Consider the following 69302-nt stretch of genomic DNA (forward strand, 5'->3'; position numbering starts at 1 on the left):
CGCAGTCGGGGAAGAGGCATTTTTCCCCTCCCAGGGAGAAATCGTGCGGCGGCGAGTGCGCATGCTCGCAGAGGTCGGGCATATACCATAATATTACAGTAATAGGAATAAACATTCCTGTGAAGGCCCTAATTGTAATAATAATAATAATAATAATAATAATAATAATAATAATAATAATAATAATAATAATAATTAAACAAACATTGTAATGATAATAAAAATAGGAATAAACATTAATGTCAATGCCTTAATTGTAATAATAATAATAATAATAGTAGTAATAATAATAATTTATTTGTACCCCAGCCACTCTGGGCTGCTTCCATCAAATATTAAAATACATTTAAAATATCACAGTTTTAAAGCTTCCCTAAATAATAAACTTTAATGTCAAGGCCTTACTTGTAATAATAATAATAGTAGTAATAATAATAATTTATTTGTACCCCAGCCACTCTGGGCTGCTTCCATCAAATATTACAATACATTTAAAATATCACAGTTTTAAAGCTTCCCTAAATAATAAATTTTAATGTCAAGGCCTTACTTGTAATAATAATAATAATAGTAGTAATAATAATAATTTATTTGTACCCCAGCCACTCTGGGCGGCTTCCATCAAATATTAAAATACATTTAAAATATCACAGTTTTAAAGCTTCCCTAAATAATAAACTTTAATGTCAAGGCCTTACTTGTAATGATAATAGTAATAATAAACTTTAATGTCAAGGCCTTAATTGTTACTTAACAAGGAAAATAGACTTCTTATCAAGAGGAATAATATCCTTCCCTTAAATGTCCCTCACTTAAAACAGCTCTTAGGGAAGGAGAGTAAATTCACTGTCAAGTAATTGCAGAGCCTCCATTGCTTCTTCCTGAAAGGCCACCCTCTGCACAGTCCCGCAGGGCCATGCCCCAAGGAGCTTACAATCCAGGCTGTGGGAAGAATTAAGAAATGGAAGTAAAGGCAGTGAGAGGAGGGGGAATGCTGGGCCTTAATAACTGTTGTTGTAAGAATTTCAAGGTCTTTCATATATATAATAATAATAATTGTTATTAATTTACCAAACAAATAAGGCCACGTGTCTGAAAACAGCACAGAAAGACAGGCCTCGCTCCATTTTGACTCCTAGCTGGCCAAGTGTTCTCATCTGCAGGAAGGAGGTGAAAAGTCTCTGCCTGAGGGCCAGTTGATGGGCCATTTCCCTGGCCAGGGCAGGAAACCTTTTGTTTTGCAGAAATGTGTGTCTGGGAGGGGTCAAGGAAAGATGGCACAGGTGTGGTGGAAAATTCCCGAGTTACCTGCTCTGACCCTCCCATTTTGTGATGTAGCTCTGATGTATCTGGGGTGGTGGTGGTCTTGGGTTACACCTCTTCTGCGATTGGATGCTGTTTCTGGGGGTGGGCTAGACTCCAGGAGGGATTTTGAAATGTCTTTATAAGAGCATGCCTGCATTGTTCTGGGTCTTTTCCCCTGAGAAATACCGTGGTTGCGACAGCTTCAATAAAGATCAAGCTTTCTAGCTGCTTTGCTTCTCAATCTTCTCTGGTTGGCCTCTGTTTTTTTACTCCTACCAATGGAGAACCTGCAAAGGACTTTGCAAAGGCTCTTGTGTACCCCATAAGGGAATAAGGGCAGATTTTTTTCTTATTACACTGTAGAGTGGGAAGGGACCCCCAGGGGTCCTCTAGTCCACACCCCCTGCAAGGCAGGAATCTCAGCTAAAGCGTCCCTGACAGCTGGCCACCCAACCTCTCCTTAAAAACCTCCAAGGAAGGAGAGTCCACCGCTCCCAAGGTAGACCGCAGGATGGAGTGTATAAAGTGCATGATTCTTTGAGTGCCTTTAGCTTCAGGATCTGTCCTTCCAGTGTGCACTCAGGACTGATTTCCTTAAGAATTGATAGGTTTGATATCTTGCAGTCCATGGGACTCTCAAGAGTCTCCTCCAGCACCAGAATTCAAAAGCATCAATTCTTCGGTGATCAGTCTTCTTTTATGGTCCAGCTCTCACTTCCATACATCACTACTGGGAAAACCATAGCTTTAACTATACGGATCTTTGTCGGCAAGGTGATGTCTCAGCTTTTTAAGATGCTGTCTAGGTTTGTCATTGCTTTCCTCCCAAGAAGCAGGCGTCTTTTAATTTCGTGACTGCTGTCACCATCTGCAGTGATCATGGAACCCAAGAAAGTGAAATCTCTCAATGCCTCCATTTCTTCCCCTTCTATTTGCCAGGAGGTGATGGGACCAAGAATTAAGTAGTTATAATAACAAAAGTTAAAGGGACGCAGGTGGCGCTGTGGGTTAAACCACAGAGCCTAGGGCTTGCCAATCGGAAGGTCGGTGGTTATAATCCACGCGACGGGGTGAGCTCCCGTTGTTCGGTCCCTGCTCCTGCCCACCTAGCAGTTCGAAAGCACGTCAAAGTGCAAGTAGATAAATAGGTAACGCTCCGGCAGGAAGTGAAACGGCGTTTCCGTGTACTGCTCTGGTTCGCCAGAAGTGGCTTAGTCATGCTGCCCACATGACCCAGAAGCTGTCTGCGGACAAACGCCGGCTCCCTTGGCCAAAGAGAGAGATGAGCGCCGCAACCCCAGAGTCGTCCGCGACTGGTCCTAACGGTCAGGGGTACCTTTACCTTTAATAACAAAAGAGTGGCCAAAACCCAGATAATGCAATCAGGTAATTTGCCACACATGAGATAAACAACACACTCAGGTTTCTGTTGTATTCCGCCTTTTCTGTGATGTAGGTATGATGTATCTGGGGGTGGTCTTGGACTCCAGGGCGGGCAATTTAAAATGTCTATAAAAGGCTCCAGTACTTTGGCCACCTCATGAGAAGAGAAGACTCCCTGGAAAAGACCCTGATGTTGGGAAAGATGGAGGGCACAAGGAGAAGGGGACGACAGAGGATGGGATGGTTGGACAGTGTTCTCGAAGTGACTAGCATGAGTTTGGCCAAACCGCGGGAGGCAGTGGAGGATAGGGGTGCCTGGCGTGCTCTGGTCCATGGGGTCACGAAGAGTCGGACACGACTGAACGACTGAACAACAAAAATATAAGGGAGGGCACACCTTTGTTCTGGGTCCCCCTCCTCTCTCCTGCGTGTGGGGGAGCACCCTGTGGCAACAGTTAATAAAGATCAGGCTTACTAGCTGCTTTGCTTCTCAATATTCTCTGGTCGGTTTCTGTTATTTTCTCCTACTGATAGAGAACCTACAAAAGGACTTTATATGGGCTCTTGGGTACCCCATAAGGGAAAATGAGCAGGTTTTTTTTTCTTTTATTATGTGAGAGAGTGTGGAAGGCTGGAAGCTGCAGGACAGAACAAGATGTATTGTGCTGTACTAGAATTTGGGGCTCCCCTGGAAAACCAAGGGGAAACCTATGGGAGTGCTAGCACTGTGAGCCCCTCCATCCTATGCTCAGGTTGTATATTGTTGTTGTTGTTGTCCGACTCTTCGTGACCCCATGGACCAGAGCACGCCAGGCACGCCTATCCTTCACTGCCTCTCGCAGTTTGGCCAAACTCATGTTAGTAGCTTCGAGAACACTGTCCAACCATCTCATCCTCTGTCGTCCCCTTCTCCTTGTGCCCTCCATCTTTCCCAACATCAGGGTCTTTTCTAGGGAGTCTTCTCTTCTCATGAGGTGGCCAAAGTACTGGAGCCTCAACTTCAGGATCTGTCCTTCTAGTGAGCACTCAGGGCTGATTTCTTTGAGAATGGATCGGTTTGATCTTCTTGCAGTCCATGGGACTCTCAAGAGTCTCCTCCAGCACCATAATTCAAAAGCATCAATTCTATGGCGATCAGCCTTCTTGATGGTCCAGCTCTCACTTCCATACATCACCACTGGGAAAACCATAGCTTTAACTATACGGACCTTTGTCGGCAAGGTGATGTCTTTGCTTTTTAAGATGCTGTCTAGGTTTGTCATTGCTTTTCTCCCAAGAAGCAGGCATCTTCTAATTTCGTGACTGCTGTCACCATCTGCAGTGATCATGGAACCCAAGAAAGTGAAATCTCTCACTGCCTCCATTTCTTCCCCTTCTATTTGCCAAGAGGTGATGGGACCAGTGGCCATGATCTTAGTTTTTTTGATGTTGAGCTTCAGACCATATTTTGCGCTCTCCTCTTTCACCCTCATTAAAAGGTTCTTTAATTCCTCCTCACTTTCTGCCATCAAGGTTGTGTCATCAGCATATCTGAGGTTGTTGATATTTTTTCCGGCAATCTTAATTCCGGTTGGGGATTCATCCAGCCCAGCCTTTCGCATGATGAATTCTGCATATAAGTTAAATAAGCAGGGAGACAATATACAGCCTTGTCGTACTCCTTTCCCAATTTTGAACCAATCAGTTGTTCCATATCCAGTTCTAACTGCAGTTTCTTGTCCCACATAGAGATTTCTCAGTAGACGGATGAGGTGATCCGGCACTCCCATTTCTTTAAGAACTTGCCATAGTTTGCTGTGGTCGACACAGTCAAATGCTTTTGCGTAGTCAATGAAGCAGAAGTAGATGTTTTTCAGGTTGTATATATGTAACAGTTAAACCACACACCCTAAAGACACGGAGGTCTCCACTGACCTCTTCCAAAGGAAACAGAACCCTGGAGTCCCTTCCCCCTTGGAGACAGGGGCAGCGTGCGATGTTCTTATAGTGTTGTAAGAATTTTAAGGTCTTTCATTTATATATAATAATAGTTATTAATGTACCAAACAAATATGTCTGAAAACAGCACAGAAAGACAGGCCTCACTCCATTTTGACTCCTAGCTGGCCAAGTGTTCTCATCTGCAGGGAGGAGGTGAGAAGTCTCTGCCCGAGTGCCAGATATGGGCCATTTCCCTCACAAAGGACAGCCATTAGGCCAGGGCAGAAAACCTTTGTTTTGCAGAAATGTGTGTCTGGAAGGGGTCAAGGATGGATGGCACAGGTGTGAGAATTCTCAGGTTACCTCCTCTGGCCCTCTCAATTTGTGATGTAATTCTGATGTATGTATGATGTATGGAGGGATGGTCTTGAGCTGGACGGGGGGGGGGGGGGGCAATTTCAAAGTCTATATAGGAGCTTGCAAAAGTGGAAAGGACCTAACAGAAGCAGAAGACATCAAGAAGAGGTGGCAAGAATACACAGAGGAATTATACCAGAAAGATATGGAGGTCTCATACACCCCAGGAAATGTGGTTGCTGACCTTGAGCCAGACATCCTGGAGAGTGAAGTCAAATGGGCCTTAGAAAGCCTTGCTAACAACAAGGCCAGTGGAAGTGATGATATTCCAGCTGAACTATTTAAAATTTTAAAAGAGGATGCTGTTAAGGTGCTGCACTCAATATGCCAGCAAGTTTGGAAAACTCAGCAGTGGCCAGAGGATTGGAGAAGATCAGTCTACATCCCAATCCCAAAGAAGGGCAGTGCCAAAGAATGCTCCAACTACCGCACAATTGCACTCATTTCACACGCTAGCAAGGTTATGCTTAAAATTCTACAAGGCAGGCTTAAGCAGTATGTGGACCGAGAACTCCCAGAAGTGCAAGCTGGATTTCGAAGGGGCAGAGGAACCAGAGACCAAATTGCAAACATGCGCTGGATTATGGAGAAAGCCAGAGAGTTCCAGAAAAACATCTACTTCTGCTTCATTGATTATGCAAAAGCATTTGACTGTGTCGACCACAGCAAACTATGGCAAGTTCTTAAAGAAATGGGAGTGCCGGATCACCTCATTTGCCTCCTGAGAAATCTCTATGTGGGACAAGAAGCTACAGTTAGAACTGGATATGGAACAACTGATTGGTTCAAAATTGGGAAAGGAGTACGACAAGGCTGTATATTGTCTCCCTGCTTATTTAACTTATATGCAGAATTCATCATGCGAAAGGCTGGACTGGATGAATCCCCAACCGGAATTAAGATTGCCGGAAAAAATATCAACAACCTCAGATATGCTGATGATACTACCTTGATGGCAGAAAGTGAGGAAGAATTGAAGAACCTTTTAATGAGGGTGAAAGAAGAGAGCGCAAAATATGGTCTGAAGCTCAACATCAAAAAAACTAAGATCATGGCCACTGGTCCCATCACCTCCTGGCAAATAGAAGGGGAAGAAATGGAGGCAGTGAGAGATTTCACTTTCTTGGGTTCCATGATCACTGCAGATGGTGACAGCAGTCACGAAATCAGAAGACGCCTGCTTCTTGGGAGAAAAGCAATGACAAACCTAGACAGCATCTTAAAAAGCAAAGACATCACCTTGCCGACAAAAGTCCGTATAGTTAAAGCTATGGTTTTCCCAGTAGTAATGTACGGAAGTGAGAGCTGGACCATAAAGAAGGCTGATCGCCGTAGAATTGATGCTTTTGAATTATGGTGCTGGAGGAGACTCTTGAGAGTCCCGTGGACTGCAAGAAGATCAAACCTATCCATTCTCAAAGAAATCAGCCCTGAGTACTCACTAGAAGGACAGATCCTGAAGTTGAGGCTCCAGTACTTTGGCCACCTCATGAGAAGAGAAGAATCCCTAGAAAAGACCCTGATGTTGGGAAAGATGGAGGGCACAAGGAGAAGGGGACGACAGAGGATGAGATGGTTGGACAGTGTTCTTGAAGCTACTAACATGAGTTTGGCCAAACTGCGAGAGGCAGTGAAGGATAGGCGTGCCTGGCGTACTCTGGTCCATGGGGTCACGAAGAGTCGGACACGACTGAACGACTGAACAACAACAACAATAGGAGCTTGTGCTCCATTGTTTTAGGTTTTTTGCTTGCAAAACACCCTGCTGCAACAGTTTCTAATAAACAAGGCCTTGCTTTGGGAGACTCGGTATTGTCTTTGTCTTTGTGCTGTGTTGTCCGGAAGGGGCTCTTAAATTATAGCGCTCTTCCCGGGGTTATGGAGTCCCTTCTGGAGACGGACCCAGTTACAGTTATTTTTATAACAATAGCATAAGCTTTTGTGGACTACAGTCCATGTCAGACGTGCTTCAATTGTCCACAGAGGTGTTTGCCACCAAAAGAACATAAGGAGAAGAAGGAGAGTTTGGATTTGATATCCCACTTTATCACTTCCCAAAGGAGTCTCAAAGCGGCTCACATTCTCCTTTCCCTTCCTCCCCCACAAGAAACACTCTGTGAGGTGAGTGGGGCTGAGAGACTTCAGAGAAGTGTGACTAGCCCAAGGTCACCCAGCAGCTGCATGTGGAGGAGCGGAGACGCGAACCCGGTTCCCCAGATTACGAGTCGACCGCTCTTAACCACTACACCTGGAGAGCCTGTTGGATCAGGCCAACGGCCCACCTAGTCCAGCATCCTGTGCTCACAGTGGCCAACCAGATGCCTCAGTGCGAAGCCTGCAAGCAAGATCTAAGCACAAGAGCAATACAATATTCTCCCCTCCTGTGGTTTCCTTAAGCATTTATGTGCCGCCATCTCATAAAATATCAGAGCTGTGTACAGCACTGTGTAAACGATGCCAACGAAAAACCTTTAAAAACAGTGCAGAATGTTTATGAAAATGGCTGGCAGGAGACGTGTCAAAAGACTCTTTGCTGTTTTAGTCTTGAATGCTTAGAAGGAGAGAGCTGCCTCCAGCTCTGGAAAGGCTTAGGATGGAATGTGGGAGGGGGCAGCAGCCTTGAGAGATTGCTCTCTGCCAGGTGATGTTTGGGTTTCTTCCTCCCGGGAAGAAATGCCCCAGTGAGATCACCCAGTGAAACTTCAGGGCAGACCAAAGGAAGCAAACACTCCAAGTGTCCCTTTTTTTCCAGGGACAGTCCCGGTTTTGCAGAAGCCGTCCCACTTTCTTATTTGATCCGGGAATATTCATTCATTCATTCATTTTATAAACAAACAAACAAACCACCCTATACCCAGAGGTTTCAGGTTGGTTCACTTTTCCTTAAAGGTAAAAGTAAAGGGACCCCTGACCATCAGGTCCAGTCGTGTCCAACTCTGTGGTTGCGGCGCTCATCTCGCTCTATAGGCCGAGGGAGCCGGCGTTTGTCCACAGACAGCTTCCGGGTCATGTGGCCAGCATGACTAAGCCGCTTCTGGCGAACCAGAGCAGTACACGGAAACACCGTTTACCTTCCCGCTGGAGCGGTCCCTATTTATCTGCTTGCACTCTGACGTGCTTTCGAACTGCTAGGTGGGCAGGAGCTGGGACTGAGCAACCTGTGGCAGGGATTCAAACCGCCAACCTTCTGATCGGCAAGCCCTAGACTCTGTGGTTTAACCCACAGTGCCACTTTTTCATCAGAGAAATGTTGGCAGGTATAGAGTTATGTAAACCTCGAACCAAGGAGATAAGTAACTATAGAACATTTAGAAGACACTTGAAGGCAGCCCTGCATTGGGAAGTTTTTAAAAATTTTAATGGGTGACATAGACATAATAAAAACAAAATAAAAAATTCCTTCCAGTAGCACCTTAGAGACCAACTAAGTTTGTTCTTGGTATGAGCTTTCGTGCGCATGCACACTTCTTCAGATAATTAAATTACGGTTATGGTTAAATAGGATGTCCCTATTTTCATCGGAGGACGCGGGTGGCGCTGTGGTCTAAACCACTGAGCCTCTTAGGCTTGCCGATCAGAAGGTCAGAGGTTCGAATCCCCACAACGGGGTGACCTCCCGTTGTTCAGTCCCAGCTCCTGCCCACCTAGCAGTTCAAAAGCACGTCAAAGTGCAACTTGATAAATAGGTACCGCTCCGATGGGAAGGTAAACGGCGTTTCCGTGCGCTGCTCTGGTTCTCCAGAAGTGGCTTACTCATGCTGGCCACATGACCCGGAAGCTGTCTGTGGACAAACACCGGCTCCCTTGGCCAATAAAGTGAGATGAGTGCCACAACCCCAGAGCGGTCCACGACTGGACCTAACGGCCAGGGGGCCCTTTACCTTTACCTTTACTTTCATTGGAGAAATGTTGTAGGGTTTGAGGTAGTACTTCCACTCTAGCAAACCACCATAAGTGCTCAGCCAAGTCCCCAGAGCTTTATCTCCAAACCGGACTGGAGAGAAAACTCCTCTGCCTGCTCTCTTGAGTTCTTCTGTAGACCCCCTTGGGGGGGGGTCTTTCTTTTCTTAGATCTTAGCACTGAGTGCCACATTGGTAAGATCAGGGATAAAGTCACCAACTTGTGTGCATTCAGCTTTATGTGCTGGGGGGGGGGTGAAAAATTGAAAGGGTGGGGGGGGGAAATACATTGGAAATCCCACCCACCATTGCACCCAACGTGTTTTGACTATATGTGATTTTGGTTTGGGCAGGATCTCTGGAACATTTGTTGTTGTTGTTCAGTCGTGTCCGACTCTTCGTGACCCCATGGACCAGAGCACACCAGGCACGCCTATCCTTCACTGCCTCTCGCAGTTTGGCCAAACTCATGCCAGTCGCTTCGAGAACACTGTCCAACCATCTCGTCCTCTGTCGTCCCCTTCTCCTTGTGCCCTCCATCTTTCCCAACATCAGGGTCTTTTCCAGGGAGTCTTCTCTTCTCATGAGGAGGCCAAAGTACTGGAGCCTCAACTTCAGGATCTGCCCTTCTAGTGAGCACTCAGGGCTGATTTCTTTAAGGATGGATATGTTTGATCTTCTTGCAGTCCGTGGGACTCTCAAGAGTCTCCTCCAGCACCAGAATTCAAAAGCATCAATTCTTCGGCGATCAGCCTTCTTGATGGTCCAGCTCTCACTTCTGTACATAAGTCGAGGGCTTCCTGTACATTGGTCCCTTGGTTCTCAAGCTTAATCTGTTCTGGAAGTCCGTTCCAAAACCAAAGCGTTCCAAAACCAAGGCGCACTTTCCCATAGAAAGTAATGCAAAACGGATTAATCTGTTACAGACTTTTAAAAACAACCCTTAAAACAGCAATTTAACATGAATTTTACTAATGAGACCATTGATCCATAAAATGAATAATCAATGTTATGTACTATAAAATAAATAAGACAGTATTGTAGATGATGAGGATTAAAATTATTATTTTTCCTTACCTGCACTGATGATAGACATTGTTTGGATGGAGGGCTTTTATCCATTTCCACAGTCACACAATCAATCAGAAGCTGAACTGAAAAGCACAAAATAAACCGCAAAAATGAAAGCGCCAAACCTAACCCGTTCCGGAAGTCCATTTGACTTCCAAAATGTTCAAAAACCAAGGCGCAGCTTCTGATTGGTGCAGGTGCCCCGGAAACAATAGCCAATAGTGCATCAGACGTTCGGCTTCCAAAAAACATTCAAAAACCGGAACACTTACTTCTGGGTTTTCGGTGTTTGGGAACCAAGGCATTTGAGAACCAAGGCACCACTGTATATAGTTTGGAAAAGGGCAGCAGCATTCTTTGAGGTTGACTCAATATGATGAACCGAAACATGACAAGTTTCACTTCTTTTTCTCCATGAATGAATCCCTTTGTCCTTTAATCTTTATGTACATAGGCTCATCATCCCTTATTCCAATTAACTGACCTTCCCTCTCCACTGCACGTTGTCCTCACATTTTTAAGCATTATCCTAAGTACACAAGAAAAGCCCATCTAGTTCAGTATCCTGCATTCACCATGGCCAGCCTGATGCCTGTGGAAAACATACAGCCAAGAGTCTTGGTAGACCATCAACTTGACATGAGTAAAGAGTGTGATGCAGCAGCTAAAAAAGCCAATGCAATTCTGGGCTGCATCAACAGGAGTATAGCATCTAGATCAAGGGAAGTAATAGTACCACTGTATTCCGCTCTGGTCAGACCTCACCTGGAATACTGTGTCCAGTTCTGGGCACCACAGTTCAAGAAGGATACTGACAAGCTGGAACGTGTCCAGAGGAGGGCAACCAAAATGGTCAAAGGCCTGGAAACGATGCCTTGTGAGGAACGGCTTAGGGAGCTGGGTATGTTTAGCCTGGAGAAGAGAAGGTTAAGGGGGGGATATGATAGCTATGTTCAAAGATATAAAAGGATGTCATCTAGAGGAGGGAGAAAGGTTGTTTTCTGCTGCTCCAGAGAAGCAGACATGGAGCAATGGATTCAAACTACAAGAAAGAAGATTCCACCTAAACATTAGGAAGAACCTCCTGACAGTAAGAGCTGTTGGACAGTGGGATTTGCTGCCAAGGAGTGTGGTGGAGTCTCCTTCTTTGGAGGTCTTTAAGCGGAGGCTTGACAGCCATCTGTCAGGAATGCTTTGATGGTGTTTCCTGCTTGGCAGGGGGCTGGACTGGATGGCCCTTGGGGTCTCTTCCAACTCTAGGATTCTATGATTCTATGACTCCAGCACAAGGCTATTCTCCCCACCTGCGATATTCCCCACCTGCAAATGATATTCAGAGACATACTGCCTCTGGCCACAAAGCCATTGTGGCCACTAGCCATTGGCTGCCTTCGCCATGAACTCGCTTTGTCCTCTTTTAAACTCATCCAGGTTGGTGGCCATCACTGTTTCCCGTGGGAGGGAGTTCCACAGTTTAACCCTGTGCTGCATGAAGAATTCCCTTTCTTATCTGTCCTGGATTTTCCAACATTCAGCTTCACTGAATGTCCACCAGTTCCAGTATTATGAGAGAGGGAGAACAACTTCATTCTGGTCCACTTCCTCCATGCCTGGCATAACTTCAAAAACCTTTGCCATGTTGTCTCACGCTCGCCTTTCCTCTAAACTACAGAGTCTCAAAACAGACTTCTTTTCAGAGGAGAGTCACTCTATCCTGTTAATAATTTTGGTCACCGCTTTCTGAATCTTTTCCAACTCTACAATAATATTTTAGAGGCAAAGCGACCAGAACTGTACGCAGCACTCAAAATGCGGTCACACAATAGACTCGCATAATGGCACTGTTATATCGGCAGTTTTAATTGTCTTTCCTAATTATCCCTGTTGCCTTTGTCCATGGAGTTTTCTTGGCAGGGATACTGGAGTGGCTTGCCAGTTCCTTCTCCAGGTGGATCACATTTAGTCTAAACTCTCCGCTATGACCTGTCCATCCTGGGTGGCCCTCCACGGCATAGCTCATAGCTTCCCTGAGTTATTCAAGCCCCTTCGCCACGACAAGGCAGTGGTCCATGTAGGAGTCCATAAAGAAGGCTGATCGCCGAAGAATTGATGCTTTTGAATTCTGGTGCTGGAGGAGACTCTTGAGAGTCCCATGGACTGCAAGAAGATCAAACCTATCCATTCTTAAAGAAATCAGCCCTGAGTGCTCACTGGAAGGACAGATCCTGAAGTTGAGGCTCCAGTACTTTGGCCACCTCATGAGAAGAGAAGACTCCCTGGAAAAGACCCTGATGTTGGGAAAGATGGAGGGCACAAGGAGAAGGGGACGACAGAGGACGAGATGGTTGGACAGTGTTCTTGAAGCGACTGGCATGAGTTTGGCCAAACTGCGAGAGGCAGTGGAGGATAGGCGTGCCTGGCGTGCTCTGGTCCATGGGGTCACCAAGAGTCGGACACGACTGAATGACTGAACAACAAAAATTATCCCTAGCATGGAATTTGCCTGTTTCACTGGGTTGACATCTTCGCTGAGCTGTCTGCTGTGAACCCAAGCTACTGTTCCTGGTCCATCACCACCAGTTCAAGCCCCGTGAGTCAATATGTGAAATTAGGAATTATTATTATTATTATTATTATTATTATTATTATTATTATTATTATTATTAATTTGCACCCATGCACATCATTTTAAACTTGTTTGCACTGAATAGCATTTGCCATTTTGCCACGCATTCGCTCTCTGTTCGGAGAGCTCCTTTTGGAGCACTTCTGTGCTTTGCTGTTATTCATGCAGATGTTGGACTTCCCTCAGGGTAAAGGTAAAGGTAAAGGGACCCCTGACCGTTAGGTCCAGTCGCGGACGACTCTGGGGTTGCGGCGCTCATCTCGCTTTATTGGCCGAGGGAGCCGGTGTACAGCTTCCGGGTCATGTGGCCAGCAGGACTAAGCCACTTCTGGTGAACTAGAGCACAGCACGGAAACGCCATTTACCTTCCCGCCGGAGTGGTACCTATTTATCTACTTGCACTTTGACGTGCTTTCGAACTGCTAGGTTGACAGGAGCAGGGACCAAGCGATGTTTGGGATTCCTAATTAAGTTTTCACATAGGCAAATATAGCCGGGTCCCTGCCGCCATGGAGCTTACAGAAAAGGCCTTGGTTCAAGAGGCAGGGGGGCGACTGGTGTTTGTGTGCTGTTCTAGGCATGGGGAGCAGGAGGGCAGGCAGGAGTCATGAGACTGGGGAGAAAGAAGGAACAGGAAGGAGACAAAGAGGGTTCCGCAAAGCAGGGAAATGGAGTCAGGCAGAAATCCCACTGGGAGAGTACAATGTCCTTTTAGAAGGTGGGGAGAGTTAAATATTTGGCACGCAGTGGATATTTCACGCATTGTTTTCCAGGCCTCTTACCTTATTTCCTTCCTCTAGCCCAGGCTTCCTCAACCTCGGCCCTCCAGATGTTTTGAGACTACAATTCCCATCATCCCCGACCACTAGTCCTGCTAGCTAGGGGTCATGGGAGTTGTAGGCCAAAAACATCTGGAGGGCCGAGGTTGAGGAAGCCTGCTCTAGCCAGTTGGTTAGAGCCTGGTGCTGATAACGCCAAGGTTGCAGGTTCGATCCCCGTATGGGACAGCTGCATATTCCTGCATTGCAGGGGGTTGGACTGGATGGTCTTCAGGGTCCCCTTAGGTAAAGGGTAAAGGGACCCCTGACCATTAGGTCCAGTCGCGGAAGACTCTGGGGTTGTGGCGTTCATCTCGCTTTACTGGCTGAGGGAGCCGGCGTACAGCTTCTGGGTCATGTGGCCAGCATGACAAAGCCACTTCTGGCGAACCAGAGCAGCGCACGGAAACACCATTTACCTTCCCGCCGGAGTGGTACCTATTTATCTACTTGCACTTTTGACGTGCTTTCGAACTGCTAGGTTGACAGGAGCAGGGACCAAGCAATTGGAGCTCATCACGTTCCGGGCATTCGAACCGCCGACCTTCTGATCGGCAAGCCCTAGGCTCTGTGGTTTAACCCACAGTGCCACCCGCATCCCATGTTGTTGTTGTTCAGTCGTTCAGTCGTGTCCGACTCTTTGTGACCCCATGGACCAGAGCACACCAGGCACGCCTGTCTTTCACTGCCTCCCGCAGTTTGGCCAAACTCATGTTAGTAGCTTCGAGAACACTGTCCAACCATCTCATCCTCTGATCCCCTTCATGGATCACTGCCTTGTCGTGGCGAAGGGGCTTGAATTACTCAGGGAAGCTATGGACAGGTCAAGATGGACAGGTCATAGTGGAGAGTTTGGACCAAACGTGATCCACCCGGAGGAGGAACTGGCAACCCACTCCAGTATCCCTGCCAAGAAAACTCCCGCATCCCCATAGATTTCGCTAATTGACTTATGCACCTTGGCAAGAGAAAAGAGGGGGAAATAGTGATTGTAAGGCGGAGGTCCTAGACATGCTCAACTGGGAGGAAGCCCCACCGAAGTGGGATGTATTTCAGACTAAGTATGCAGACTAAATGAGCCTGGGGGCAAGAGGAGGCAGCTTTTGAGAAGCGAATTCCTCCTTATCTATGCTTTTAAGGAAATGCATTGCTATTTGGGGTCTCCCTCCCTTTCTCGTCTTGAAGTTTTCAACCTCTTCCCCCCCCCCCCCCTGATGGCTGGGAGAGATAGCGGCCTTTGCTCTCAGGCGTTTTTTTTTTTTTTTTTGCTTTCCAATGCAGAAACCATTTAGCATGGCAAATGTTCCTTAGCCAAAACTAGGAGGAGAAGGAGGGGAGCCTCAGTTTGGCTGGGTGGGGGAGACAAACAGCCTCCAGGTCTAAGTTTATTGTTCTGGAGAGAGAACTAAGGTATAATTACAGGGTGGGTTCCCCCCCCCCGCGCCTTTTACAGCCCTTTTGTGAGCCCCACCGGATTCCCTGCAGTTAAATCCCCCTCCGTCTCGCTCCTTCAAGACCAAACGCATCCCTGGCTGCTGCTGCTGCCGCCGCCTCTCCTTTCCAGAGGAGCAGAAAACATCCTGGTTTCAGGAGGGCTTTCTGCCCAGCCAGACCCAGCCAGGTAAAACCTTAACTTGGGGAGGCTTTTCTAAAAGGGGGGTGAAAGTCTGACTGAAGGCAAAGGGTGTGAAGCAGAACCCCGGACTGGGGGGGTGGCAAGTTTGCCAGCTTGGAACCAGGGCGCAAATAAATCGCGGCGCTGCAGAAAAGGTGTTTGTCGCTCAGAGGCAGGGCATCTGCTTGGCGTGCAGAAGGAGGAGCCTGGTTCGCACCCCAACCCCACCCCACACATCTCCAGGTAAGCCCTGGGGGGGGGGGACACACACTGCCAGGCTGGGTTGGCAATTCGGAGCCAAATGGACCGAGGTCTTAAAGGGGAATGCTGGGCTAAGGGAACCATATGTTATAAGGAAAAAAACTGCTCCTTTTCCCTTACGGGGTAACACATAAAATTTCAGAGTTGTAAGGGGACCCTGAGGGACGCTGGTGGCGCTGTGGGTTAAACCACATAGCCTAGGGTTTGCTGATCAGAAGGTCTGCTGTTCGAATCCCCCGCAACAGGGTGAGCTCCCGTTGCTCGGTCCCTGCTCCTGCCAACCTAGCAGTTCGAAAGCATGTCAAAGTGCAAGTAGATAAATAGGTACCACTCCGGCGGGAAGGTAAATGGTGTTTCCGTGCGCTGCTCTGGTTCGCCAGAAGCGGCTTTGTCATGCTGGCCACATGACCCGGAAGCTGTACGCAGGGTAAAGCGAGATGAGCGCCACAACCCCAGAGTCTTCCGCGACTGGACCTAATGGTCAGGGGTCCCTTTACCCTTTACCTAAGGGGACCCTGAAGACCATCCAGTCCAACCCCCTGCAATGCAGGAATATGCAGCTGTCCCATACGGGGATCGAACCTGCAACCTTGGCGTTATCAGCACCAGGCTCTAACCAACTGGCTAGAGCAGGCTTCCTCAACCTCGGCCCTCCAGATGGTTTTGGCCTTCAACTCCCATGACCCCTAGCTAGCAGGACTAGTGGTCGGGGATGATGGGAATTGTAGTCTCAAAACATCTGGAGGGCCGAGGTTGAGGAAGCCTGGGCTAGAGGAAGGAAAGAAGGTAAGAGGCCTGGAAAACAATTCGTGAAATATCCACTGCGTGCCAAATATTTAACTCTCCCCACCTTCTAACTGCACATTGTCCTCTCCCAGTGGGATTTCTGCCTGACTCCATTTCCCTGCTTTGCGGAACCCTCTTTGTCTCCTTCCTGTTCCTTCTTTCTCCCCAGTCTCATGACTTCCGCCGGCCCTCCTGCTCCCCATGCCTAGAACAGCACACAAACACCAGTCGCCTCCTTCTTCTTGAACCAAGCCCTTTTCTGTAAGCTCCATGGCGGCAGGGACCTGGCTATATTTGCCTATGTGAAAACTTAATTAGGAATCCCAAACATCGCTGGGCATTCTCTAGGGCCCGATTTAACGCCACTTCCCTCGGCGTTACTATCCGGCAGATACAATCAGATGCCGATAGATCAGAGGTCATGCCCTTGTGATAACAACAAGATTGAATCTATTGGGCATGTCCTCCTGCATTGCACATTGTACTATGCCGCGAGGAAGGCGTTGATTGAACCACTCCTAATGAAACTACCTGGTCGACCAACTGAAGCATATACCAGATACCTTTTGGCTGACTCAGATTCAGAGACTACTAGGATTGTAGCTAGATTTTGCTCCATCGCGTCAGGAATAAGACACGCCATGATGTCAACGAGCTCCAATGATAAGGAGCCTTGATAATCCCTGTTGGAACACCACCAGAGTGGCGATATATCGCTGAGTCTTATCACAGAAGTTTTATAAAATTTTAAAATGCTGCAATATTTATTTGTAATTTTAGTATGCAGACATTATCAATGAATTGAATTGTTAACTGTCATGCTGGTCTTTGACCGCATTAAAGATTTATTACTATTGCTAAACTTAATCAGGCATCATGGGATGTGGGAGCAGTACATGTGAAAAGGATCTAGGAGTCTTGGTAGACCATAAACTTGACACGAGTCAACAGTGTGATGCAGCAGCTAAAAAAGCCAATGCAATTCTGGGCTGCATCAATAGGAGTATAGCGTCTAGATGAAGGGAAGTAATAGTACCACTATATTCCGCTCTGGTCAGACCTCACCTAGAATACTGTGTCCAGTTCTGGGCACCACAGTTCAAGAAGGATACTGACAAGCTGGAACGTGTCCAGAGGAGGGCAACCAAAATGGTCAAAGGCCTGGAAACGATGCCTTATGAGGAACGGCTTAGGGAGCTGGGTATGTTTAGCCTGGAGAAGAGAAGGTTAAGGGGTGATATGATAGCCATGTTCAAATATATCAAAGGATGTCATCTAGAGGAGGGAGAAAGGTTGTTTTCTCCTGCTCCAGAGAAGCGGACACGGGGCAATGGATTCAAACTACAAGAAAGAAGATTCCACCTAAACATTAGGAAGAACTGTTCGACAGTGGAATTTGCTGCCAAGGAGTGTGGTGGAGTCTCCTTCTTTGGAGGTCTTGAAGCGGAGGCTTGACAGCCATCTGTCAGGAATGCTTTGATGGTGTTTCCTGCTTGGCAGGGGGTTGGACTGGATGGCCCTTGGGGTCTCTTCCAACTCTAGGATTCTAGGATTCTATGGGTTGGTGACAGTTGCACCAACAATCCTTCCCTGCTCCTCCCTGCTTAGTCCCCAAACCTCTCTCCCATCCGTTCCTGGTGTGGCTGCTCTGTGCTCCAGACAGTGCCTCGATCGCACCCTCAGAGCCATTTAATAGATAACGGCAGGTGTAATAATCTAATAATACTAATTATTATGAATGGCATCTTGGGGAAAGCTTTGGAGAAATGACTTAAAGTTTATGGATTGCTATACTTTAAAATAAAATGATATGATGTTCTACCAATGGTACGTTACACCAAGCAAGCCGGCGAAAATTTATAAAACCAGCTCAAATCTTTGGAGATGTAAAGAATCAGAGGGAACAATGTATCACATGCGGTGGAAATGTAAAAATATATTTTTTTAAAATAAAAAAAACACTTTGGGAAATCATCTCTAATGAGCTTTTCAGATTAACTTTCATCAAAAAGCCGGAAGACTTCTTGTTAGGGATTATTGCTGCAGATATACCAAAAAAATTAAGAAATGTATTTATGTACGCAACTACTGCGGCGAGAATGTTAATAGCTAGATGTTGGAAGGGAGATAAAATACCAACTAAATTGGAATGGCGGGCGAAGTTATTTGAATATGTAGAATTGGCAAAGATGACAGGGAAAATTAGGAATCAGACAAACCAAGGATTTTACAAAAAAAAATGCGATTTATTCAAATTATATTTAAAAGAACATTGTTCTCAGATAAAATCTTTGACATGTTTCGAATAACTTCTGCAATGATATATTCTACCAAGAATGTGGACAATTAACAACAATAAGTTAAAAAATATGCAAATACAGTGGACGCTCTGGTTGGAAACGCGATCCGTGTGGGAGGCGCGTTCGCAACCCGCGCCACTGCGTCTGCGCGAGCACGCGCGCGACGCAATTCTGCGCATGCGCAAAGTGCGATTTAGCGCTTCTGCGCAAGTGCCAAAACCCGGAAGTAACCCGTTCCGGTACTTCCGGGTTCGGTGCGTTCATATCCCGCAGGGAGCGCAACCTGAGGTATGACTTTTTGCAGTCAACAAGGTAATGATGAACCCCTACTGAGGATGATGGAAGTCCCAATATATGGAAGAATTTTATTTTATATGCGGAAATTCCTTTGTATGTGACGTGATTTGTTTTCTTTTTTGTTCTTACTTTGAGTACCAAGGTACCACTGTAGTTCTGTCTTTCCCCTCCAGGCTCCTGATGGAGGTCCGGATCCCTCTTGCTCTCCTACTGGCCGCCTGGAGCTGCTCCTTCCCCTCCTCCTGCTCCTCCTCGCCCTCCTTCGCCTACCAGCTGGCGCAGCTGAGCAGCCGCCGCAGCAGCTGCAAGCCCGTGCCCAGCAGCATGAGCCTGTGCCATGGCGTGGGCTACAGCGAGATGCGCTTGCCCAACCTCCTGGGCCACGAGACCATGAAGGAGGCGCTGCAGCAGGCCGCCTCCTGGGTTCCCCTCCTCACCAAGCAGTGCCACCGAGACACCAAGAAGTTCCTCTGCTCCCTCTTCGCCCCCGTCTGCATCAGCGAGCTGGACGAGCCCGTCTTCCCCTGCCGCTCCCTCTGCGAGGCCGTCCGGGACGGATGCACGCCCGTCATGGCCGCCTTTGGCTTCCCCTGGCCGGAGATGCTCAACTGCAGCCGGTTCCCCCGGGGGAACGAGCTCTGCGTCCCGCCGGCCGGCCCGGATGACAGGGTGCAGCTCCCAAAAGAAGGTAGGCGAGAGGGGAGCGGGGTGGGTGGCCGGGGTGGGAAAGTCCCCTGGGAGGTTCATCTGTGGGTGCTGGACAGCCAGGGCAAAGGGCACAAGCAGCTCAATTCTCCCTTCCCTCCGAGCTGCCTTTCCCCCTCAGTGGTTCCCTCAGAGGGTCGGACAGGGACTTGGGAGACATGGGTTCAAATCACGCACCCTCCCTCGGCCATGAAGCTCCCTGGGTTGGACCTTGGGCACCCTTCGCCAGCTTCTCTCAGCCCAATCTACCTCGCAGGGTTGTTGTTGGGGTTTTAAACGAGGAGGCGGAATAACTCTGTGCACCACCTTGAGCTCCTTGGAGAGGAAGGTCGGACATATTATTTCCTTAAAGGTAAAGCTAAAGGGACCCCCTGACCATTAGGTCCACTTGTGGACGACTCTGGGATTGCGGTGCTCATCTCGATCTATAGGCCGAGGGAGCCGGCGTACAGCTTCCAGGTCACGTGGCCAGCATGACTAAGCCGCTTCTGGCGAACCAGAGCAGCGCACGGAAACGCCGTTTACCTTCCCGCTGGAGTGGTACCTATTTATCTACTTGCACTTTGTGCTTTTGAACTGCTAGGTTAGCAGGAGCAGGGACCGAGCAACAGGAGCTCACCCCGTCGCGGGGATTCGAACCGCCGACCTTCTGATCGGCAAGCCCTAGGCTCCGTGGTTTAGACCACAGCACCACCCGCGTCCCATTATTTCCTTAAGCAATAGACAAAACAGAAACGCAACGCATAAAATAAATCAGTGCGTCAGTGCGACCCAGTCAATTGGGTACCTGCCCTGACAGATATCAGCATATGTATGGTGTGGTTCAATTGGGAAAGGCAGCGTCCATTTCTGGGTACCTCAGTTTAAGAAGGACGTTGACAAGCTGGAAAGTGTGCAGAGGAGGGCGACTAAGATGAACCAAGGGCCCGGGATCCAAGCCTGATGAGGAACGGTTGAAGGAGCTGGGTATATTTAGGGTATATCTCCTTTGCTCCTCCAGACACAGTATGTGCAGCCTGTCTGCATACTGAGATTGGGGAGAAGGAATTCCTGGAGAACATCTGCAGCCAGGACTTTGGTGAGTCTCTTGTTCTGTGTGCTGGGCGGGGAAAAGTGGTGCTGCATGTCTGGGGGGGGGGAATCATGTGAATGGAAAAACACCCACAAGTGACTTCCCTCTCTTCTCCTTCAACCCCCAAATTACTGGGGGATCCCCAGAAGTGGTTTGGGAAGTGCCTGGGGAGAGAAGAAGGGCGGGCCATTCATTCATTGCACTCACGAATGTTGTTCAAGGCGCATCGACTCAGGATATGCTCCCATTACCAATCATTCCGCATCTAAATTTTGAAGCCACATTCGCAAGACGTTTGGCAAAATCCATACCGGTTTTGTAGTTTCTGCTTTCTATTACCAGTTACAAAACACATTGTGGCTCCACCCCATAACGGGGCATTACGCTGGTGCATTTGACAGCTCCGTGAACATCGGGCGGGCGGGGAAAGGTTGCGGTGGAGGCCACCCCAAAAAGGTCCTGCACGTTTGGTGAAGGCATACCCCCCCCTTCTGATGTGAAACGCCCTGAGATCTTTAGATGGCTGGTAGTATATAAATTTTGATAGATAAATAAATAAATAAGAGAAAACACCTCTCTGTGCAAATGCGTCTTGAAATGCAACAGGGGAAGGAATGATATTGCCGTGTTTCAAGCCACGAATGTGAACATAATCAGCATCTACAACCCTGCCTGCCTGCCCCAAATTAGCCGTGGTTCGTGCATTGCAGGGGGGGTTGGACTAGATGGCCTTTGGGTCCCTCCCAACCTTGTAATTATATGAGGAGCAGTGCCGGATTTACGTATAAGCTAAACAAGCTATAGCTTAGGGCTCCACTCTCAAAAACAAATTAAAGGGGAAAAAAACTGGATGTACATTTCCAAAATAAAAAAACAAATAGAATAAAACCTACATCCAGCAACAGTGTGTTGTGCTGTGTAGGCTCCTGTGATGTAAGTCATGGGCCCTGCCTGCTAGCCTGCTCCCTCAAATATCACTGGTTTGCTCCTTTCTATATATAGGGTGCCTACATTCTGCTATTAGTAGTTTGCATCATATATTTACACCTATTATTATTTCACGTTATAGCAAGTTTCTAGAGACTAGATTATGAGTCTTTGTAAATTGAGTTTCTAAAGGGACTTTTGTTATTGCCAAATGCCAATGTTTTTGCATTATTAAGTTTGTTGTGAATCAAAAAAATCATTTTAAGTTAAGAGCTTAATAATGATTTCACTATTAATGTACTTCTTCTTAACTGTATTTCAGTTCAACAATTACTTTGATAAAATACATATTTTGTTCTGTGCAAACGGCTTGAGATACCCATTAGGTCCATAAATTACCATATAGCATATATTCGACACAAAAAACAGCGGCCGTTTGTTGTTGACAAAGGACAGCTGGACATATAAAGGGCCTCATTACCTTCAGTAGCTCAGGGCCTCATCAAACCTAAATCCGGCCCTGATGAGGAGGCATACGGAGGTGGAGGGGGGTTCCCCTAGCCAATGGCCACCAGAAATGGCACAGGAATTGCAGGGGTAACCCTTGACGGCAGGGAGTGAGGTGGGCAAAACAGGAGGCGGAAAAAGACCTGACTTGCTGAGGAGCCTTCCCAATAACCCTTCCCTTTCCCCCCGCATCTCCCTGTCTCCCGCAGCCTTAAAAATGAGCATCAAATCTTCATCTGCCATCGACGGGGACCTCCAAGTGATCCCTGACCTCCGGGGACGCACCCTTTACAGGCAGGACGGCTGGTCGGAGGAAGAGCTGAAGAAGCCGGTTCTGTGGCTGACCGACGGAGAGGCCTGCTCCTGCGAGGAAGTGGCGGCGGCAGGGCCTGGGTCCGTGGTCCTTGCCATGGGGCACAGGGTAGCTGGCCGGCTCGTCCTCTCCTGGGTCAGGAGGTGGCGGCGGGGGGAGAAGGAGCTGAAGAAGTTCACCAGGGCCGTGCGGAAAACGCAGTGTTAAGAGTCGGCCGCGTTTCCTCCTTCCCTTCCCGTCACCAGGTTCTGCGATTTATCTTCTGCTGCGGAATTCCTGTGTCGCAGCGGGTTGGGATGGATGACCCTGTGGGGTCCCATCCAACTTTGCGCGCCTATGATTCAAGCCAGACAATGCGTATAGATTTAGTCGGGCTTCTGACCTGCCCGACACTTCCTCCAGATGGTGTTAGGATATGGTATCTAATATTGGATAGATAATCCAGTTGAGCCATGATCCTTCTGTAGGTATGGGGCGGGGGGGGGGGAGGTGAGCAAGTTCACCAGCCAGGGGTTGGGGAAGGGGGCCTTTGTTGGACACCCGAAACACAGAGGTGTCCTGCGCTGATGCAATTTGGCAGAGGCGAGGCATCAAAGAGCAGAAATCATGCTCGGTTTCAGGCACAAAAGCAACTTCCTCTCCTATCCAAAAGGCCTCTCATGGCAGCCAGTTTATGGCTGTAGGGTGCCACCATTCCATACCTCCATCCGGATTAGAATTTCCCTTTGCATGGAAACGGCACTGCTAAAGACATTTGTCCCTCCCCAGCCTCAGATTAGTAGACAACTGGTATGTGTGTGTGTGTGATATTTTCCCCGAAATCCAGCATTTTATACTGCGTGTTTGCATTTCGTGCCTTGTTTATCCACTGAAATGTTTGTTTTAACACATGAATCAATAAATATACGGCCGTTTGTGAAAGCTCCTTCTTGGTTTCTGGGAGGGAGGGAAGCTCAGTCGGACGGGGCCTCAGCGGAAACAAAGCTCTCGGAAGCAGACGCTCCGTCGCCTCATCCCAGATGTGTGTTGAGAGAAAGGGGAGGAGCAGGCTCTGATTAACTCAGTGATGGGGGGGAGGCACTCTGCACATACTCAGAGGCACACGTGTTCTACAAGTCAAAGAAGGGTCTCTCTCGGGTTAAGATAATGGGCAGGGGATATTCATAAAGCACCTCTTCGTCCATGGAGCTCCTCTTACCGTATTTTTCATCTTTTTTGCTCCATAGGGCGCACCTCGTTTTTAGAGGAGGAAACAAGAAAAAAAATTTTTTCCTGGTTTTCCTCCTCTAAAAGCCCTGTTTTTTTTAGGATTAGCTAAAAGTTTTGCAGCTTTTTTTGCAAAGGGAAAAGCCCTGGGTTTTTTTTTGAGGATCAGCTAAAAGTTTTGCAGCTTTTTTGCAAAGGGAGAAAAGCAAAGAGGAAAAGCCCCGTTTTTATGGGGTTCAGCTCACATTTCTGCAGCTTCTGAAGGAAAGGGAGCCATTTCTACAGTTTCCGGACAGATAATCTAATCAGCCAGTCACATGTCGATGGGGAAACAAACAACCTCCCTCTGCAGCACATTCAACAAAGGAGGGCGGGGCTGAAAGGGAGCCGGGACTCTTATCTCTCTCCCGACCTCTTGCTGATCAGCTGCTGAGCGGGGTCCTTTCAACACCCCCTTTTCTCTTTGTAAAATAAAAAGCATGATCCTCTTTTGGCCCCTGGGCAATTCGGCTCCAGGGACCACCATTCGCTCCATAAGACGCACAGATATTTCCCCTTACTTTTTTGGAGGAAAAAAGTGCGTCTCATGGAGCGAAAAATACAGTATTTATTATTTGTTTATTCCATTTACATTCCACCTTTTCCTTTGAGGAGGTGCCACGCGTTGTTCTCTCCCCGACACCTGATTCAGTCCCCACAATAACTCTTTGAGGTCGGTGGGGCTGAGAGAAGGCAGGGACTGGCACCCCAAAGCTCACCCATCGAGCTTCATGGCCGAGGGAGGGGACTTGAACCCAGGTCTCTCCCAGGTCCCAGTCTGACACTCTTATCCACAACACTGCCAGCGTGGGTCTTTTAAGGAATCTGAGACGGCGAGCCAGCCTGCAAACTGATGGCATTTGCCACCACAAGATTGGTGGTGGTTTTCGAGCATTTGGCAAAATGATGCCGCCGACAAATTTAATTAATAGCAACAAGGTAATGGTGCAAGCTGAATGGCGGGCAGGAGTTCAACAGGCTCAGCTTCTCCTTTCTTTGCAGCGTTCTGGCTAAAGGCACCGACTGGGCTAATCTCGGCCTCAGGACCCGCTGAAAGGAAGCAGGTCAATCCCAGACCTGCGGGTGGGATCAGGGGAGGAGAAACCGGCTAGTCACACTTCTCTGAAGTCTCTCAGCCCCACTCACCTCACAGAGTGTTTGTTGTGGGGGAGGAAGGGAAAGGAGAATGTGAGCCGCTTTGAGACTCCTTCCAGTAGTGAAAAGCGGGATATCAAATCCAAACTCTTCTTCTTCTTCTTCCTCTCAAAGGGAACCGAAACAATCGAGGTCAAAGGCCTGGAAACGATGCCTTATGAGGAACGGCTTAGGGAGCTGGGTATGTTTAGCCTGGAGAAGAGAAGGTTAAGGGGGGATATGATAGCCATGTTCAAATATATCAAAGGATGTCATCTAGAGGAGGGGGAAAGGTTTTCTGTTCTCCAGAGAAGCGGACATGGAGCAATGGATTCAAACTACAAGAAAGAAGATTCCACCTAAACATTAGGAAGAACTTCCTGACAGTAAGAGCTGTTGGACAGTGGAATTTGCTGCCAAGGAGTGTGGTGGAGTCTCCTTCTTTGGAGGTCTTGAAGCGGAGGCTTGACAGCCATCTGTCAGGAATGCTTTGATGGTGTTTCCTGCTTGGCAGGGGGTTGGACTGGATGGCCCTGGGGGTCTCTTCCAACTCTAGGATTCTATGAGGTGAAATGAGATTTGTTCCAATGTGTTTCCAGTTATGCTCTTTGGTGCTGAGGAATTTGGTTTTTGAAAACCTCCTAATCAAGAACATAGATGCAAAAAGGGCTCACTCCGTTGCTGGAACCCAATGGCATGCCTGTTGTTTCAAAATATTAATTTTTTTTAAAAAAATGATTGTCTATTGTTAAGACATCCTTCATGCAAGGGTTCATAGATATAGCCCCCTTCCTTTTTTTAAATAAGAATTTATTGGATTTTAATAGTAAACATACACAAGATACAAACACTACAAAAAACTACAAAACAAGATACACACAAACAAAACACATATTTATCCTTCCTTATCCTCTTTATAATCCTTAGTTTGGGACTTCCTCACGTCCTCTCTTCTGCATCCATTTCTAATCTTCTTTAGTAACTTTGTAACATTATAAAATCTTATTTCTCACACCTAATCTTAATCTTACAGCCATAAACCTCAAATCTCAAATCTTATTTTTATCAAACTAAACATTCCATTCCATAACTCAACCTCTTATATCCTCTCTTAACTTAACTTCTAATACTGTAGCCTATATATCAACTGATTCCAATTTCACCTATTAATAAATCACATCTTAACAAAATCCTAAATATTTCTTCTAACTCTCGTACACCGTTTTCCCTCTGGTTTCGGAGTTGCGTGATCAGCCTTTTTTCCATATCCCCTTTACAAGTTCATCCTTTACCCCACTCCCCTCCTGTCCATCTCAACCCTTGCCTTTTCCCTTTCCCTCCCCCACAGGTCCCCCCCCCAAAATCCACCCTTTCCAGCTCCTTCTTGTGATTCTGTTATTTCCATCATGTCCAGCTCCCTTCCTTTTATCCTCCCAGTAACCCTGCGAGGCAGCTTGTTTTGCCTCCATATTTCCCTGGGAAGGGGAGCTCCCTCTGCCTTGTCACCTGTGCCAGGATGACGGCAGGTGCAAAGCGAAACCCAAGAGGCGGCTTAGGTGACACCATCCATCATTTATGGCAGTGGGCAGGAGGGATGCTGCTCCGCTCGGCCTCTCGCCCCAGACGCCTAGGGGAGTCAAGAGGGGCTCCGCATCTCAGCCTCCAGGTGGGACACGATCGAGCAGGTAAGAGCTGCCTCCCCCCACACCGCATCTCAAGGTAAGAGTTGCCTCTCCCACCCCCACACCACCTCCCACCCACCCCCACACTGTGTCATCAGCATCCTGGCGGAAGCGCTGCCTCTGTTGTTAAAGTTACAGGTAGGTAGCCGTGTTGGTCTGCCATAGTCAAAACAAAATGCATGCACACTTCTTCAGATACACACCTGAATCTAATTTGTTGTTGTTCAGTCATTCAGTCGTGTCCGACTCTTCGTGACCCCATGGACCAGAGCACGCCAGGCACGCCTATCCTTCACTGCCTCCCGCAGTTTGGCCAAACTCATGTTAGTAGCTTCGAGAACACTGTCCGACCATCTCATCTTCTGTCGCCCCCTTCTCCTTGTGCCCTCCATCTTTCCCAACATCTTTTCCAGGGAGTCTTCTCTTCTCATGAGGTGGCCAAAGTACTGGAGCCTCAGCTTCAGGATCTGTCCTTCTAGTGAGCACTCAGGGCTGATTTCTTTGAGAATGGATAGGTTTGATCTTCTTGCAGTCCACGGGACTCTCAAGAGTCTCCTCCACCAGCATAATTCAAAACAAAATGCATGCACACTTCTTCAGATACACACCTGAATCTAATACACGTTACCAAAAGCAGTTTGCATGCCAGAGCTCATTAAGTCATGCTCTGGGGGGGGGGGGGTGTCATGGAGCACAATACCAGCAGAGTATTTTGTTAGCACCGTCCTAAGTGAGAATATTTGTAAACAGTAGCCAAGGTTATCCATAGCATTTATGCCACATGGGCAGGTTCTGCTTTGGTAAGGCATGTGTTGGCATCTCCCAGTCCAGATGGCATCTCTAAGAATCTGAGCCATGCAAAACTGTCCCTCTGGGTATGATTTGTATTTAACAAATGCAGCTCAGGTCTTCCCTTGCTTCATATCCCAAAACAAAATCAAAAATTAAAAAATTCCTTCCAGTAGCACCTTAGAGACCAACTAAGTTTGTTCTTGGTATGAGCTTTCGTGTGCATGCACACTTCTTCAGATACACGGAAACGGAAGTCACTAGACCCTTATATACAGTGAGAGGGTGGGGAGGGGTATTACTCGGAAGGGTGGTGGGAATGGCTGATAGGTGTGGGAAACCTGTTGACGACTGTTAACGACTGCAATCGGTCTTGCAGGAAAAAGCAAGGGGTGAGATGGCTAAAGATAGCTTTGTCATGTATAATGAGATAAGAATCCAATGTCTTTGTTCCACACCCATCAGGGTTGGGAACAGTAAGTGTTCCACTGAACTGGAATTTCAGCCTTCATGACATAGGAAAACAGCCAAGTGAACAGCTATTTTGGTGGAGGAGGGTTAAGATATTAACCGATATGCATGAAATTTCATATATAGATATATAATGCCTAGTATAGTAAGATAAGACATTCGGAGCAGGCATTTTCAAAAAGAATTTTAAAAAACAACATTCAAAAACAAAATCCCCCCCCCAAAAAAAAAAATCTAAAAAAATTGTTCCTTGATAATTTGTCATCTCCATTATGGAACCCGGGGCGGCCCACTCCCCGCCCCCTTGCTACGCCCCTGCTGTGAGGTGTAGTGGTTAGAGTGCCAGACTCTTTACAACCACTGGAGGAGCGTGCCTTTGGGGCTGAAGTCAAACTGTTGGAAGGCTGCAGCGCCTACTGTAGAGACTGATAGAGGAGAGACATGTTTTGTTTCAGCTGGGGCAGAGGAAGGAATAGGAATAGGAATAATTTTATTGGCCAAGTACCAACATACTTGGAATTTTGCTTCGGCTACATTGCAATATAAATGTACCTTATACAGCACTATTCCACTCACAATACAATAACACAGCAAAGGAACCCCACCCATAACTGGCCTCCCCTTCCGATACATAACTACGAATTTAACAATTTAATGGCGCAAGGGAAGAAACTGTTCCTGTGCCTGCCCATTTTTGTATATAAAGCCCCGTAGCGACGTCCAGATGGAAGTAAATAAAACAGATGGTGACCGGGATGCAAAGGATCTGCGACAATTCCCTCTGCTCTCTTCCTAACTCGGGTAGCATAGAGTGTCTCTATTGAAGGCAAGCTAGCACCAATTACCTTTTCTGCAATTTTTACTGCGTCCGGTTGTGCTGTTGCAGATGCACCCGGGCATTTATTCTCTCTGCGCTCCTCCCAGAGGTCACTGCTATAGATGCACAACCCGACTGCCTGTCTCCGGGCACTGCGGTCATCCACAAGGGATTTCCACAGGGTGGGTTGGTGCTGCCAGCCCTCATGGCATGCTTGCAGCCATCCTTGTAGCGCAGAGTTGCTCTGCCAACTGTCTGTGGACGTGACCAAGCCAGCGAAGACAGGAATGTGAACAGGCTAGGGATGCGGGCTTTGAAAAGCACGTCTCTGTTTGGAAGCCACCGCCAAGAAGGTCTTCTCCTGCATCCCCACCAAAGATGTCCGGTAGGGTGGTGGGACAGAGAGAAGGGCTTCCCCCGAAGATCTCAGATCCTGGGCAGATTCGTTTGGGATAAAACGCTCCTTCAGATAGCCTGGGCCCAAGACACAGAAAAGGGACTAATAGGTTTATTTGTGTTACAGGTGGGTAGCCGTGTTGGTCTGCCATAGCCAAAACAAAATAGAAAATTCTTTCCAGTAGCACCTTAGAGACCAACTAAGTTTGTTCTTGGTATGAGCTTTCGTGTGCATGCACACTTCTTCAGATACACTGAAACGGAAGTCACCAGATCCTTAAATATAGTGAGGGAGTGGGGAGGGGTATTACTCAGAAGGGTGGTGGGAATGGGGGATTGGCTGATAGGTGTGGAAAACCTGTTGACGACTCTTAAGGGCTGCAATTAGTCTTGCAGGGAAAGGCAAGGGGTGAGATGGCTAAAGATAGCTTTGTCATGTATACAGTAATGAGATAAGAATCCAATGTCTTTGTTCAGACCAGGTTTCTCCATGGTTTTAAGATTGGTGATTAGCTTTATTTGTGTCTGTTGTTGTTGTTGTTCAGTCGGTCAGTCGTGTCCGACTCTTCGTGACCCCATGGACCAGAGCACGCCAGACACGCCTATCCTTCACTGCCTCTTGCAGTTTGGCCAAACTCATGTTAGTAGCTTTGAGAACACTGTCCAACCATCTCATCCTCTGTCGTCCCCTTCTCCTTGTGCCCTCCATCTTTCCCAACATCAGGGTCTTTTCCAGGGAGTCTTCTCTTCTCATGAGGTGGCCAAATACTGGAGCCTCAACTTCAGGATCTGTCCTTCTAGTGAGCACTCAGGGCCGATTTCCTTGAGAATGGATAGGTTTGATCTTCTTGCAGTCCATGGGACTCTCAAGAGTCTCCTCCAGCACCATGATTCAAAAGCATCAATTCTTCGGCGATCAGCCTTCTTGATGGTCCAGCTCTTAACGACTGCAATTGGTCTTGCAGGAAAAAGCAAGGGGTGAGATGGCTAAAGATAGCTTTGTCATGTATAATGAGATAAGAATCCAATGTCTTTGTTCAGACCAGGTTTCTCCATGGTTTTAAGTTTGGTGATTAGCCTTATTCGTGTCAGAAGTAAGTCCCATCCAGATCCTTGAGGTTTGCTCCCAGGGAAGTAAACATGAGACTGCAGGCTGATCCAGAGTTTGGGAGTGTCACCCCTTCCCCGCTTGTGTCTCCCACAGGTCAGAGGACAGCGGACGGCTTCTCGGCACACCGCCATGGTCTCCCCGGCGATTGCGCTGGCGTTCATCCCTTTCGTGGTGACGCTGCTCATCCGCTACCGGCACTACTTCTGCCTCTTTTACCGGGCAGTGCTGGTGCGGCGGCTGCGAGATTACCTGACGGGAATCCCCAAGGAAGAGAGGGCCTTCCAGTACGTCTTGACCCACACCATCCCGGGAGACCCCCAGCACATCTTGGAGACCTTTGACCACTGGAGCTACCACTGCGAGTATCTCAGCAACCTGGGGCCCCAGAAAGGTGTGCGATGGGAACGCGGGGATGTCCCTGTTTCCATCGGAGGAATGTTGGAGGGGATGGAATAATAGTGTGTCCCTGTTTGCATTGGAGAAGTGGAATAGGATGTCCTTGTTTCTACAGTGGTACCTCTAGTTGCGGGCTTAATCCGTATCGGGGTGCCCTTCGCACCCCAAAAAGTTCGCAACTAGAGCGCCTCTTCTGCATATGTGCGCACGGCAAAACCTGGAAGTAAACACTTCCAGGTTTGCCGCTTTCTTAACTTGAGAAAAACACAACCTGAAGCAGCTGTAACCCAAGGTATGACTGTACTGGAGAACTGTCAGAGGGGATGGAATAGGACGTCCCTATTTTTACCAGAGAAATGTTGGATAGGATGGGAATGCAGCAAGGAATCCTGCATCTGTTTGTTTTCAATTTGTCTTTGTTTGTTTCTTAACAACCTACCCTGTGTTGAAGGCCTGAGACACTTCATCAAGTGGCGGGGAGTTTGAGGGCTTGAGGGCATCCTGATCAAGTTTGCACATGAACACGAAATTGGGAGGGGTGGCTAATACCCCAGAGGACAGGACCACACTTCAAAATGACCGTAACAGAGAACTGGGCCAAAGCAAACAAGATGAATTTTAACAGGGAGAAATGTAAAGTACTACACTTGGGCAAAAAAAATGAAAGGCACAAATACAGGATGGGTGACACCTGGCTTGAGAGCAGTACATGTGAAAAGGATCTAGGAGTCTTGGTAGACCACAAACTTGACATGAGTCAACAGTGTGATGCAGCAGCTAAAAAAGCCAATGCAATTCTGGGCTGCATCAATAGGAGTATAGCATCTAGATCAAGGGAAGTAGTAGTACCACTGTATTCCGCTCTGGTCAGACCTCACCTGGAATACTGTGTCCAGTTCTGGGCACCACAGTTCAAGAAAGATACTGACAAGCTGGAACGTGTCCAGAGGAGGGCAACCAAAATGGTCAAAGGCCTGGAAACGATGCCTTATGAGGAACGGCTTAGGGAGCTGGGTATGTTTAGCCTGGAGAAGGGAAGGTTAAGGGGTGATATGATAGCCATGTTCAAATATATCAAAGGATGTCATATAGAGGAGGGGAAAAGGTTGTTTTCTGCTGCTCCAGAGAAGCGGACACGGGGCAATGGATTCAAACTACAAGAAAGAAGATTCCACCTAAACATTAGGAAGATCTTCCTGACAGTGAGAGCTGTTGGACAGTGGAATTTGCTGCCAAGGAGTGTGGTGGAGTCTCCTTCTTTGGAGGTCTTTAAGCGGAGGCTTGACAGCCATCTGTCAGGAATGCTTTGATGGTGTTTCCTGCTTGGCAGGGGGTTGGACTGGATGGCCCTTGGGGTCTCTTCCAACTCTAGGATTCTAGGATTCTTTGAGTTCCAGGGAATGGGCTCTTCTTAGGTCAAACTGTAATGAGAGGGAGAGCGCACACTGGTAAGGACATAAGCAGAGCCCTGAGCAAGCCCGTCCGAGGCTGGCCCGCCGGCAGCACGCCACTCCCAGTGCACAGGCGCAGCATACGACGCATGCGTCATACACATGCTGTGCCTGTGTGCTGGGAACGGAGCACTACCGGCGGGCCAGCCCGGGACGGGCTTGCTTGGGGTTTGCTGGCGGCGCGCAGTGCTCCATAGTAGCGCACTGCTGGCGGACGAGCCCCGAGCAAGCCTGTCCGGGCGGAGGCGAACCCGGGAGGGGTGCCCAGAGTGTCACCCTCTCCAGGGTGGTACCTGGGGCTCCCTGCCCCCTTCGCCCCCCCTCCCCACGCCACTGGGCACACTGAAGCTGCCTGCCAACCAGGTTTCAGCACCACGGCACATCCCTAACTACATGGGTTATAATTGTAGAGTTGGAAGGGACCCTGCGGATCATCTAGTCTGACCCCCCTTGCGAGGATTGAACCTGCAACCAGGGCGTTACTAGCACCACGCTCCAGCCAGCTAGGAGGAGAGATTGCCTTTGAGCACGGGCAGAGAGTCTTTACCTCTGGCACGGAGTAACCACAGCACTAAAGCCTTGGGCTTGGAGCCAGAGGATCACATTTCTGCCTTGATCCAGGCAGGAGACTGGGATCCCAAAGGCCAGCCAGCCAAAATTAGCAGGTCCCAAATAGCTTTTACAGCTGCACAAGCCGCACGAGACTTTACTCTAAGGCAGCGGCTATTCGTAGGGCCCTGGTGGTCTTTCTGGTTTCACAGCCTTCCCCAAGACGGTGCCCTCCTGAGATTTCGGACTCTGGCTCCCAACAGTCCTGGCCAGCCCCGTGGAGGGCACCGCCTTGGAGAACGCTGCCTTAGAGTAACCGCCCTTCTGCGGGGAAGAAATTGGGAAGAGGTGGCTGGCTGCTGTGCAGCCTCAATCCTTCCTCACCCCGAAACGCAACCTTTATTTGGTGCCTTCTAGCCAAGATCCTGGAGCGGCTGATATATGAGAAGGCCCCCCTCAGAGTCTTGGAGCTGGGCACCTACTGCGGATACGCCACCATCCTCATCGCGCAGCTGTTGCCGCTGGGCGCCCGGCTGTACACCGTGGAGATGGACGACCGCAAAGCGGCCGTGGCCGAGAAGGTCATCCGCCTCGCTGGCTTCGACGATGACACCGTGAGTGGCTTGGGCTAACACAGCTGCCCTTGCCAAACTGCCGGGGGGGGGACCGGGGGGCAGAGATAGAGGCAAAGTGAGGTGGTTGCCTTAAGGTGGCGGGCTCTGGAGAGCTGGGGGAGGCGGCAGATTCACCTCCTGTGCTTGTTCGTGCTTCCTCCTGTTGTAAGAATTTAAGGGAATTATCCCGGTAAAGGGTCCGATTCCGGGTGGGATCCTGAGCCTCGGCAGGACGTTATTTTGAAACCCCTGACTGCGCAGATATGTCAGAGACCTGACCAGAGGCGGCTACTTAAGCCTGATTGAAAGATACTCGGAGTCCAGTGTGATTTTCATGCTCTTTATTCAGCTCATAGTAGCGAGGAATGTAGTTCCCCCAAAACGTTTGCTTTATATACACTATTTACACAATGGGCCCCACATGATTGGCTAATTCCGGGATACTCCTGTATGCCAATCAGAGTGTGGATTCACATCCACCTGGAGCTGGATTGGGTGGCTCCTGCAGACCAATCAGACAGCTGCAATCTCAATCCTATTGTTCTGGGACCAGTCAGACTGCTGCAATCTCAATCCTATTGTTCTAGGACCAATCAGACTGCTGCAGTTTGGATCCTATTCAACTCAGTACATAACACTGATCTTTCTTAAAAGCTGTTGCAACAGGGTACTCCCCACACACACAGGAGAGACATTGAAATTGCCCGCCCTGGAGTCCAAGACCGCCCCCCCCAGATACATCATACCAACGTCACAAAAAGGCGGTCTCCAACGGAAATCTGAGTGTGTTGTCCATCTCCTGTCTGGCAAGCCACCTGCCTGCATTATCTGTGCTTGGCCACTCTTTTGTTACTATAACTGCTTAATTCCCGAATCTAGGCCACAGGCTCACAGGCTCACACCCTGTTCATATCTTGAATGTGCCCTCAAGACAGGATTTGTGAGGAAAGAGACAATGGGGAGATTTCCCGCTTTGACCTTTCAGAGAAATAAAGGTAAAGGTAAAGGGACCCCTGACCATTAGGTCCAGTCGTGTCCGACTCTGGGGTTGCGGCGCTCATCTCACTTTACTGGCCGAGGGAGCCGGCGTACAGCTTCCGGGTCATGTGGCCAGCATGACAAAGCCGCTTCTGGCGAACCAGAGCAGCGCACGGAAATACCGTTTACCTTCTCGCCGGAGCAGTACCTATTTATCTACTTGCACTTTGACGTGCTTTCGAACTGCTAGGCTGGCAGGAGCAGGGACCGAGCAACGGGAGCTCTACCTGTCGTGGGGATTCGAACTGCCGACCTTCCGATTGGCAAGCCCTAGGCTCTGTGCTTTAGACCACAGCGCCACCCGCGGCCCTTTGAGGTCATTAGGAGAGTCAAAATGGCTTCAGGATTGCTCTCCCACACTATTTCAGACACATGGTTCCTATATTCAGACATGTGTGCATTTATGAATATTTATTCTATATTTCAGACCTTGAAATTCTCATACCACCCCCTAACAGCAAAACCTCCAGGGCTATCTGGCCCTGGCCTGAGACACAATCAAGCAAGGCAAACTGGAGCCATCAGAAGGAAAGATTCACATTCCCAAGAGACAGTAACAGGGAGTAAAGGCCACTCTGTTGTTGTGTTTTTGTCAATTTTTTAATTAAACTTTAAAATATTTACATATCCCCTTTTTATTAAAAAAAACACCCTTTATTCAAAATTTACAATACAATGCAATATATTTTCAATCCATATCTCCCCTCTGCAGACATCAGCTTTTAAGTTTGTTAACCATTTCCCTTTAAACATGACTCCCTGTCTGAGATCCTGCATAGAAAATTCTTTCCAGTAGCACCTTAGAGACCAACTGAGTTTGTTCTTGGTATGAGCTTTCGTGTGCATGCACACGAAAGCTCATACCAAGAACAAACTCAGTTGGTCTCTAAGGTGCTACTGGAAAGAATTTTCTATTTTGTTTCGACTATGGCAGACCAACACGGCTACCCACCTGTAACTGAGATCCTGCAGTCAGTGCAGGCAATACTGGGCTAGACGGGCCCATAGGCAGATTTCCCTGTGGGTGGATTGTGGCGGCTCTCTTTCAACCGCTTCTCTCGCGTAGGTGGAGCTCATCCGGGGACCCTCGCAGGAAGTCATCCCCCAGCTCAAGGAGAAATACGGGCTCAGCCACGTGGACTTCGTCTTCATGGACCACTGGAAGCGCTGCTACCTGAGGGACCTGCAGCTTCTGGAGGCTCACGACCTTCTCCTGGAAGGGGCCACCGTCGTGGCCGACAACATCATCTTCCCCGGCGCGCCTCATTTCATGCAGTACGTCAAGGCCTGTGGCAAGTACAAGTGGAGGATCCACAGGACCAGTTTGCAGTACTTCCGGGCCATTCCCGACGGCATGGCCCAGCTCACCTGGACGGGTCTGCAGTGATGGGAGAGGTCACTGTTATAGGGAAAACTGCTCCCTTCCCCTTATGGGAATCACAAGACAGAGAAACCAGTAGGAGAACACTTCAATCTCCCAGGACATTCTATAAAAGATCTCAAAGTAGCTGTCTTAATACAAAGAAATTTCAGAAATAGACTGGAAAGAGAAGTGGCTGAATTACAACTAATCACCAAACTTAAAACCACGGAGAAACCTGGTCTGAACAAAGACATTGGATTCTTATCTCATTATACATAACAAAGCTATCTTTAGCCATCTCACCTCTTGCCTTTCCCTGCAAGACTAATTACAGCCGTTAAGAGTCGTCAACAGGTTTTCCACACCTATCAGCTGATCCCCCATTCCCACCACCCTTCTGAGCAATACCCCTCCCCACTCCCTCACTATATTTAAGGATCTGGTGACTTCCGTTTCAGTGTATCTGAAGAAGTGTGCATGCACACGAAAGCTCATACCAGGAACAAACTCAGTTGGTCTCTAAGGTGCTACTAGAAAGAATTTTCGATTTTGTTTTGACTATGGCAGACCAACACGGCTACCCACCTGTAACTTCCCCTTATGGGGTATTCCGGAGCCCATACACAGTGGGTCCCCCTATCGGTAGGAGAAAATAACGGAGGCCAGCCAGAGGATATTGAGAAGCAAAGCGGCTAGTGAGCCTGATCTTTATTAAACTCTTGCAACACGGTCCCTACTCACCACACACAGGAGGCACCCAGAACAATGGTGTGCAAACCCTTATATAGACTTTTGAAATGGTCCACCTGGTTGCCCAAGACACACACACACCCCTGCCCAAAAAAACCCACATCATATATACATCACAGAAAGAGGCAGTCTACAGCAGAAATCCTGCCTGCCGGGATACCTGATAATGGTCACTGATTGCATTACCTGGGCAGACCGGCCATTCTTTTGTGATGGTTAATACTTTAGTTCCTGAATCCCAGGTCACAGGCTCACCCTATTCAGATACGCCCTTAAGACAGGATTTGCGAGCAAAGGGACAATGGGAAGGCTTTCCTTATTTGCCTCCCTGACTGCACAGGAATATCTGAGGAGAGTCAAAATGACCCCAGGATTGCTCTCCCACACTATTTCAGACACACGGTTCATATATTTAGATATGTGTGCATTTATGAATATTTACAGTGGTACCTCTGGTTACGAACGGGATCCGTTCCGGAGCCCCGTTCGTAACTTGCGACGTCCGTATCATGAAGTGCCGCGTCTGCGCATGTGCGCGATGTGATTTGGCGCTTCTGCGCATGTGCGACGCGGCGAACCCGGAACTAACCCGTTCCGTTATTTCCGGGTCGCCGTGGTGCGTGCGTATCCCAAACGTACCCATCCCGCAGCGTACATAACACGAGGTATGACTGTATTCTATATTTGAGACCTTAAAATTTTTATACCATCACCAATGGGAGCCTAGACAGCTCCTTCCTCAAGAGCCTGAGATGCGGCTATAAAGAGACGGGGTGGTCTCCTGCTTTGCAGGGAGGGAGAGCAAAGGAAGACCCTGCCCTGGTTTGCACACCCCTGCAAACAGCCACAGAAATGGCAGGAATACAAGGAATTGCTGTAGAAATTGGAGTTCTTGGTGATCTCCAGAAGTAAAAAATAAAGAATCCAATAACTCTGGCCAGGCGGGAGATCAGTTTTAAAGTCTTCAAACAGTTTTATTATTATGGTATTTGTTGTGTATTGATTCAAGAGAGCCAGTGTGGTGTAGTGGTTAAGAGTGGTAGACTTGTAATCTGGGGAACCGGGTTCGCGTCTCCGCTCCTCCACATGCAGCTGCTGGGTGACCTTGGGCTAGTCACACTTCTTTGAAGTCTCTCAGCCCCACTCACCTCACAGGGTGTTTGTTGTGGGGGAGGAAGGGAAAGGAGAATGTGAGCCGCTTTGAGACTCCTTCGGGTAGTGAAAAGCGGGATATCAAATCCAAACTCTTCTTCTTCTTCTTCTTCTTCAAGGGTTATAATATCTGTATTACTATTGTCTGTATTCACATTAGGGGAAAGTAACTGCCTTCCTGTTCCAGAAGGAACAGCTACTATTGGTTCATTCAAGTTGCTGCATTTGGATCCTCAGTCTTATTGGTTCCCACCAAAAGGCAGTTTTGTGATTGCTTGAGATTGCTCACTCCAAAATGTATCCTTTCTAGCCAGTCTTTCTGTCCCTATAAATGTAGCGTCCCTCTCCTCAGTTCCCCAGTCTTGTTTGCCTGAATAAAGAGTGTTACATGAAGAAGCTGTCTCCTGCCTGCTATGTCACTTGTTGAATCACAATCCCCACGTTACAACAGTATTGCAACAAATTCCAGTTGAAATAGATTCCAGGACAAGGCCCTGTTTCACTAATTCTTCGTCAGCTAGATTTTCATGGTCAAGTTGTACCAATTCTCTGTATGCATGGCCTTGTCCTGGAATTCGTTTCAACTGGAATTTGTTCCAATACAATAATAATAAAACTGTTTGAAGACTTTAAAACTGATCTGGCCAGAGTTCTTGGATTCTTTATTTTCTTCCCTTCAGGAATATAAGGAAAGCAAAATGACTTTGTTCTCATGCAAATTTCCCGTTTCGGGGCGAGTACTGAAGACCCGCCCACACTCATCTCCTAGCGCAAGACCCGGCCAGTTGTAAAGCTGATCTATTTATTTCTTTGTTTAGTTTGAGTCACTGGGGAATGCAGATCCGAGTTCCTCATGGCAGGCATTGCCAGATGCTAGAATTGAGGCAAGTGAGCTATTTGGATGTCGCAATTTTCAACTGGCAGCTTGAAATCTTCTCTGTCAGCAAACACCCCCCCCCCCGAGATTTCGAAATTGGAATTGATTAACAGGCCTCAGTCTAGTTCAAAAAGAAGGCAAGAGGGGGAACACTGTGAATTATATTTAGAACGCTTAACTTGAACGATTGCAGAGAATAAAATTATCTGCCCTGATCCCAACTGTCTTTTTTTTCCAGTCTGAACAAAATACCAGGGGCAAATGGATGGGGGCTTCACAATTAAAGGAAGGAGTTAGCAAACAGCACCTCTCCTAGATGGCCAGGGGTTGCAGTGTTTAGATGGGCTTTGCTCAAAGGTCCAGTAACCAAATGGGCCCATCTCAGAACCACAGGAAATTCTACAACACCCTGACTGACTGAAGAATGTTGTAAGAAATTAAGGGCACGTTTTTTCTTATAACAAGACCAAGAGAAAAACTATCACAAATTCCTTGTGCTCATTAATTTAATCAGATTTCTGCCCTGCAGTCACCGATGTCACCAAAGCAGTTTACAGTAGCAAAATTTTGTTTTAAAATTACTATAAAAACAGCAGGGCAGGGTAAATCTGTGAAACCAGGCCATCAAAACACCAAACAACAGAAGACGATTAAGCCGGGGCTCAGACATTATTTCAAGTTGCTAGAGAACAGGCCAGATTTAGCCTGGTGCCCAAAAAAAAAGCAATGAAAGGTCCAAGGTGAATATGTGGGGCTTTTGGTTTTAACTGGAAAAGCCTCAAAACCAGTTTAGCACTTGGAGTGGTGTCCAGCACGCTTCCTTCTGCGTTCTCCTGCTTCTCCAGTGCTTTAGCAGAGTTTGTTCAAACTTCTTACTTACTTCTTCTTGCGCAACGGTGTGTGTACCTTTCGTGCCAGCAATTAAACTCCCACAAAGTCTGGGTTGTTTCAAAGCAAAGTACGCTTTATTCCAAGCATATAAATCATAGCCACTTTCCCGGAGAATGGGAGGCCATCATCGCTCCGGTCTCTCCGGTTCAGAACCGAAAGTAAGACTGACCAGAAAATAAACGGTGCGTCACATAAATCACAAAGACATCGCATACAGCAGATAACCCCGGATGTTGTGACACATCCTCATCCCTGTGGGAGGAGCGAACTGTTGAGCTTCTTTAACTCTGAAAGCTCCAAACCTCACAGAATAGGATCAGGGAGGAATTCTCACAATTTGGGTGCCGTCCCTCTCTAAAGTACCTCCCGCCACCCCGCCCTGTTTAACCTCCAAGCAAATTGTATGACACTCCTCAGGTGATACACTCTTTCACTGAGGCCTCTAAAAATATTAGCGGAACAACAGATTCCCTGCCTTGTTTGCGCTGTTGAGCCTGCCTGTTATTTCGCACACCAGTTCTGTCCCAAGCTGAATTTCTGCTTCCGCTACAGTCTGCATGTATTGTTCAAAGAGAAGGAATTGCCTATGCTCTTCCCTTTGTGGCCGGAGGGAGAGATGCTTCTGAATGCCACAGGGAGAGATGCTCTTTTGCTCAGATCCCCCGGGTGGGGGTTCCCCACAAGCATCTGGGCAGCCACTATGAGAACAAGATGCTGGCCAAGATGGGCCCCTACTGGCCTGATCCAGAAGGCTCTTCTCAGATGGCTCAGTCAGTAGAGCAGGAGACTCTTAATCTCAGGGTCATGGGTTTTTTGTTTTTTAAACTTTTATTAAATTTGCTTAGTAGCTTAACATTATTATAATATTCTATGAAAAAAGGAATACAAAACAAACTTAGTTCATGCTACAATGAATAACAACATGACATTATTATATATGGTTCCTGAAGAAAGCTTACATAACAAAATCAGTTCAAAGTACCTTACGGTTTACCATCTCTCTCTCTCTCTCTCTGTCTCTGTCTCTCTCTCTGTCTCTGCAGGCAGGTAGCCATGTTGGTCTACCATAGTCAAAACAAACAAAAAAAATCCTTCCAGTAGCACCTTAGAGACCAACTAAGTTTGTTCTTGGTATGAGCTTTCGTGTGCATGCACACTTCTTCAGATACCCTTGATATTTGGCTCATGTTTAGTCCAAGAGGTCCAGATTATTGGAAAATAGATCGTTTTAAAGAGGGTGTTATGGTTAAAAGTTCTTCTACAACCTCCTCAAAAGCGTTATCTGAAGAAGTGTGCATACACACGAAAGCTCATACCAAGAACAAACTTAGTTGGTCTCTAAGGTGCTACTGGAGGGAATCTCTCTCTCTCTTCCCCCCCTTCCCTTCCCTTCCCCCTCCCCTCCAACCCTCCCCCCTGGTCAGGCCTTCCTTCTTCAGATCTTTATCCATGTACACAGTCTATTCATTCAAGCTTGTATGTTTGGGTTGGCTTCCCCCCTTTCTATCCAATTCCTGTAAAACGGGTCATGGGGTTGAACAGGAAGACAGGGTTGACACCATTTTGACTCTCAGAACTGACCAAATGTTTACCAAATGGGTCTCTGCAAGGAAGGAGGGGTGAGGGATTTAATTGTCCAAGGAATTATAAGGGAATAAGGGCAGATTTTTTTTCTTACAGCACCAGGGAGGAGAAGAAAAAACATAGACCAGATAAGAAAAGGAGGTTTATTGACAAAATTGTTTCTGCCGAGAGCAGAGAACAGACACACACAAACACACACCAAACGCAGACAAAAGACCGGCTCCCTTTGCTGCCAAAGTCAAGCGCTGAACTTCAACTCCTTTCCTTTCTGGAGTTTTTAGCTGCCTCAAACAGTTCAGTAGAATGACAACGAAAGAGCCCAGCAGCACAGCACTTCTGCGGCGGGGGGGGGGGGGGGCGGAATGGGTCCCACTTTCCAGCAAGGATTCAGGGCAGGGCTGGATCAGACACACACCAGCCTGCTTTGCAAGTAGCCCAGCTTGGGGAGACATTCCCCTCTTTTCCTGCTTCACGGAGGACAGATACACATCCAAAGGCTGGATTTAGTTCTTTTTGGAATCTAGATCATCCACTGGTCCTGATCTTGCTCAGCCCCTTCCATATCCACCTGGGGAGGGACACAAAACGATGAACTGTTAAGAGGCCAAGCTGAAAGGGATGCCCACTAAGAATGGAGGACGTGAGCTACGTGCCCAGGCTCCCTGAGCTGCTCAACTCCTTCAGCACTGCACCTCTGCTGAGGCCCTTCCCGTATGCACTGCTGTCTCCCTCATGGTCCGCTGTCTGGCTGCAAGGGCGCCCCAGTGAATCCCGCGGAATTCTCCCCAGATCTAGACGAGGGAACGAGGAAGCCAAGACCCGTGAGGAACCCCCTACCAACCTCATTGATCTCCCCATCATCCGGAGACTCATTGTAGTCGTTCATCTCGTCCATGTCCTGCATGTCCTCATCGTCTTCGGAGTCTTCCTCGCTGTCCTCGTCATCTTCGTCATCCTCTTCTTCCTCCTCGTCATAAGTCTGCTAAGGCAAAGCAAAGGCGCAGCCGTCACTTTCCTGCCAGCCTCTCCTCCCGGCTCCTGTGTGCCACAGAGCGCTCGTCCACAATGTGGGATCTTTCCTGTTCCAGCTCCTGGTCAACGGCTGACTTAACTCTCTGCTCTGCTTTATGTTTTGCAAACTGCCTTGACGCGGCTGTTACCGTTAAAGGCGATATAACAATATTTCAAATAAATTCAACCGTGTGACTTGCCATGTAAGTCCTCAAGACAATATTACAGTTTATCTACAGCCCCTGCTATCCTCAAGGTGGATTGCAGCTTTAAAACATAGGAAGTTCCTCTCAATCCTGCAAGCTCTCCTTCTAAATGATATGAAACACCCGTCTCAGTTCCTTTCCCTTTCTTACAGACGTCACAATCTTCTCAAAAGGAGTCCAGGATTTCTCAGCTCTTATGTTCCATAGCTCCTAAAGGGTAATTCAAATCTCCTAAGCCTAGAATTTCTCACATCCTAATTAAGCCTAGAAGGCCTTGTGCTTTTGCCGCCCCTCCCTGCAAGATATAGGTGCCTGTTTTTCTGTGCACTCTGCAGAAGGTGGTTATAACAGCAACCAGGAGAGCAGAAACCATTCCGCTTTTAAGAGCAACCAGGGAAAGGCTTGATCAGGACCAGAGGGTTTAGCTGGCAGAGGAGGAAGAGGGATGATATGGGGTTGGCAAATGCGAGATCCCGATGTACATGGTCCAAGAGAGAGGAACCATGAGAGGAAAAGACCCAAGATGGAGTGAATCCATTAGGCACATCTAAGTGACGGAGGTAGAGGCAATCCCAGGGCAACATGGCCCTTTCCTCTGGTGTGACATCATTATCTAAGTATGCGATGGTGATAATAATAATGGCAGCCCATAACCTGCCCAAATCCATAGCTCCTTGAACAAACCCTCCCCATCTGGGTCCAGAACACCCCCCGCCCCACCCCAGAGTATGCCAAGGGCTGACATGGTTGTTACCTCGGAGGCAGGCTTCCCAATTGGGACCAAGTTGTTATCTTTCTCAGCGATGCTCTGCAGCTGTGACAAAGGGGGGGAAATGTTGAAAATTAATTCAGAGAGACTATAAAGGACATCCAGAAGGAAGGTTCAAAATGAAGACAGGTGAATTGGGGGGGGGGGGAAGCGGGGCGAAAGGGCAGGTTTTCCAACGGACAAAGTATGGGATTGCCCTCAGGAAAAAGCTCTTTCATTTTCCTGTTCACTTAGAATCCTAGAGTTGGAAGAGACCCCAAGGGCCATCCAGTCCAACCCCCTGCCAAGCAGGAAACACCATCAAAGCATTCCTGACAGATGGCTGTCAAGCCTCTGCTTAAAGACCTCCAAAGAAGGAGACTCCACCACACTTCATGGAAGTGTAGAGTTTAAAGGAGCACAAGAGACATCTAGTCCAATCAATCACAGCTCAAGAATCCCTGACAGGTGGCCAGCCACCCTCTGTTTAAAAACCTCCAATGAACAGCTGTTACTGTCAGAAAGTTCTTCCTAATGTTTGGCAGGCTCCACCCGACAGCCCTGCTCCTTCCTCTTCTTTATTCGCAAAGTCCCCCCTGCTCCTTGGATGGCTCACCCAGGCCTGATGCTGCTGTTCCTGCTGCTGAAGCTCATTCTCATCCACACATGGCCGGTCCAGGTTAAACCACAGCGCCTCGGTGACTCGTGGGAAGAGGGAAGGAAAGAGCGTGGACATGTCTTCCTGAGGGATTGGGAGAAGAAAATGGTTGGTAAAGCACTATAGTCGTCAGCCATGGGACTATAAAGGACAGGGGCAGGTCTGAACCTCTGTACCCGAAGAATGATCCTCCACTCATTGGCCACACAGCCCATGAAACCCAAACCATCGCCACATTGTACCAAGGGATTCCAGTACCCAACGCATGGTCTTCAGCAAACACACCTCAACCTGTCAGTGCTAGAAAAATAAGTACTTGATGCTAACACATATAAATGAAAACAAAATAAAAATAAAAAAAATTCCTTCCAGTAGCACCTTAGAGACCAACTAAGTTTGTTCTTGGTATGAGCTTTCGTGTGCATGCACACGGAAGCTCATACCAAGAACAAACTTAGTTGGTCCCTAAGGTGCTACTGGAAGGAATTTTTTTTATATATTTTTTATTTTGTTTTGACTATGGCAGACCAACACAGCTGCCTACCTGTACGTGTAAATGAAGGAACATTGGTTCATTTTGCATTCTTTTGGATTGGATGTATCTCAGGCATCTCTAGTGAGTGCTCACTAGAAGGACAGATCCTGAAGTTGAGGCTCCAGTACTTTGGCCACCTCATGAGAAGAGAAGACTCCCTAGAAAAGACCCTGATGTTGGGAAAGATGGAGGGCACAAGGAGAAGGGGACGACAGAGGGTGAGATGGTTGGACAGTGTTCTCGAAGCTACTAACATGAGTTTGGCCAAACTGCGAGAGGCAGTGAAGGATAGGGGTGCCTGGCGTGCTCTTGTCCATGGGGTCACGAAGAGTCGGACACGACTGAACGACTGAACAACAACAACAACAACAGGCATCTCAGAGGACCAAGGTAAAGGACCCCTGGACGGTTATGTCCAGTCAAAGGTGACTATAGGGTGGGGCGCTCATCTCGCTTTCAGGCCGAGGGAGCCGGCGTTTGTTCACAGACAGCTTTCCGGGTCATGTGGCCAGCATGACAAAGCGCTTACGGTGCAACGGAACACCGTGACAGAAACCAGAGCACACGGAAATGCCATTTACCTTCCCGCCGCAGCGGTACCTATTTATCTACTTGCGCTAGTGTGCTTTTGAACTGCTAGGTTGGCAGGAGCTGGGACAGAGCAACGGGAGCTCACCCCGTCACACAAACTGCTGACCTTCTGATTGGCAAGCCCAAGAGGCTCAGTGGTTTAGACCACAGCACCACTTGCAGGCATCTCAGAGGAACCAAGGACAGGTGTGTGAATGATATCTGCAAAAGAGCATGCAAATCCAGCTGGCAAGTGGGGCTGGCAAGTTAGGGACCCCAGGGAGAAAATCTCTAGGTGACTTGGAAACCTGTTCAAAAACAGCAGTGGCAAATATTTAAGTAATTAATACATCAAACACAAGCTTCCACTGGGCGTGGGCGGCACTTTCCAGCAACTCTAAACTGCTTCCAAAGGCCAGCTACTGGAAACAGCAAGAGCGGAGAGTGGCTGTTGCCCTCAGGTCCTTTGCCCTCACCCAGCAGGACTCTGCTTGTGTCGTTACAGTGTGCAAATATGGTTCGGCAATTGCCATGTAATTACAATTGAATATAACAATATAATTTATTATTATTATTAATTTGTATACTGCCCTTCACCTGTAGATCTTTTTATTTTTTTTCTTTAACCAATTTATATACCACTTAACAACAATCGTCTCTTAGTGGTTTACAAACATACAATACAAAAATAAAATTAGTAAAAACTATAAAATCTACAATAAACATACCTCCTGGGTTGTTGTTTTTTTTAAAAAAAAAAGGCTTCAGTAGCAGCCAGAAGTTTTTAGTAGGGAAGGGGCCTATCTGACCTCAACTAGAAGGACGTTCCATAAAATTGGCCCTACATCTGCCCAATGCTTTCCCCCCCTAAAAATAAAAAATGTTTAGGGGTACACTCATTTTCACTCAAGAAAATCACCATTTTATAGTTCAAATCAGGAAAAATAAATACAGTAAATGGACAAAAGTACAAAGGGTAGGCAAACTGAGGCCAGGGGGCCAGATGCGGCCCAATCGCCTTCTAAATCCGGCCCACGGACAGTCCAGGAATCAGCGTGTTTTTACATATGAGTAGAATGTGTCCTTTTATTTAAAATGCACCTCTGGGTTATTTGTGGGGCATAGGAATTCGTTCATATTTTATTTTTTTCAAAATATAGTCCGGCCCCCCACAAGGTCTGAGGGACAGTAGACCGGCCCCCTGCAGAAAATAAAGGCAAGCAGTTTATCACATGATGAAAGTTTCCCAGGGCGGTTCACAGCACAAGAGTACAAGACAAGAAACAAATAAAAATAATTATTACGATTATCATATAGAGCATTCAGCTGGGGCTGGGGGGCACCTCCTTGTCTCCCTCCCTCTATGGGGTCAGGATTCCCCACACTTTCTCTCAGGCCCAGGAATACTTGGCGGGGCCCTTGGGGGGGTCACAGAGTGAGACCCCCCCCTCGCACCTATTTTAGGAACTGCCCGGGGGGGGGGTTAATGGGCTCCCCAGCAAGCCAAAGGTCATGACCTCCATCGGCCAACAGCATCCGGGTCATTGAGCCCGCGGTGTCCCCCGGTTCCCCCCCCCCGTTCATTCCCTTCTCTCCTGCCCCACTTTCCCTTCCTTTCTCCCCTCACCTCCCACTTCGCTGCTGAGGGAGAAGCCGGCCCCGATTCGAATCCCCCATGACCCGGAAGCGCTCCTCTGCGGCGGGGTGTTTCGGATCTTGTTTGTTTCCGCCCATCGACGTCGTTCACCGGAAGTGTTTCCCCCTCTTCGCTTTTTTTTTCTAGCTCTAGGTTTTCTACGTGCCCAGTGCGCAGGCGCGTGGGTGGAGCCTCCTCGTCCCCGGCGGCTGGAAAGGCTCGCTGACCCCGCCCCTCCCGGGAGGATCCCTGCGCGCCTGCGCAGTGGAGCCCTGTAGCGTCTCCGGCGCTATTAATGCAGCTGTTAAGGAGGGAGGGGGGAAAGAGGGGCAAGTTATTTGATTGGTTGGTTGATCGATCGATCAAGCAATGAAATAATTTAATTGGTTGATTTAAAAAACACAATTCTTACTTCAAGTTAAACCCTGTTTAATTTAATGGTCAATAAAACCAGATTGGATAGTAAGGGAGGAGTATTTAATGTGCTTGAAAATGCTGCATTTTGGGATGGAAAGAGGCAGCTGGAGAGAATCTGACAGCTGATTGTTTCTCCTGCTAGAGCTGCTTGCATGTGGGCTACTTTCAGCCTCAAAACAAAAAAATGTTCAATAAGGAAAAGACAAGAACAAAAGTTTGCATGAAAGAGGCAGAGGCAGTGTGGTGCAGTGGTTAAAGTGTCGGACCTGGGGGAGAAGAAGGGTTCGAATTCCTCACAGGGTGCATAGCTGTCAACCCTCCCTGCTGTTTCCCAATGCTATAATAAGGGAATTTCCTGCAAAAAAGGGGGAAATGTTGACAGCTATGCGTGACCTTTGTGTAATGTTTGGGTCCCCTAAATCCATGATTGGTCAGAGATGAGTGGATGGAAGCAAGATCCATAGAAAGTGTTGTAACATGGGGATCGTGATTCAGCAAGTGATTTCAACTCTGACATAGCAGGCAGGAGACAGCTTCTTCATGTAACACTCTTTATTCAGACAAACAAGACTGGGGGAACTGAGGAGAGGGAGGCTACATTTATAGGGACAGAAAGACTGGCTAGAAAGTGTACATTTTGGAGGGAACAATCTCAAGCAATCACAAAGCTGCCTTTTGCTGGGAACCAGTAAGACTGAGGATCCAAATGCAGCAACTTGAATGAACCAATAGTGGCTGTTCCTTCTGGAATAGGAAGGCAGTTGCTTTCCCCTAATGTGAATACAGACAACAGTAATACAGATATTATAACCCTTGAATCAATACACAACAGAAAGCAAGACAGATCTTCCTTTTTCTGTTGCAACAGAGTTCCCTCTCCTCCTTGAAAGGAGGTGGGAGAAATCCAGAACAATGGTGCACAAGCCCCCTATAAAGACTTTTGAAATTGCCCACACTGTAGCCTAAGACCACTCCCCAAAACATCATACCTACATCACAGAAGGAGGCGGTCTCCAGAAGAAATTTGAGAGGGTTGCTTCTCTCCTGTTTGCCAGGATGCCTGATGATGCCTTACTTGATCACATTTTTTCCTGAATCTCTTACACATATTGATAGTGTGCTCACTTGCCAGACTGTATTTGCAGAGAGGTGTAAGCCCCTACAGTCCAAAGACAATTGGAATTCCCCCCCCTTTCCTTCCTCCTTGCAGAGAAATATATTGAGGACAATTTGGAAGAGTCAAAATGGCTTCAGGATTGCTCTCCTGTACTATTTCAGACAAGTGGTTTATACACTTACGTATGTGTTTGCCTTGTCCATTTATTAACATTTATTCTATATTTGAGACCTTAGAATTCTTATAACACTCTTAACTGCCTTCTCCATAGCCAGATAAAGGTTATCTCTGAGTACCTGAGCACAACCGACAGAGCAAAGTCTCTTATCTCCGAGGAATCTGCTTTGCCAGCTTTGCAAATCAAGGAAAGGCCCAGGTGCAATTTGGCCTGATCTGACAAGGCAGTCTGCCTGCTGCAAAGTCCTCATCCATGATCTGTGCAGTTTATTAACAACCATAAAAACTGTTTTTCCCAGGAAGGCTGAGTGAGGTCCTGGGCGTACGCCAAGCAGATCTCGTGCATGCTTATAAGCTTCAAAGACTTCAGTCAAGGAGACTCACTGTCGCATGAGAAGTACTTATTCCTGCATTGTACAAATACAGGATGGGTGACGCCTGACTTGAGAGCAGTACATGTGAAAAGGATCTAGGAGTCTTGGTAGACCAGAAACTTGACATGAGTCAACAGTGTGATGCAGCAGCTAAAAAAGCCAATGCAATTCTGGGCTGCATCAATAGGAGTATAGCGTCTAGATCAAGGGAAGTAATAGTACCACTGTATTCCACTCTGGTCAGACCTCACCTGGAATACTGTGTCCAGTTCTGGGCACCACAGTTCAAGAAGGATACTGACAAGCTGGAAGGTGTCCAGAGGAGGGCAACCAAAATGGTCCAAGGCCTGGAAACGATGCCTTATGAGGAACGGCTTAGGGAGCTGGGTATGTTTAGCCTGGAGAAGGGAAGGTTAAGGGGTGATATGATAGCCATGTTCAAATATATAAATGGATGTCATGTAGAGGAGGGAGAATGGTTGTTTTCTGCTGCTCCAGAGAAGCGGACACGGGGCAATGGATTCAAAGTACAAGAAAGAAGATTCCACCTAAACATTAGGAAGAACTTCCTGACAGTGGAATTTGCTGCCAAGGAGTGTGGGGGTTGGACTGGATGGCCCTTGGGGTCTCTTCCAACTCTATGATTCTATGATTCTAGGGGGGGTTGGACTAGATGACCCCTGGGGTCCCTTCCAAGTCCAGTCAACCATTCCTTAAGAAGCGTACAAGAACGGCGGTTCTTTACTCTCCCCAGGCAGCTTGTTCCATTCCTGAACTGCTCACATAAATGCAAACTTTAGACCCCAGAAGGCAGAAAGTCTATCAGTTAAGGAAGTATTGAAACCCCACAGGTGCTCACTTTCCCTGGCTCCTGCTTAAACAGGACAGGATCCCAGCCTTCTCTGCGTAACACAAGGGAACATTGCGCTGTGGGTCAAACGCCAGAGCCCTAGGGCTTGCTGATCAGAAGAATGGCGGTTCGAATCCCCGCGACGGGGTGAGCTCCACAGCGGCAAAGGAGGAAGAGGAAGGAGCAGCCCAAAGGGCTGCTTGTTCCTCCTCCTCCACAGCAGCAAAGGTGAACCGGCTTATACTCGAGTCAATAAGCTTTCCCAGGTTTTTGTAGGAAAATTAGGTGCCTCAGCTTATATTCGGGTCGGCTATATACTCGAGTATATAGGTAGCGATTTTCGGCACCCCCCTCCATAAAAAGCTCAACAAGCCTGGCCAATCGCCCCCCATTTTCTCAAAATGGAGTCCCAAAATATATACACGGGGGAGTCTTATAGATGGGGAAATATGGTATTTTATTACAGTGTTTTAGACTCCCCCACCCCAAATCCCACAATTGCTACAGTTGCTACAATATGAAATTGTGCAACTGTTTCTATTGCTGATGCTTTTTATGAGGAATCGCTTCAAGGTATTTGATGGGATGGGACACGTGTGGCGCTGTGGTCCTTAGGGCTTGCTGATCAGAAGGTTGGCGGTTCGAATCCCGGCGACGGGGTGAGCTCTCGTTGCTCAGTCTCAGCTCCTGCCAACCTAGCAGTTCGAAAGCACGTCAAAGTGCAAGTAGATAAATAGGTACCGCTCTGGCGGGAATCCCAAACCGGAATTAAGATTGCCGGGAAAAATATCAACAACCTCAGATATGCTGATGATACTACCTTGATGTCAGAAAGTGAGGAGGAATTAAAGAACCTTTTAATGAGGGTGAAAGAGGAGAGCGCAAAATATGGTCTGAAGCTCAACATCAAAAAAACTAAGATCATGGCCACTGGTCCCATCACCTCCTGGCAAATAGAAGGGGAAGAAATGGAGGCAGTGAGAGATTTCACTTTCTTGGGTTCCATGATCACTGCAGATGGTGACAGCAATCACAAAATTAGAAGACGCCTGCTTCTTGGGAGAAAAGCAATGACAAACCTAGACAAAGGTGACTGAACGACTGAACAACAACAACCGGCGGGAAGGTAAACGGCGTTTCCGTGCGCTGCTCTGGTTCGCCAGAAGCGGCTTTGTCATGCTGGCCACATGACCCGGAAGCTGAACGCTGTCTCCCTCGGCCAATAAAGCGAGATGAGCACCACAACCCCAGAGTCGTCCACGACTGGACCCAACGGTCAGGGGTCCCTTTACCTTTACCTTTACTCGATGGGATGCAAGTCATGAATGGAAATGAATAGACCAATAGACAAAGCTTTCCTTTGGGGTGCGTTTGAACTCTACGATTCTATGTTTTGGAGCACCTCCCAGGTGACATTCTCTGTCTCCTTGGTGGGGCACGCTTGGCAATGTCCGCTGCCAAGTGGGAGCTCAGTGCTCCTTTGTGCAATCATTGACTGATGATTTCACGGCTGATCTTTGGAACCAGTTCCTTTTTCCAGGAATATCGGGACGTCTGCTTCTTTAAGGCCTAAGGAGCTCTTGGCTTTCATCAGCCGTGCTGCCAGCCCACCTGAGAGAGAGAAAACAGCTGCAGGTGAGATTGCTCAGGTATAAAATGTCCCCTGCTGGGAGGGTTTTTTTGTTTGGTTTGAAAGTGGGTCTTCCTTGGCTGCATGCGCAGGTAAGTGATGGAGGAATGGACTGCTGATCCTTTTGGAACTCACCTGTAGCACCTGCTTAAAAGTGGCTAGAAACTCTTGCCTTGTATGCTTGTGAAGGAGAGTTTTCTGGAATTATAATGCTGTGTTTGGAGCGCTGCTCATCTATCCTCGTATCTTTCCTTTCTTGTTTTCACCTCTTTCTTCCTTATTGTTGTTATTATTTTAAAAAGTGGATAGAAACCTGCTCCTGGCTCCGGTGGATTTGGGTCATGAACTATTCCTCTGGGTTGTTGTTTGTTTTATTACTTATTTCATAAAATTTATTCACTGCTTGAATGTAGAACACACTCGAATCCATTCACGAAAAAAGGAAAAATATAATTGTCGATAAGAAGTACTAGCAATTTAAGATTTTTTAAATGTTAAAATAATAATAGATTCAATCTTGCATCACCTTTTTAAATATCCGGACAGGCTTGTCTATTAAAAAAAAAAAATTTTCAGGAGGCGCAGAGAATACAGGAGGCGCCTGGCCGATGTCAATAAGCAGGGAGTTCCAGAGGGCAGGTTTTGCCACACTGAGAGATCAAGTTCTCAGATATCACTTGGCACCTGTAACTGTGCCAGTTCCGCATATCAAAGCAGTCAAGTGGGCATATAAAGGGCACTTGTTCTCTTTCTGAAGAAGTGTGCAAGCACACGAAAGCTCATACCAAGAACAAACTTAGTTGGTCTCTAAGGTGCTACTGGAAGGAATTTATTTTATTTTATTTTGTTTTGTTCTCTTTCGTAAGGCTTTGTTTTCCAGCAAAAATCAGAATTTAGTGTTTTTTTGTGATTTTTTTTTTTAAACCTGAGAAATCGAATGGGGAAACTGGTTTCCAAAAGTGTGGATAAGGGGAGTTCTCTGCTGATCTTACCTGGGTGGGTAGACACAGTTGGGGGGGGGAGGGAGGGAGGGAGTTAAGGAAAGATGACTGAGGTGTGGGTAGAAACATCTGCTTCAATTTCCTCTCCTGGTTGCAGGCAATGTTCATCACAGCTCCAGACATGCTCAGTTCATGCACTGAGAGCAGCCGACAAAGCCAGGGGGGTCCTTGAGTGCTGCTGCAACTGTTTGGTTCTTTGCATCTGTTCCTCTCTCTCTCTCTCTCTCTCTCTCTCTCCCCCCCCCCCCCCCCAATCTGCAGGGAGATGGCAGCGTGCAGGAGGTTGCTGGGGCTGCTGGCTTTCTTGGCTGCCGGGGCTGCCGATGACTCGCTGCTGAACGTGTGCATGGATGGCAAACATCACAAGACGGAGCCTGGTAAAGAGGATGCCCTGCATGGGCAGGTAGGGCTCTCTCTCTCCCCCCCCCCCCCGGGAATCTGAAACTCGGTTCTATTCCTTGAGCTGAGCCGTGCCACAGAGAGCGAATGGAGGGCAACGGCAGCCTTTGCCAAACCTGGTGCTCTGCTGATAATGTTAGGACTACAACTCCCATCAGTCTCAGCCAACAGAGGTTGGGCAAGGCCATAGCTCTGGAGGAAAGCCAGATTATTGTTTTTAATTTTTGCTAGGGCTATTCTAGGCTGCAGAAGTCTAGTGTCCAGATCAAGGGGAGTAATAGTCCCAGTCTATTCCATCTTCTTGGTCAGGCCCCACCAGTGTCCAGTTCTGGGCACCCCGGTTTAAGAAGGAGGTTGGCATCCTTTTGGAAGGGGCCAGAGGAGAATAACCAACAGGATCCGTGGGCCACAAGTCTGGGTAGTTTTGTATAATAATAACAATTTATTTGTACCCCGCCCATCTGGCTGGGTCTCCCCAGCCATTCTGGGCGGCTTCCATCAAATATTAAAATACATTTAAAATATCACACATTAAAAACTTCCCTAAACAGGGCTGCCTTCAGGTATTTTCTGAATGTCAGGTAGTTGTTTATTCCCTTGATATCTCATGGGAGGGCGTTCCACAGGGCAGGTGCCACTACCGAGAAGGCCCTCTGCCTGGTTCCCTGTAGTTTTGCTTCTCGCAGTGAGGGAACCGACAGAAGGCCCTCGGCACTGGATCTCAGTGTCCGGGCTGAATAATGGGGGTGGAGACGCTCCTTCAGGTATACAGGACCAAGGCCGTTTAGGGCTTTAAAGGTCAGCACCAACACTTTGAATTGTGCTCAGAAACGTACTGGGAGCCAATGTAGATCTCTCAGGACTGGTGTTATGTGGTCTCGGCGGCCACTCTAGGGTTGCCAGGTCTGCTTCCAAAAAATAGCGGACAAGCGGGGGGGGGGGGATTAAATTAAATTATATATTTTCTTACAAACATTTTAACACGTATTAAAATACCATTTCATCATAAAGCTTTTGAATAAAAAAAGTCCACTATTTTGTGGAAAAAAATAGTGAACATAATGTGAAAAAAGTGGACTGTCCACTCAAATAGTGGACATCTGGCAACCCTAGGCCACTCCCAGTCACCAGTCTAGCTGCCGCGTTCTGGATTAGTTGTAGTTTCTGGGTCACCTTCAAAGGTAGCCCCACATAGAGCGCATTGCAGTAGTCCAAGCGGGAGATAACCAGAGCATGCACCATTCTGGCGAGACAGTCTGTGGGCAGGGAGGGTCTCATCCTGCATACCAGATGGAGCTGGTAGACAGCTGCCCTGGACGCAGAATTAACCTGCGCCTCTATGGACAGCTGTGAGTCCAAAATGACTCCCAGGCTGCGCACCCGGTCCTTCAGGGGCACAGTTACCCCATTCAGGACCAGGGAGTCCCCTGGACTGCCTAGACCAGGCATAGGCAAACTCCGGCCCTCCGGATGTTTGGGACTACAATTCCCATCATCCCTGACCACTGGTCCTGTTAGCTAGGGATGATGGGAATTGTAGTCCCAAAACATCTGGAGGGCTGGAGTTTGCCTATGCCTGGCCTAGACAAAGTCTCATTGACGTGGCCCGAAGGAAGGCAGAGCAAGACGTTTGACACCGGTTGGCTGCAGGAGTTGCCGGAAGGAGGCAGACAAGGCGCCATCCAACCGCCTTAGGGACCCCACTCCGGATTTGCGTAGGGTTTACTCCTTAGGTCTGGAATCCAAGCCTTGAGAGCCAGGGCATAGCTGTCAAGTTTCGGATTTGAAAATAAGGGATCAGCAGCCTCACCTATCCCGGGGACAGTCACATGGCAGTGGTGGGCGGAGCCAGAAGCAAAAGTGGGCGGCACTGGTGTGAAGGCGCGCAGTAGGCTTACTGTATTTTGGGAACGCTGCCCGTGGGCTACGACACCTGTAAGCGCGGGAAATGGCTCCCGCTTGCTTTGAGGCTGCAAGGAGGCGAGGTCTTCCCAGTCCCTGGGCAGCAGGGGGAGGGGAGCTGCTTTTCCTTTGAAAAAAACGGGAAATTAAAGGGATATAAAAAAATAAGGGATGGCAGCGGGAAACTGCTTGAAATAAGGGAGATTCCCGGGGGAAACGGGATACTTGGCAGCACTGAGCCAGGGTGTACCTTCCAACCCTATAGTTCTACTGGTGTACGATTTAATGACAAGCTAAATGAGAATAAATTTTTTAATATTTGGAATAGATTTGATTTAAAATAAGAAGTGATAGATTATTTTGGAGTAAAAACAAGATTTTAAGAAGTATGTTTAGTTTAGATTTTTGAATGATTTAATTTTAGAGATGAGAAGTTATTAAAGTAAAATTAGAATTGGAACCAAAGGGGAGAAAACGGGGGATGTCACCGAGTATTGATTCGAACGAGAAAAGTTTTTTTTGTGTGTGTGTGTAAACAAGAATAAGAATTATTGGTGTGTTTTGTTTTGTTGTGGTTTGATTGTGGGGTTTGTGTTTGGGTTTGAGCTGTGTATGTGTTATATTGTTCTTTGTTTTGTAAAAACCAATAAATTCTTTATTTAAAAAAAAAAGAGAGAATAAATTTTACCACTGGCTGGGAAGCAGGGCTTGGGGTGTGAGTGAATGAAAGGCTCCGTGCAACACCCTTGTCTTGTTGTGGCGTGGGAAGGAGGGCGAGGCTCTAGATGAGTTGGCCTTTCCTTCCCCCCCCCACCCCTCTCTTTCCCCATAGTGCTCCCCATGGAAAGAAAACGCTTGCTGCACAAATAGCACGAGTCACGCCGCACACGACGACCAGTCCTACCTGTACAACTTTAACTGGAACCACTGCGGGAACATGTCGCCTGAGTGTAAACGCCACTTCATCCAGGACACCTGCCTCTACGAATGCTCGCCCAACCTGGGGCCCTGGATTAACAAGGTGGGCTTGGGGGGGGGAGGAGCCTCAGCATTTTGTGGGAATGTTGAGGGATGTGGGAGAGGATATATTGTTTTAGATATCCTATCCCAACTTGCGTTTACAAGCTCGATAATATCAGCAGAGCTAACATTCCCCTTTTACTTCATATGCACAGCAGATAGTTTGCATAGACTCGCTAGAGTCATTAAAAATATTGTCCTGGTGTCTTCCCCTTTTTATCCCTCTTTCAATAAGACACTTCACAGTGTTTGGTAAAGTGTATAACGTTTAGTTACAAGTAGTCACACAAGGATCCTAGAGGCAGGCTTAAAAGTTACTAAATAATATACATATGGTGACTTTCTCTTTTTGAGAGAAAGTCCCTCTTTTTACTTTTGGCCTTGTGCCAATGGTGCATTTTAATAATGCTGCTTTTAAACTGTCTTAGAGATCAACACGACAACTGACCAGCGACATGGAGACTCGGCATATATAACAGTTGGCCGCTCCCAACTGTAGAGTTCCATATAAGGAAGTTGGGTTTGACTGCCCCTGTCCTTTTACATCCCACATCCCTCAACATTCCCACACATTTTACCTGTGTACACCTACCCCCCACGCTCCCCCTAAAAGAGAACCGGACCGAATTTGCTGGACTTTGGGTGCCCCGTGTTCTTCCGTGTGTAGAGAAAGGAGTTGCAGGAGTGGTTCTCAAACATTTTCGGGCCACCCCTCCTTGGTTCCACAAACTCGCCCCCCCTACTCTATAGAATGTGTTATAAGAGCCGGTGTGGTGTAGTGGTTAAGAGCGGCAGACTCGTAATCTGGGGAACCGGGTTCGCTTCCCCTCTCCTCCACATGCAGCTGCTGGGTGACCTTGGGCTAGTCACACTTCTCTGAAGTCTCTCAGCCCCACTCACCTCACAGAGGAAGGGAAAGGAGAATGTTAGCCGCTTTGAGACTCCTGGAATCCCACTGCTCAGAGATTGGGGTGGCGTATAACAACATTTCTTGGGCTTTGGGAGCTGACGAAATCGAGCTGCAAGCTGTGCTGGATTTCCAGGGCCGTTAATCTTCAGGTGCGGAGAAGAGTTTGGATTTGATATCCCGCTTTATCACTACCCGAAGGAGTCTCAAAGCGGCTAACATTCTCCTTCCCCTTCCTCCCCCACAACAAACACTCTGTGAGGTGAGTGGGGCTGAGAGACTTCAGAGAAGTGGAACTAGCCCAAGGTCACCCAGCAGCTGCATGTGGAGGAGCGGAGACGCGGACCCGGTTCACCAGATTCTTTTCTTTATACACTTAAATTTTTATTATTTTAAAGAAAAAATATAACATGCACATTAACAAAAACAAACAATATAACATTAATACAAAATAAACACTTAAATCTTAATACAACTATCTTATTTTATTATCATTGTGGGTTGACTTCCTCACGTCCTCTCTTCCTGCGTTCCTTGTATATCATCTTTAGTAATTTCTTTACATTGTTAAAATCATCTTTTTTATTAATTAACCTTAATATCTCTTCTTATCTAATATCCTTATCAATTATTCAAACAGTTAAATACCTTAAATCTATCTTCTAATACAGGTGAAACTCAAAAAATTAGAATATCATGGAAAGGTTCGTTTCTTTCAGTAATTAAACTTAAAAGGTGAAACTAATATGAGATAGACTCATGACATGCAAAGCGAGATATGTCAAGCCTTTATTTGTTATAATTGTGATTATGGTGTACAGCTGAGGAGAACCCCAAATTAACAATCTCAACTTTGGGGTTTTCATCAGCTGTACGCCATAATCATCACAATTATAACAAGCAAAGGCTTGACATATCTCGCTTTGCATGTCACGAGTCTATCTCATATATTAAACTCCAGTAGCTAATGAAAACAATTGCTTACATAAATGGACTTTTCCACGATATTCTGATTTTTCGAGTTTCACTTGTATATCTTTCAGCTTGCTTCCAATCTTTCACCAGATTACGAGTCTACCGCTCTTAACCGCTACACCACGCTGGCTCTTCCACCTCTCCCTAACCTTCCCCCACCCCCTGAATAAATCTAACTTATTCCTCCCCGTGCAGGTGGATCAGACCTGGCGCAGAGAGAGGATCCTGGATGTCCCACTGTGCAAAGAAGACTGTGAGCAGTGGTGGAACGACTGTCGGAATGAGATGACGTGCAAGGAGAATTGGCACGCGGGCTGGGACTGGTCCCAAGGTCAGTTGGTGCTGCAGAGACCAAGAGCTTCCTGGTGCTTCTCCTGCCTCCCATGGCAGTTTGAAGGAGGGGAAAGAGTTGCATGGGGGGACGGACGACTTCTGGCCAAAATAGAGCCGGTTTAAACACGCACCCCTGTATTTTTTGCTCCATAGGACGCACCTAATTTTTAGAGGAGGGAAGGGCGGGGAAGCCCCTCCTTTTTTAAGGATCAGCTCACAGTTGTGCAGCTTCTTTTGCAAAGGGGAAAAGGCCCGTTTTTTTGAGGATCAGCTCAGTTTTGCAGCTTCTTTTGCAAAGGGGAAAAGGCCTGTTTTTTTGAGGATCAGCTCACAGTTGTGCAGCTTCTTTTGCAAAGGGGAAAAGGCCCGTTTTTTTGAGGATCAGCTCACAGTTGTGCAGCTTCTTTTGCAAAGGGGAAAAGGCCTGTTTTTTTGAGGATCAGCTCACAGTTGTGCAGCTTCTTTTGCAAAGGGGAAAAGGCCTGTTTTTTTGAGGATCAGCTCACAGTTGTGCAGCTTCTTTTGCAAAGGGGAAAAGGCCCGTTTTTTTGAGGATCAGCTCACAGTTGTGCAGCTCCTTTTGCAAAGGGGAAAAGGCCCCTTTTTTTGAGGATCAGCTCACAGTTGTGCAGCTTCTTCTGCAAAGGGGAAAAGGCCTGTTTTTTTGAGGATCAGCTCACAGTTGTGCAGCTTCTTTTGCAAAGGGGAAAAGGCCCGTTTTTTTGAGGATCAGCTCACAGTTGTGCAGCTTCTTTTGCAAAGGGGAAAAGGCCCCTTTTTTTGAGGATCAGCTCAGTTTTGCAGCTTCTTTTGCAAAGGGGAAAAGGCCTGTTTTTTTGAGGATCAGCTCACAGTTGTGCAGCTTCTTTTGCAAAGGGGAAAAGGCCCGTTTTTTTGAGGATCAGCTCACAGTTGTGCAGCTTCTTTTGCAAAGGGGAAAAGGCCCATTTTTTTGAGGATCAGCTCACAGTTGTGCAGCTCCTTTTGCAAAGGGGAAAAGGCCCCTTTTTTTGAGGATCAGCTCACAGTTGTGCAGCTCCTTTTGCAAAGGGGAAAAGGCCCCTTTTTTTGAGGATCAGCTCACAGTTGTGCAGCTTCTTCTGCAAAGGGGAAAAGGCCTGTTTTTTTGAGGATCAGCTCACAGTTGTGCAGCTTCTTTTGCAAAGGGGAAAAGGCCCGTTTTTTTGAGGATCAGCTCACAGTTGTGCAGCTTCTTTTGCAAAGGGGAAAGGCCTGCTTTTTTGAGGATCAGCTCACAGTTGTGCAGCTCCTTTTGCAAAGGGGAGAAGCCCCGTTTTTATGTGGTTCAACTCCCAGTTCTGCAGCTTCTTTAGGAAAGGAAAGGGAGCCGTTTCTACAGTTTCCTGACAGATAATCTAATCAGCCAGTCACATGTCGCTGGGAAAACAAACAGCCCCCGTCTGCAGAACATTCAACAATGGAGGCCTGGGCAAGGGGGCGGGGCTGGAAGGAGAGCCAGCGATCCACCACACATTCGCTCCATAAGACGCACAGACATTTCCCCTTACGTTTCAGGAGGGGAAAAGTGTGTCTTATGGAGTGAAAAATACTCTACGCCCCTAGTTTATTTCAAACCCAAGGGTGTGGAACTAGACCAGGTCAGAGGGCCAGTTCCTTATCTCCACCACCCAATCGCAGGGCCAAGTCTGAGAGGCGAGTGGGGCGCTGGGTGGGTCATGCATACAATGGAGCTGAATGTTGGAAGAATCAGGACACATAAAAGGACGGACTTCTTTACACTGTGCATGGTTAATCTGTGGAACTCTCTGCCACAGGAGGCAGCGGTGGCCTCCAGCTTGGATGGCTTTAAAAGAGAATCGGACAAATTCACGGAGGAGGAGAGGGCTATTGATGGCTCCTAGTCAGGGTGGCAATGCTTCTGATTCCTGGTTGCTGGGAACCCCCGGGAGGGCAGTGTTGTTCTTGTGCTTGAACCCTGCTTGGCCTGATCCAGCAAGCCCTTGTTAATGTTCTTACAGACTTGACGGTCCAGGCGAGTGGTTGTTGTTGTTTTTTTTGTGTGTGTGTGTCTGGCTGTGCACTAATGCCGACTCGGTTTTAAAAACGAATTGTCCAAATCATTTGGCCAAATTCAAAATTGTGGGTGGTATCCAGACAGGCAATGAATGAAGAAGTAGTGTCAATTCAGGGGAGGGTGAAAGGTTGTTTTCTGCTGCTCCAGAGAAGCGGACACGGGGCAATGGATTCAAACTACAAGAAAGAAGATTCCACCTAAACATTAGGAAGAACTTCCTGACAGTGAGAGCTGTTTGTTAGTGGGATTTGCTGCCAAGGAGTGTGGTGGAGTCTCCTTCTTTGGAGGTCTTGAAGCTTGACAGCCATCTGTCAGGAATGCTTTGATGGTGTTTCCTGCTTGGCAGGGGGTTGGACTGGATGGCCCTTGGGGTCTCTTCCAACTCTAGGATTCTTAAGGCGGCCGTCCTGGCTGCTAGGGACAGATTAAGTTTTGTTACGATGCCAACTTGATGTCTGGTGACTCTCCTCCTTTCTCTGGGATGGGTAGCAGCCACCTGAGCATCTCAGAACGACAAGCCTTGCTTTGCCCTGGCATCTCTTCCCTTCCATTCCAGGGCATAACCGGTGTCCCCATGGGTCAGCGTGTAAGCGGCTGGAGTCTGTCTTTCCTACACCACGGGACCTGTGTGAGAAGATCTGGAGCAACTCCTACAAATACACCACCTTCACGAGGGGCAGCAAGCGCTGTATCCAGATGTGGTTTAACACAACGCAGGGCAACCCCAACGAGGAAGTGGCAAAGTACTATGCCAATGCCGGGGCAGTTCTCTCGCCCTGGACGCTCCTGGCCTCGCTCTTCTCTGCCCGCCTAGCAACCCTGCTGTGAACTTTGCAAGGGACTTCTCTGATCCCTGAAGAGTTTTGACCCTGCAAAATTGCCCTGGGATTTCCAACTTCCTCCATCGCGGTGAGAGTGCTCTTGTTCCAGGTTCCCACTAAATAACACTTCCAGCTTCCCTGTAAGAAAGGTTTATCTTCCGGGACTTCCTCCGAGCATTGTTTCAGCTTCTGTTCATTTCTGTCGCCTTGGCAAACTTGGGTCTGCTCACGGGGACATGGAAAGAAGGTGCTGGTGGCCTCTAGTAATGGGGGCGTTTGCAATCCCTGGGATCCTAAAACTGGAAGAAGGAATAAAAGCCTGTTTCTTCAGTTCGATTTGCTGTTGTGTGCCCTTTGCTTTGTCCATGGAGTTTTCTTGGCAGAGATACTGGAGTGGTTGCCAGTTCCTACTCCAGGAACTGCAAGGAAGAGGGTCGATGCCTGATTGTCAATGCCTAGCCTTAAATACTTGCTTCCCACTGAAGGGGAGTGAGTGGTGGAGAATTTTATTATCACTTATTAATATTATCCTGTTACAGGTGGGTAGCCGTGTTGGTCTGCCATAGTCAAAACAAAATAAAAAATTCTTTCCAGTAGCACCTTAGAGACCAACTGAGTTTGTTCTTGGTATGAGCTTTCGTGTGTATATTGTTCTTGGTATGTGTATCTTGTTCTTGGTATGTTCTTGGTGTGTATTGTTCTTGGTATGAGCTTTTGGTATCTGAAGAAGTGTGCATGCACACGAAAGCTCATACCAAGAACAAACTCAGTTGGTCTCTAAGGTGCTACTGGAAAGAATTTTTTATTTTGTTTTAATATTATCCTGCCTTTTTCCTGGGCTGAGACTCAAGGCAGCTTTGTTGTTGTTCAGTCGTTCAGTCGTGTCCGACTCTTCGTGACCCCATGGACCAGAGCACGCCAGGCACCCCTATCCTCCACCGCCTCCCGCAGTTTGGCCAAACTCATGCCAGTTGCTTTGAGAACACTGTCCAACCATCTCATCCTCTGTCGTCCCCTTCTCCTTGTGCCCTCCACCTTTCCCAACATCAGGGTCTTTTCCAGGGAGTCTTCTCTTCTCATGAGGTGGCCAAAGTACTGGAGCCTCAACTTCAGGATCTGTCCTTCCAGTGAGCACTCAGGCCTGATTTCTTTTAAGGATGGATAAGTTTGATCTTTTTGCAGACCGTGGGACTCTCAAGAGTCTCCTCCAGCACCATAGTCTAAACTCTCCGCTATGACCTGCCCATCTTGGGTGGCCCTGCATGGCATAGCTCATAGCTTCCCTGAGTTATTCAAGCCCCTTCGCCACGACAAGGCAGTGATCCATGAAGAAGCAAGGCAGCTTACTCAAATTAACACAGGTAAAATGCAGAAAGCTACAAACTTACAAAGGGATCCCTGACCATTAGGTCCAGTCGTGTCCGACTCTGGGGTTGCGGCGCTCATCTCGCTTTATTGGCCGAGGGAGCCGGCGTACAGCTTTCGGGTCATGTGGCCGGCATGACTAAGCCGCTTCTGGCGAACCAGAGCAGCGCACGGAAACGCCGTTTACCTTCCCACTGGAGTGGTACCTATTTATCTACTTTTACTTTGTCGTGCTTTCGAACTGCTAGGTGGGCAGGAGCTGGGACCGAGCAACGGGAGCTCACCCTGTTGCGGGGATTCGAACCGCTGACCTTCTGATCAGTAAGCCCTAGGATCCTTGGTTTAGACCGCAGCGCTTATTATTATAGATCATAATTAAAGAGCAATTAAACTCTAGTAGATTTAAACCAATATAGCAATAGATAGTAAAAACAGCACAGTACTATTTAAACGCGGCCCCTTTTCTTTAAAGTCAGTCCATCAAAGCCTGTTGGAATACGAAAGTATTCACCTCCCCATGAAAGGACAAGGATGGAGCCAATTTAGCTTTTCCAGGCAGGCACTTCCAAAGTTGTCTGGGAGCAGCCACCACTGACAAGGCCCTGTTGTTAAAAAATTCTGGGGGACCCTGTAAACCCTATAAATTAATAAATGGTAGGATTTTGATGATTTGGGATGCAAAGGGAGAAATACAAGCTGCAGAGGAATTCCTGGTCTAGCCTACACAAAAGGACCTGGCCAAGGGAGGGCCAATGGGAATGGGAGACAAGAACTGTCCATCCCCCTTTCCCTGAGGTGTGAACAGAGACTGGGGGTTTGGAAGGTTGCCAGGGGGACTGGGGGTTTGAGGTGACAGGAAAATGGGGGGTCTGGTAGCAAGGGGTTCTAGGAAGAAGGGCTGGGAGCCATCTTTGGGCAGACTGGCTGGGAGAGAAGCCTTGGACTCTAGGGCTTCACTGCTGTGGGGGGACAAGCCCCTTTTGAAAGGAGTAGGACCATGCTGTAAGATCAGGGCTCCCTCCATGCAGACAGAAGGTGTAAATAGGTGAATAAACGATATTTCTTAAGGCTGTGTCAGACTCTGCCATGTCTCAGTTCTCCAGTGTGGTGTAGTTGTTAAGAGCGGTAGGCTCGTAATCTGGTGAACCGGGTTCGCTTCCCCGCTCCTCCACATGCAGCTGCTGGGTGACCTTGGGCTAGTCACACTTCTTTGAAGTCTCTCAGCCCCACTTTGATCCCCTCCCCGCAAAAATAGTTTTACGTTATTTCATATTTTCTTACAAAGGAATAAGAACAAGTAATAATAATAATAAACTTTTATTTATATCCCACCCTCCCCGGCCAAAGTTGGGCTCAGGGTGGCTAACATCAGATACATAATATTGGTAAAAATCAAAGAATAATTAAATTACCTCCTAAAAACATCTCAGAATCAAATTAAAGTCTAATTAGGTGGCTTTCCACAGGGTGAGGGTTGGGAACAGTAAGTGCTCCGCTGAACTGGAATTTCAGCCTTCACGACATAGGAAAACAGCCAAGTGAACAGCTGTTTTGGTGGAGGAGGGTCAAGATATTAACCGATATGCACGAAATTTCATATATAGCTATATAATCCCTAGTATAGTAAGATAAGACCTTCGGAGCAGGCATTAAAAAAAAAATTAAAATTGTTTTTCCAAAAAAAATTGTTCCTTAATAATTTGTCACCCCCTCCATTATGGAACCTGGGGCGGCCCGCCCCCCTTGTTACGCCCCTGAACCCAGGTCCTCCTGCTTTCCAAGCAGACACTCTGCCACTTCTCCAAGTTAACCCCTGCAAAAAGAGAGGGTCGGCTACAGCCCTTCTGTTCTGCGCCTCTTGCTTTTATCTCGGATTCTCCCTGGAAGGCCAACAGAGGGTGCCAGATCGGCGCTTTCTCCCTCTCTCTCTCTCTCTCCAGGCCTGACTGCAAAACAAAACAAGAGAGCATTAATTTAACTGTGGGCGGGTGTACATTCTTGTGGGCTGCGCACATACTTTTTGGAGCTGGAGGAGTGGGGTGTTCCGCATGCATGCTGGTGGAGTCGCGCACCCACACGGCCCCGGTGCCTTCATGTACTGGCAGTGCCCTGGAGGGGAGGCCCCCCTGGGCAGAGAGGGGGTTGTCTCCCACCACCCTGTGGCAGCAGAGGGGGACCACTTGCACACGAGGAGAGCGCCCTTCAGCTCACGAGTGTGGGGCAGAGCATGCAAGGTATCGAGGGAGCTCTAGTGGAACGTCGCTGTGGCTGTTTGGCCATCTCCCTCATAGAATCCTAGAGTTGGAAGAGACCCCAAGGGCCATCCAGTCCAACCCCCTGCCAAGCAGGAAACACCATCAAACATTCCTGACAGGTGGCTGTCAAGCCTCCGCTTAAAGACCTCCAAAGAAGGAGACTCCACCACACTCCTTGGCAGCAAATTCCACTGTCCAACAGCTCTCACTGTCAGGAAGTTCTTCCTAATGTTTAGGTGGAATCTTCTTTCTTGCAGTTTGAATCCATTGCCCCGTGTCCGCTTCTCTGGAGCAGCAGAAAACAACCTTTCTCCCTCCTCTATATGACATCCTTTGATATATTTGAACATGGCTATCATATCACCCCTTAACCTTCTCCTCTCCAGGCTAAACATACCCAGCTCCCTAAGCTGTTCCTCATAAGGCATCGTTTCCAGGCCTTTGACCATTTTGGTTGCCCTCCTCTGGACACGTTCCAGCTTGTCAGTATCCTTCTTGAACTGTGGTGCCCAGAATTGGACACAGTATTCCAGGTGAGGTCTGACCAGAGCGGAAGACAGTGGTACTATTACTTCCCTTGATCTAGATGCTCTACTCCTGTTGATGCAGCCCAGAATTGCATTGGCTTTTTTAGCTGCTGCATCACACTGTCGACTCATGTCAAGTTTATGGTCTACCAAGACTCCTAGATCCTTTTCACATGTACTGCTCTCAAGCCAGGTGATATTTGGAAGCATGAATACCTCTGACTGGGGGGCGGCAGAACACAATCATTGACGGCCTTATTCTCTGTGAATGTATCTCCTCCTCTCTTAAAACCATAAGAGTTGAATTATTTTAGGCCAGCGATTGTTTTGTAATCTAACTATCTGAGCCGGTGTGCTTTTCTGCAAAGTGTAACGGACTTCCAAACTGCTTCAATCTGGAGGTGGAATGTGATCACATACCGGCAAATTCAGGCTGCGGAACGGATTTTCCATTCTTTTGCAACAAACCTGCTTCTGCCCACCCACCCACCCACCATCCCTGAATCTGATTTTCTGTGACAGGGAAAGTGATGAGGAAATGTTAGGGGAAGTGTGGGCTAACAACTGCTTGAGGCAATGCCTGGAAAAAGGCAACCGACAGGGTTGAGGGGAAGAGCGATCCCCCCATGGGGAAAGGTTGCAGCGTTAGTTTAGATAAAAAGCAAGGAAGAGGCAACCTGATAAAAGAGGTTTATAAAAGGATGCATGGGATGGAGAAAAGGTTTCATTCCTCTCTCACAACACTAGAACTTCCTTCTCTTCAAGAGCATAAGAAAGCGTCTGCAGGATGAGGCCAATGGCGCATCTACGGGTGAAACTCGAAAAATCAGAATATCGTGGAAAAGTCCATTTATATAAGCAATTGTTTTCATTAGCTACTGGAGTTTAATATATGAGATAGACTCATGACATGCAAAGCGAGATATGTCAAGCCTTTATGAGTTATAATTGTGATGATTATGGCGTACAGCTGATGCAAAACCCCAAAGTTGAGATTGTTAATTTGGGGTTCTCATCAGCTGTACGCCATAACCATCCCAATTATAACAAATAAAGGCTTGACATATCTCGCTTTGCATGTCATGAGTCTATCTCATATATTAGTTTCACCTTTTAAGTTGAATTACTGAAAGAAACGAACCTCTCCACGATATTCTAATTTTTCGAGTTTCACCTGTAGTCCAGCGTCCTGTTCTCACAGGGGCCAACCAGGGGCCCCAGCAGACCGGAGCCCAAGAGCCCTCTCCCCTCCTTCTACTACTGGGATTCAGAAGTATTGCTGCCTCCGACTGCCAAGGTAGAGCAAAGCCATCCTGACTAAGTTAGCCATCTGTAGCTCTCTCCTGCATGAAAGGTGATTCTGACTCAAGATCAGGAAAACTTTCTTACAGCAAGAGCTGTTCGACAGTGGAATGGCCTCCCTCCGGAGGTGGTGGACTCTCCTTCCTTGGAGGTTTTAAAGCAGAGGTTGGATGGCCATCTGCCACGGATGATCTAGCTGAGAGGCCTGCATTGCAGGGGGGTTGGACTGGATGACCTTTAGGGGTCCCTTCCAACTCTACGATTCTATGAATTTGCCCAACCTACTTTTGAAGCCATCCAAGCCGGCGACTTCTTATTAATATTATTATTATTATTTTTTAGAATTTCTATACCTGCAGGTCTCAGGATGGGTCACAGAATTAAATCAGAATAGAAAACCTCAAAATGCATATGCTGCCACCTGCGCAATAGGGAGCCAACTGAGGTTCCTTTGGACTTCTCAAATATTCTGCCGGGCTTTGCCATTCAAAGAGCGTGCGTGCACTGCGCCATGGGATCGGTTCTGCGGGACGGGGCTGCCCTCTCCTCCCGCAGCATTTCACTCAACCCGCCCCCTCTCCCTCTCCCCCGGGAGGGAGTTTCCACCGTTGCGCGCTGCGTCCGAAGGGCTTTCCTCGGGGGCGCCCCGTCCCTTTCGGAGTCCCGTCCCCTTCCCTCGCCCGCTCAGGGTCGCGCTGGCGAGCAGGAAGCGCCCGCCGTCCCCCCCGGCGAAGAAGGACGGCGACGGGGGGCCCAGGAGCCGAGTCGGGGCTGCCGCTTCCTTCCCAACTCCTCTCCGTCCCGGTGGAGCCAAGTGGGAGCTGACTGGGAGCCAAGGGGGCGCCTGCGGGGCGCGCGTCCTTCCCCTTCGACGCGGCGGGGCTTGGCGGGGACCCGGTCCCCGCTTCGTCGGAGCCCCTTTCTTCGCCGCTGCCCGGAGGAGGAGGAGGAGGAGGCGGAGAAGGAGGCGGAGGCGCCTTTTCCCCGCCTCGAAGGGGCCGCCGAGCAGCGCGCCAAGCGGCTCCCCTCGCCACTGCGCCTCGCCGGACGAGAAGCGCCACAGGCTCGGGAAGAAGAAGGAAGGAAGGAAGAAGGAAGGAAGGAAGGAAGCGAACGAGCGCGGCTGCTGCTGCTGCCTCTCCGCCGCCGCCGCCCCTGCACGATCCCCCGTGGGCGCCCCGGGCCAAGAGTCTCCCGCAGCCGCCATGCGCCCCTCGCGGCCCGCCCGTCGGGGGCGCCTCCTCCTCCTCGCCGGGCTCCGCTAAGCGCCCGCCTCGCTTCCGCCGCTCTGCTCCGGGCATGGCGGGCGCAGCAGGGGCCGCCGCGCTGCAGCAGCAGCAGCCGCCGCCTCCTCCTCCTCCCGGGGCCCCTCCGTCGTGGTACCACAAGGATCTGAGCCGCGCTGCGGCCGAAGAGCTCCTGGCCCGCGCGGGGCGCGACGGCAGCTTCTTGGTGCGCGACAGCGAGAGCGTGGCCGGAGCCTACGCCCTGTGCGTGCTGTGAGTGGCGGGGCGAAGGGAAGGGAAAGGGGGCGCGGGCGGGAGGAAGGGGACCGTCTCCCCAAAAGCTTGGAGCACAGGCGCCAACTTGAAAAAAAATATTTGGGGATTTTTTGGGGGGGTGGGGAATCGATCACCAGGCATGGCGCACGCACGCCCTTTCAATGGCGGTGCCCATCAACTTGGGGAGGGGGGAACCTGGACTCCTCAAATATTTTATTTGGGGCAAACCGAGGAGTTGGAGACCCCCCCCCTCCCCAAGCCGTTGTTTCCGTGCTGCTGGTGGCCCTCGAGTCGTGCCGGGGGCCGGACGGGTCTCGCCCATTCTGGCGGCGTGTGCGGGACCCCCCCAGAAGCACTTTTCATTCCAGGGCTAAAAAGTGGCAGATTGTCCAAACCAAACGCGCGACTTCTTCAGGGTTTGGAAGAAGAACGGCTCTCACCAAATTCCGAACCTGGGATTTCACTTTTGAAGTTTGAGATGGGGTTTTGGACTTGAGAGTTTGGCGGTGCCGATCCTCTCTCTGCCTGCGTGTTGAAAGACTTTCCTGCCGGGACTCAATGAGTCGGGTTTTCCCCGACTCCTGTGCGTACTTTCCTAGGAGTGAGCCCCGCTGAACTCAACGGGGCTTACTCATGAGGAAGACTTGTCTGGGATCCTGCTGTTAGACTAGTCAGCATCTCTTGCTTGATCTCCTAACTGTTGGCAGCCAAGGTACTGAAAGCAGTTGCATGTCATCTGTTGGACGCAGTCAAATATCAGAGACGCCATTGCATGCCAGTTTTTAAAGATGTTGTCAGTTAACAACTGCCAAACGTTGAAGACAAGTCAAAAGCTGGACTCAAAATGTGCTTGGGACTTAAATTCTGGGATTGGGGAAAAAATATGTATGTATTTGACCCACAGAAGAAATTTCTGCACAGTTTTGTAAGCAAATGAGGTTTCAACTGGATTGAACAATTCCGGGTTTGGGGAGAGGCCTGTGATGTTTTGAAGGATTGGGGCCACACTTTATCTCCTTGGCTGGCGCTTTTAGGGAGTTCCTGTGTCCTGAGGCAATATCCAGTGCTCTCATGCTCAGAGCAGACCCACTGAAATAAGCAGACCCAATTATTTTGATCAAACTGCCTGCTTTGAGTCCTGTTAATGTGGGATATTGCTCCTTTATTTGGAAAAAAAACACCTCACAAAAACCCTCGAGCCTCTGATTTGGTTCTGTTGAGTGGTGGATGCGAGGCAGAATTAAGTGCAAAGTGAGGCACAGTCTTCAAAAAGAGGTAGGGTTCTCCACACCAGTACAATATAGCCATTTTTGTGAACAGCCGGGAAGTGATGCTGTTGAAACAACACTGGGAGTGAAGTTTCGAGGAGGAAAGTTCAGGAGGGCAGGACAGGCAGCCAGGCAACTGTCCAGCTAAGGAGGATTTACTGCTGAGTAAAAGAGGTGGCGCTGTGGGTTAAACCACAGAGCCTAGGGCTTGCTGATCAAAAGGTTGGCGGTTCGAATCCCCACGACGGCGGGGTTGCTCGGTCCCAGCTCCTGCCCACCTAGCAGTTCGAAAGCACATCAAAAGTGCAAGTAGATAAATAGGTACCGCTCCGGCGGGAAGGTAAACGGCGTTTCCGTGCGCTGCTCTCTTTCGCCAGAAGTGGCTTAGTCATGCTGGCCACAAGACCCGGAAGCTGTACGCCGGCTCCCTCGGCCAGTAAAGCGAGATGAGCGCCGCAACCCCAGAGTCGGACATGACTGGACCTAATGGTCAGGGGGTCCCTTTACCTTTTAAAAGAGGTATAGGGATTTAAAAGTGCTTGCTCGTCCATGTAAATACAGTTACAGGTGGGTAGCCGTGTTGGTCTGCCATAGTCGAAACAGGTTTGTGACAGGTTTTGTTTCTCTAAGGTGCTACTGAAAAGAATTTTCTATTTTGTTTCATGTAAATACAGTATTATAAAGCCTGGGAGCTGGTTAATGACAAAGGCCGGTCAGGGACTTTGGGCTTTCGGTGGCTGATCCTTCACTTGGATTCTCCCAACTCCTGATTGTGCCTTAAGCAAATGACTGGTCAAGGCATGTCAGGAGGTGAGTGCCTGTGTGTCGTCTATGGGATCCTGAGGCTGCCAGAGCAGTCACTGGAGGCTGGGGTGGTGATGGGATTTGTAGTCCACAAAACACCTGGAGGGAACCAGCAGGTTAGCGAAGGCGGCTGTCGGAGAACAATCAGTAGTGACCTCCTTTCCTTGGCTGCGCCAGAGCCTGTTAATCTTCCTGGGGCGTGGCGTGGGGGTGCTTGTGTGGGTTGCCTGGAGGGTAGCAGCTGGAACTCACCCTGCCCCCACCTCTTTCTGCCTGTAGCAGCACCCGCATCTGTATGGCAAGCTTAATCTATAACTGCCCTTGCACATTTCCCTGAGAAATCTCTGGCGGAGGCAAGGTCAGAGCAGTTAACTGGCACTGTAAAGACACGGTGTGGATTCAG

General features: G+C 48.2%; 4 protein-coding genes across 5 annotated transcripts; 3 read left to right on the top strand and 1 right to left on the bottom strand.

Annotated features, from left to right (window-relative positions):
- Positions 1-18872: 18872 nt before the first annotated feature.
- Positions 18873-22432, top strand: LOC117044940 (secreted frizzled-related protein 2-like). Its single transcript, XM_033145733.1, has 3 exons — positions 18873-19387; positions 20405-20482; positions 22120-22432. The coding sequence occupies exons 1-3, from the start codon at positions 18880-18882 to the stop codon at positions 22428-22430; spliced, it is 897 nt and encodes a 298-aa protein (XP_033001624.1). The 5' UTR covers positions 18873-18879; the 3' UTR covers positions 22431-22432.
- A 7565-nt stretch (positions 22433-29997) lies between these two features.
- On the top strand, positions 29998-35325 carry LOC117044941 (transmembrane O-methyltransferase homolog). The gene is made up of 3 exons (XM_033145734.1): positions 29998-30259; positions 32682-32878; positions 34983-35325. Exons 1-3 carry the CDS (start codon positions 29998-30000, stop codon positions 35301-35303), a joined length of 780 nt encoding a protein of 259 aa, XP_033001625.1. The 3' UTR covers positions 35304-35325.
- Positions 35326-41048: 5723 nt separating this feature from the next.
- On the bottom strand, positions 41049-45987 carry ANAPC15 (anaphase promoting complex subunit 15). 2 transcript variants are annotated; one of them, XM_033145910.1, is made up of 5 exons: positions 45889-45987; positions 43115-43240; positions 42505-42564; positions 41375-41512; positions 41049-41101 (listed from the first exon to the last, which is right to left on the bottom strand). In XM_033145910.1, the coding sequence occupies exons 2-5, from the start codon at positions 43232-43234 to the stop codon at positions 41054-41056; spliced, it is 366 nt and encodes a 121-aa protein (XP_033001801.1). In that variant the 5' UTR covers positions 43235-43240; positions 45889-45987; the 3' UTR covers positions 41049-41053. The 2 variants fall into 2 exon arrangements, with proteins under 2 accessions (XP_033001801.1, XP_033001800.1); XM_033145909.1 differs by having other exon boundaries at positions 41375-41515.
- Positions 45988-50512: 4525 nt separating this feature from the next.
- On the top strand, positions 50513-60161 carry LOC117044942 (folate receptor gamma-like). Its single transcript, XM_033145735.1, has 5 exons — positions 50513-50554; positions 51725-51866; positions 54597-54785; positions 56862-56997; positions 59612-60161. The coding sequence occupies exons 1-5, from the start codon at positions 50547-50549 to the stop codon at positions 59881-59883; spliced, it is 747 nt and encodes a 248-aa protein (XP_033001626.1). The 5' UTR covers positions 50513-50546; the 3' UTR covers positions 59884-60161.
- The last annotated feature ends 9141 nt before the right edge of the window (positions 60162-69302 follow it).

This window comes from Lacerta agilis, chromosome 4, assembly GCF_009819535.1.
Source record: "Lacerta agilis isolate rLacAgi1 chromosome 4, rLacAgi1.pri, whole genome shotgun sequence".
NCBI classification, from domain to species: domain Eukaryota; kingdom Metazoa; phylum Chordata; class Lepidosauria; order Squamata; family Lacertidae; genus Lacerta; species Lacerta agilis.

Bases quoted from the DNA above. Each gene is read 5' to 3' on its own strand.
- LOC117044940 (XM_033145733.1), top strand. From the start codon at position 18,880: ATGGAGGTCCGGATCCCTCTTGCTCTCCTACTGGCCGCCTGGAGCTGC. The intron at 19,388-20,404 runs GTAGGCGAGAGG...TTGCTCCTCCAG, and splicing joins GGTGCAGCTCCCAAAAGAAG to ACACAGTATGTGCAGCCTGT. The intron at 20,483-22,119 runs GTGAGTCTCTTG...TGTCTCCCGCAG, and splicing joins CATCTGCAGCCAGGACTTTG to CCTTAAAAATGAGCATCAAA.
- LOC117044941 (XM_033145734.1), top strand. From the start codon at position 29,998: ATGGTCTCCCCGGCGATTGCGCTGGCGTTCATCCCTTTCGTGGTGACG. The intron at 30,260-32,681 runs GTGTGCGATGGG...GGTGCCTTCTAG, and splicing joins CAACCTGGGGCCCCAGAAAG to CCAAGATCCTGGAGCGGCTG. The intron at 32,879-34,982 runs GTGAGTGGCTTG...TCTCTCGCGTAG, and splicing joins CTGGCTTCGACGATGACACC to GTGGAGCTCATCCGGGGACC.
- ANAPC15 (XM_033145909.1), bottom strand. From the start codon at position 43,234: ATGTCCACGCTCTTTCCTTCCCTCTTCCCACGAGTCACCGAGGCGCTG. The intron at 42,565-43,114 runs GTGAGCCATCCA...CCTTTGTCACAG, and splicing joins AACAGCAGCATCAGGCCTGG to CTGCAGAGCATCGCTGAGAA. The intron at 41,516-42,504 runs GTAACAACCATG...GCTTTGCCTTAG, and splicing joins TTGGGAAGCCTGCCTCCGAG to CAGACTTATGACGAGGAGGA.
- LOC117044942 (XM_033145735.1), top strand. The intron at 54,786-56,861 runs GTGGGCTTGGGG...CTCCCCGTGCAG, and splicing joins TGGGGCCCTGGATTAACAAG to GTGGATCAGACCTGGCGCAG. The intron at 56,998-59,611 runs GTCAGTTGGTGC...CTTCCATTCCAG, and splicing joins GGGCTGGGACTGGTCCCAAG to GGCATAACCGGTGTCCCCAT.